Source organism: Aulonocara stuartgranti (assembly GCF_965226115.1).
Source record: "Aulonocara stuartgranti genome assembly, chromosome: 6".
In the NCBI taxonomy this organism is placed as follows: domain Eukaryota; kingdom Metazoa; phylum Chordata; class Actinopteri; order Cichliformes; family Cichlidae; genus Aulonocara; species Aulonocara stuartgranti.
In genome coordinates, this window is record NC_138944.1 from 32,814,859 (window position 1) to 32,886,585 (window position 71,727).

Here is a 71,727-nt window from a genome sequence, read left to right on the forward strand (position 1 = left end):
GTTTACAAATATACAAACCAGTTTTAAAAAGTAATATGTAATAAATAGTGTTATGTATATACTAGAGATGGCACATACTACTTTTTTATGTCTGAGACCGTTACCGATATCATAAATTTGGATATCTGCCAATACCAATATAAATCCGATGTAGCGTATTTTATAATCAACATAATGTTTTTTTCAAATATGTTGCTGCATTTTGTATAGGTTCATACTGAAGTTTTTAAAAAACAAAACAAAACAAAAAACACTGAAGCTATTCAGCAAAAAATACACTGCACCCAAAATATTTCATAGTTCAGCAATTCTGCTCAATCTAATAAACTTAAACTTACATCATCCTTCCTATTCTGGTATTTTAAAGAGTACTTAGCAGAAATATTAAGCAACCTAACTAATAGGTTTGCCAACTCCCAGCTAGAGTTGGATGTCTCGAGACCGGTCTTGGTCTCGAGACCACTTTTACGTGGTCTTGGTCTCGTCTTGGTCTCGTCTTGGTCTCGACGTACTTTTGTCTTGGTCTTGTCTTGGTCTCGACGTACTTTGGTCTCGGTCTTGTCTTGGTCTCGACGTACTTTGGTCTCGGTCTTGTCTTGGTCTCGCTGTCTTGCTGTCTCAGGTCAACATAGTGGTCGGGAGATTTGGAGTCAACAGTATCCATCACACACAGCGTAATGTTCGATAATGTATCATGTGGAAAAGCTTTATCTCTGAGAGCCGTGCTTAGAGAGTGCTTTGTAGTGAATCAGAATAGTCAACTCCCATTGAGCGAGAGCCGGCTCCTCAATTAATTTCCTTTCGCTGCTCAGCTGTCACACAGCGACACACAGTGGCTCAGCCATGCTCAAATCCCTCCACATTGTGGCATTTTATTATTTTGCCTTTCGCGCCCTTCACACACAACTAAATGCAACCCGTTAGATTGAGTCAGTTACAGAAATTTCAGCGACTTCGTCTGTCATAAAGTTTGCGTTCATAGAACACAAAGAGTTTTTGGTAAATGCAAAAAAGAAGCATTCGGCAAAGTGCAGGTTTTGTAAAGTCTCCTTGACCGAGACAGCCGGGACTACCTCAACCTTCACCAGGCACCTGGAGCGCAAACACCCTCAAAGGTAAGTTAGCCGGTAGCCATCTATCCATCTTCAAACTCTTCTAACTACCTTTCCAACCTCAGATGACCAGGTCATGTTTATGTAATATTGTTATTTATAATGTGTTCTTCAAACATTATAAATTATGTAGGGACAGTTTTTTTGCAACCGTCCCTGCAGACTTAACTTTAACTTAACGTTACGTTACATGCTATGTACAGGTAGCTAGCGCTAGCAGTGGCTATCAGCTACTTAAACAATTTTCATTAACTTTAGGTATTTTGGTGAATTCATTGAGCAGAAATATATCGAAACCATTTCAGTGAGCACTTTAAGGGCTGGTATGGTGCTTTGTTGTGGACTTTAATGGGCATATTTATATGGTTGCTGACTCGTAAGGACGGGCGTTTCAAGAGTGTCCCTATAACATTGCTCGGCTAACAGCAGTGTTCTCGACAGTGAAGACCAGATCAGAGCGGTCTATGGCTCTGGTCCAGATAGCACGGATCGCAAAACTGAGTCCTAAGGTTCTTAAATCGAACTTAAGGACCTTTGACTATGACTTTCTTAGGTGTTTTCTACTATGTTGCCCTACTAAACCAGTCCAGTGTGTAGGGGCTATTTTAGCATTATTAGACACAGTTATTTTGTATTGGTGTAACTTCAGACTTTATTGAGTAGTTCATTTCTTGTCAATACAGCTGTGTCTGATAGCTGACTGGCAGGAGGAGGCTTAATGCAACCTGCAAAGTTAATGCACAGACATTTTGTCTTTTGTAGATTCCATTCAACTGTTTTTCTGTTCTTCTTATTTAAGGTCTTGCAACCCTGAACACTCCAGTATTTTCATTATTACTAGTTGTGCCTAATGATCTATATGTGTCACACTGGATTAGATTAGGTTATTTTGTATGCAAAGGTCTGCCCTCATTGATAGGTTTAAAATTACTGTGCTTGTAAGATACAGTAGTTTTTGTGGTTGAATAGAAACCGATGTTTTACAGATTCCTATTTCCCTGTTTTGTAGGTACTTGGAGTACAAGGCAGGATCTGCAACATCAGTGATAGCGGTCAATCCCACACAGCCTCAATTATCATTGTTTGCTCCAAGCATCCACTTATTTTCCCCAAATTCACCCAGGCAACAGGCCATCACCCAGTCCATCTTCCAGGACCTTATAGTTGGATGCTCTCTCCCCTTGTCTATCATTGAGAATCCACATTTTAGACACTTCCTGAATGTCTTGGATAGCAAATACACTCCTGTGTCTAGAACCACCTTGACAGAGAAGCTGATACCTCACCTTGTCACTAAATTGAAGGGTGACATAATCAAAGCCCTGGAAGTCCAGCCAAATGTAGCAATAACAACAGACCTCTGGTCTGACCGGAGGCTTCGTACTTTCCTGGGAGTTACTGCTCATGCTGCCTGCAAGAACAAGGACTCTTACAGTTTACAATCATTTTTGCTTGACTGTAGGCGTTTCACAGGGAAGCACTGCGGCGAACGAATCGCCTCAGCATTTGACAGAATAGTTGAGGAGTATGGCATTGGCCATAAAATAAGCTACATTCTGACGGATAATGCATCCAATATGAAGCGGGCCTTTAAAGTCAAGATGCCAGAAGTAGAGCACCCTGAAGGTGACAGCAGTGATGACCTCGATGATGAAACAATGTGGGAGGATGCAGAAGGTTCTGATCCATGGTCAACGGGTGAACGTCTTTCTTGCTTCGCCCACTCGCTGCAACTTGTAATCAGTGATGGGATGAAAGAGGTAAAGGCAATAGCTAGAGCCATTGCCAAAGCCAGCAAGTTTACAAACCTGCTGCACAGCAGTAGTAACCACAAAGACTTGTTTGAGGCACACTTTGGCTCCAATAAGTCCATCCCAGCAGGAAACAACACCCGCTGGAATAGCACCTACAGACAGTTAAAGGCTCTGATCACACTTGACCACGGGGCCATCACTGAAATGTGCAGCAATACAGAGAATTTAGTGTTTTCAACCCGAGAGTGGGCTCAGCTGAAAGACCTTTGTGCTTTGCTTGAGCCTTTTTCTGATGCAACAGACCTTACAGAAGGTGATCATCAGGTGACTATTAGCATGGTGGTCCCCACTGTTCTGGACTTGAAGAATCATCTTATAAAGATGGAAGTACAAATGCCCCAGGCCGTAACTATAGTCAGGGCACTGAAAAGATCTTTAGAGAAACGGTTCTCTGGAATTTTCAGGCAGATTTGCATGGACGAAAAGGATCCAGAAGAGCCGTTTAGCCATCGGATCTACTTCCTTGCCACCATGCTCGACCCCCAGTTTGGACTGACCTGGGTAGATTTAGATGTGCAAAATGGTGAAACCGGACCAGCGCTGAAGAGGTTCAGAGATGACATTAAAAAGTCATTAATAGGTTACTGTATAATAATAATAATTTATTGTTATTGTTGTTTTTGTTGTTCCACTTAATATCACTGTCTTTGGTTTTATAGCATCATTAGAAGCATCCTGTCTAATCCTGTCTTTGTATGTGTGTGTGTGCACCCTTTTCCAGACCTTTTGATCACAGAGGTAGACAGAGACGGACCTACAGCACCAACAGAAGAAGACACAGAATTATCAGATAGTGACTCAGCGCCACCCCCAAAACAACGTCTTCTTTCACGCTACAAGGCATTTAGGTTGCAACGCAGCACAAGCCAGGACTCGAGCACTGATGCACAAATAAGCAAGTACCTAGACGGCATAAATGACTCTGACTGTGATGCACTCACCTTTTGGTCAAAAAACAAAGAGCGTTTCCCCAGTCTACACAGTGTTGCCTTGAAGGTCCTCTCTGTCCCTGCCTCTTCTGCCCCAGTTGAGAGGGTTTTTAGTAGAGGAGGCATTCTAATGAGACCCCACCACGCACGGCTAGGCTATAAGATGTTGCAATCTTTAGTTTTCTTGAAGTGCAATCAATCACTGTTTTAAAATGTGAACTGTTTTCTCTCACTCCTCTCTGAAAATATGCTGTTTGTTCATTATATATTTGTTCATAAGATATTTGTTATTTGTTCATAATGTCTGTGTTCTATTGTTCCTGCCCTACTGAACAACAGGCTTGATTTCATTGGCAGTGTGTTGTAATCTCATGCCACTGAAGACATCAAGATGCCAGAATCTTTTAAGCACTTGTTCTTATTCTTATTAATGCACAATTTGTATTGGTATGTAATATTTGTAGTTTGCATCTGATTCATGTGAGGTGTGCACATGTCTTTATATTGTTTGATTACAGAATTTTACTTAAAATGGTGTTGTTTGACTAAATAAATGTGACCATTGACTTTTAAATAACATCTGCATATCACTTTGTGTTGACAGGCCTTATCCATTTTAGGGAAGTTGGTATCATACAGTGTAATTTGGCTAGTACTACTACAATAGGACATGATGCAATTTCAAGTTTATAATCTTCAGTTTGATGTTACAATTTTATCTATATATAAAGTATAACTGAAACCAGTTACATATTTCATATTTTAGTTGTTGGAGGTGATCGCTGTTTTGTCAGATGACTTTGGGGCCAGTCAGTACCATCATGTCAGCCCTCAAAAGCACACAAAAGTTAGTCTTTTTTTGTCCCGGTCTTGGTCTCGTCTCGACTTGGTCTTGGTCTCGGTCTTGGTCTCGATACCCTCTGGTCTTGGTCTTGTCTTGGTCTCGATACCCTCTGGTCTTGGTCTTGTCTTGGTCTCGATACCCTCTGGTCTTGGTCTTGTCTTGGTCTTGGATTAGGCGGTCTTGACTACAAGTCTACTCCCAGCAAAAAAAAAAAAAATAGGGAACCACCCCCCACCTTCCACCTCATAATGCTTAATTGACGTAGTCAACTTTAATTTAATGCACGCGTAAGAAAATGTACAGAAATCAATAATTTTTCTACAATAATTAAATAGATTCAACATCTTTCTTCAACAAAATTGCAGACTGCACAGATGGTATCTTCCCAAAGGAAAAGGTACTACAGCTTGCTAGGTTATAAATTTGACTTAATAGTTCCTATATCAAATAATGAATTTTTATACATTTTACATCAGATGAAAACTTTGGTTGTAGGATTCAGATAATTATTTATGAAAAGCTAGACATGACAATTAGAAAGAAAATTCTGGCCCCCTGGCAAACATTTGCTGATGCACCTGTAGCACTTCCTTTAGGGAAGCAGGCTGAACATGTTGAAACCAGGGTGGAAGCCGTCGTTGATGACGTTTGCTGCTCTGTTGAGGCAGCGGGAGGAATAAATGTCCATCAGGGAGGGGAGAGGGCAGCCGATGATCTTTTGTGCTGTCATGACTACACTCTGAAGCCTCGGTCTATCCAACTCAGTGCAGCTGCCGTACCATACCGTGATGCTGTAAGTTAGCAGGCTCTCAATGCACGAGTGGTAGAGGGTCAGCAGCAGGTTGGAGTTCAGCTTGTACTTCCTGAGGGCCCTCAGGAAGTGCAGGCAACGTTGGGCCTTTTTTTTTTGTTTTGTTTTTTTTTGCCTGTCCCGTTTGGTTCTTTTGCCATCAGAATTATTGTCTAAAGGCGAGGAAAGATGCCCAACGGATTTACTTTACCAAGTTGACCATCCCAGCCTTGCCGTAATGGTCTATTTGATTCACCTTTTATTGTTTATTTTATTTTATTTTTTATTTTCACTTGCTAGTTACGGGACAGACTTTAATGAGGAAAAGAAAAGGGAGAAAGGAAGAGGGGGAAAAAACTGCGGAGAAGAGGGACGGGGATAAAGGGCAAAAAAACCCCAAAAACCAACTAAATAAGCAGACACACAAAAAAAAATGCATATATCAATCACCTGGATCGCCTGTTGAGAAAGAAAAAAGAAAACAAGCAGAAGAAAACGAGAGCAATACAATAAACAACATCACGATGATATATGGGAATATAACAGTAAATATTAAATATTAAACATTATTGTGCAGCACGTAATATCGACAGCGCACAGTGTGCTTTGAGGTAGGAGCCAAAAAGGGTGTCGTTTGTGTGTGTGAGCACCCGTGTGTACACCTGTGAGCATGAACACGTTTGTTTTTAAAAGGTTCCTTCATGTAATGATCTGCTAGAGGGTGTGGGGGGGCCACAGCCCCGTCCTCCAGGGCATGAAGCAGGTATGGAGGAGATCAAGACTCCAGACATCCAGAGGCCCCCAGAACACAAGAGACCAAGGAAGACCAACAGAGGGGCAGCCGCGCCACTGTCCCAGAAAGAGCTGAGGAGAGTCCCAGATGAGGGCTCACTCAGCAGCTGCGGAGCAGAAGCCAGGGGGGGTTGCAGTGATGTGCCCGTGAGCTCCGCCGGCAGCCAGCTGCGCCAGAGTGACTGAACCCCAGGCCGAGAGGCCGAGGGCACCCCACCCCCGAAGTGGCCCGAGCGAGCCCCAGGCTCCAGGCCCTGATAAGCAGCCACCAAGGAGTGAGCCAGTGTGTACCTGGGCGCCCACCCCCGGACACAAAGAACCACCAACGCGCTGATGTCTGAGGGCGTCTGCCACTGGCAGGGGAAGTGGTGGTGGGTGATAGGCCTCCATACCTTAGAGGGCCTGAGATGTCCCCAGAGAGGTGGCGTCTGATACCCGACCTGACATATGGACACAGACAAACAGGCACACACAGATACAAACATCCATTCCCACCCTCATGCTCTCATATGCACTTACTCCACACTCAACCAACGTGGAGACAGACATATAGAGACACTGTACACATGATCACACTCCCCAAGCGTACTCTACAAACCGGGTCTAGGTACCTTTGCCCCTGGAGGGGGGAACTGCACCCAGACCCAGGTGGTGTTACCCTTTTTCCCTGCGGTGGCGAGAAGCAGACCGTCCCGAGTCCGCAGCAGCAGGGAGGCCCCACATTCCAGACCCCAGTCGGATGGCCAACTCCTCCTCCCGGCCCCCCGCTCCAGCAGGTCGCAGAGAATGGGGGTGAGAGAAGACTCCAAAACCTCCCTCCGCCCACTCATATGTAGTGTTGATGTATGTGTGTTCTAAGGTGCATTTAAAACCCAGGAGGGCATGGAGCTACCTGCCAGAGAGCAGCAGGTAAGCGCATAGTCCCTCCTGCTAGCCCTCAATGTCTGTATTTAAAATTGAGAGGTGGGCAACGACGCCAGGGGTGAGGTGTACACCCTGATGGTCTTTTGGAGTCCGTGTAGCGTGCCCACCCCCAAGATCCTATATGTATGTGTTATGAGAGTGTGAGTAATGTGAATGTCTAAGTTGTGAGATAAAATTAAGGCACAAGAAGCCAGAAGGGGACAGAGGGGGGGATGCCTCCCCTGCACCCTGGTGACACACCTTTACCCCAAGGACCTGCATGTGTGGGTGGTTGTGGTGGAACGGGAAGAGGGAGGCAGCTGGAGATGGGGAGGGAAGGAAGGGAGGGGCAAGTGACCCCTCCCTGGGGCCAGCTCCCCCGCTGAACCCAGTAGGCACCTCCATACTCCGCAACCCGCCAGGGAAAGGGGACCCAGGCCCATCCGGACCGGGGCCCAGAACAGCAGCGCCGCCCAGCCCCACAGAGCCCGGGACAGCCCACCTGACCCCACCACAGAGAAAACTGCACCCACCCCGTCATCCACTCATCTTCCAGACTACACAAGACAATAGACGCCCAGGCTGAGATCTTCCTCCACCTCTCCTATATCTCCCCCTCCTGCAGAGTGAGTTCCTGAAGAGAGGAGAGCTCCTGCAAGGTGTAACACCCCCCCACCAGTTGAAGAGCCCCCCAGGTGGCTCAATGCACTGGCAGCACCCTGCGCCAGGGCCGGGCCCCCATACACCCACCCGCCCACAACCCCAGCAACATACCAACCAGGACCCAAGCCCCCGAGGCCCAGCCAGGGCCCCAGCCCAGAGACGGAGCGCCCCCAGAACCTCACGCGCGTCCCAGACCCACCCAGGGGCAGCCAGGCTACCAGGTCAGTAACCCACGTCCGTCAGCACAGACCCTCCCCTAGCCATGCTGCACGCAGCCACGAGGAAACCGTCACCTAAGAGCCAACAGAGCCCCTAATAGGCCATGACCGCTACCCCGGGTTGAGCCACCCAAGGAAGATGCTCCTGGGGAACCCCCCGACGAACGTTGGGCCTTCTTGATGACCACTGAGATGTTATCTGTCCAGGAGATGTCAGCAGAGATGAGGACACCAAGGAACCAGAAGGAGTGGACCCTCTCCACACAGTCCCCGTGGATGTAAAGGGGGGGAGGTATGTCAGTGCTGTGCCTCCTGAAGTCAACAATGACCTCTTTGGTTTTCTTAGTGTTCACTGGCATGTTGTTCTCTGAACACCATGCTGCCAGCTTCAGGACTTCCTCTCTGTAGTCTGCCTCCTCTGCCTTTGAGATGAGTCTGACTACTGTGGTGTCATCAGCAAACTTGATGATGAGTTTGTTGTTGTGGGTCGAACTGCAGTGGTGGGTGTAGAGAAAATACAGGAGGGGGCTCAGCACACAGCCCGGTGGGGAGCCAGTGCTCAGTGTGCGATTTGAGGAGACATTAGGGCCAAGTCTTACAGTGTGTGTGTCTGTGTTTGAATCCATCTCTCACCCCAACCACACACCTCACCTCTGTTTTACTGTTCTGATACATGTCCTCCAGCAGCCTCACCCTCTCTGTCCCACTGCTGTCCTCCTCATACAGTACCAAGGTTCCTTTCTTGTCACGCTATGTCCTCTTCTTCTTTTACTAAGATGAATTCCTTCTAAAGAAGGAAGGACATTTTTATATAATAACTTAACGCCATCTGTCATCACCTACAAAACAACAACCTACCTTGTTGTCATGACAGTGATTAGGCATACAAAAACAGCTGTACCATCAATGTTTCTGAATAAAGTTGAAGGATGAGGAGAAGGTTGAGGAGAGCCATGCTTTTAGAACATGTAAGCAGGAAAGCATACATGTTCTTTAAGGTTCACTTCTTTGTTTCATTTAAAAACTTTGATGTCTGCTAATGAAAGTTTCTGGTAAAGGGATGACTGGACACACAAAAAACATCTAAAACATCTATGGATTAAAAGGTCAGATAAAGCAAAGTCCAACTGGAAATGGTACACTATGCACAAGCAGGGCAACAAGTATGTTCTCTACAGACGAAACCAGGGTCGTGGGCGTGTCTGATGGCTTCCCCACACAGGTGATCAAGGATGTGAGAGAAAGTGATGCAAACATTTACTACTGCAACAAGTATAGAAACAACCAAGAACACTGCTGGGACAGGAGAGTTAAACTCATTGTTTCAGTATGATGCTTGCAAACAGTGATTATTTTATGATTATCACACCGATGAATGCATATCCTCTCAGAGCTGAAGGTAAAGGTGATTCCTGCCTAATCACGACCTGAAAACAGCTCCATCTTAGCAGTGATAGAAAATTGAAATTCAGAGAAACGCTAAAGATATTTGAGATAAAATGAATGAAAATTTTGGTTCCCACAAAATATGAATAAAACAGAGTAAAAGAGGGTACAAATATTACTGAACAGTACACACAGCTTTTAGAGGCTCACACTGCTACCATTCATATAATACCCCCCCCCCCCCCCCCTCTCTCTCTCTCTCTCTCGTCCAAACATGGATGAAGTATAGACCCAGTGAAGACATTTGATGTGTTATAAAAAAAAATTTAATCGTTTTTCTTCTTTTTTCTATTTCTGTATACTAATATAGGCCAGTCACTGCATCTTTATCAGTAAATCTTATTGTTCTGATTTTTTTTAATTTAGACTTTACAAAGGTGAGTATACTAGTAATATATAAAAACACACATGTATTTATTATATATAGCAATAGACTACCTTTACTGCTCATTTACTGAAGTATATTTACAGATGAATGAAATGAAATGATATTTTGAAAAATAAAAATATCACGCCTGTTAGTGGTTCTGGTAAGTTTCTTTTTCTGCACCACAATAACCATTAATGCCGCACCATTGTTGTTACTCTGCCAATAGTAACAACTTTGGGTTTTTTGATGAAAATGTAATGAAATGTGGTCATGTAGCATATTTAATTGGGATGCTTTGTAAATTTTAAAAATAACAAAGACAAGAAGTGTGACAATACACAAAAAACCCCACTATAAATTCAAAAGTAAGAGTCCAATAGCTGCTGCAAACATGCATTCTTCACTAGAGGGCTCTGTTGTGAAAAAAAAATTATCATAAAGGAGGAAGTGACTTTGGTCGTGTTAAAACGTGTTTGTCCTGCAGACACGCTGAAATCAGCTCTGTATTCAGGTTTTCCTCTTAGACAGCTCATGAATTTGAACATTTATTCACATTTCTGATATTTTATAAATTTTGATATTAACAGAAGTCATAGCAAGGACTAAATTATATTCACATAATCAACTTTTTGATTAGAAGAGAAAATCTACAGCAGCCATGTTGTTGGCAGAAGCTGGATGTTTGTTTCTGGGTTTCATTCTGTGTCTGTCAGGTAGGAATAATTTGTTTCTCCTCCTCATGATGACTGTGATGATGTTTCTGGAATCTAGAAAAAGATGCAGAAAGTTACAAGTTTTTCTCAGAAGTTAAATTAAAGTGAATTTCCTAAAAAAAAACTCACTTAAGAGATTTACTGTTAACATGATTTTTTCTTGTTTTGAAGTTCTGAACTGTCAAGTGTATCAAAGCACCAGATTGTGATCCTTTACAGTAACATGCTGTCATCACAGATTAGCACAGAAAAGAAAGTTAGCATAAATGTTCACCATGTTTTCTAATCACATGTTGTGTTAAAGGTGTTCAGGGAAAACCAAACAGCATCTGTGCCTTGAAAGGTTCATCAGTGAATCTGCCCTGCTCACATCAACATCCCACTGCAAGAAATGGCTGGTACACTGGACACGATACTGTCTCCAAGATAATGTTCTCAGTAGAGGAAACACATGTAAAGTACAGCATGTCAGCAGAGACTAATTTCACTCTAACAATCAATAATCTGACAGAGAGAGATGCAAATTTTTACTGCTGCATTAAAACTGCTGACAGATCAAAGTGCCAACAAAGTGGAATTCATCTCCAAGTTACAGGTACAGTTCTTTTTACAAATGCATCATAAATGAATGAGTTTATGAATGATCAGTGTATTCATGTTGGTCATGTGACCTCTCAGAGCTGCAGGTAAAGGTGATTCCTGCCACAGAGGGACAGACAGTAACACTGATGTGCAGCAGCAGCTGTCCTCTGACTGAAAAGCCTGCAGCCTACATCTGGTACAAGAACAGAGAGTTTCTCTATGAGGACTGGTCTCCCTGGTACCAAGAGCTGCTCAGCAGTGAGGAAGCAGTCACATACTCCTGTGCTGTCAAAGGCTACGAGCATCTCAGAGCCCCTCAAGTCTCTGTGGGTGAGTCATGATGGACACCTCCTCATCATGTTATGAGATGTTAAACACAAACACTTTACTCTTCAGACTCTAATGAATTTACGGAAAGTTGTTGGTTTTTCTCAGGTTCCATCACAGAGACCTGCTTCAGTGTGACCTATGCTAAAGGGAGAATGTGTTCTTCTCAGCAGACATCAGTGGACGAGTCCTGCTCCATCACATATCCCAGAGGTGAAGTTCTGGACAAACTGCACTTTGAAATTTCATTTTTATTTCTTAATTTATTTGACATGACAGAGATGAACTGGTGGAAAATGTGTTCATCATCTCCCAACAGAAATTCATGTCCAGAGGACTCCTGCTGAACACAGAGGTCACATCAGACTGACCTGTAACAGCAGCTGTTTTCTGACTGAGCCTCTGATTTCCTTTGTGTGGTATGAGACCAGAAAGCCTACAGTGCAGGAGGGAAAACAAATTCAGTTTTCCAGCTCTCAGCCAGACAGTTTGTCTTGTGCTGTAAAAGGTCTTGAGGATGTGCGCTCTGCTGACGTCTGTGAGTAAACTTACTGTCTCTCAACTTTCAAAGAACTAAAGCTTTTGTTTCTCAAAATATTATCACCCCTTCTTGCAATTAATACTAAGTCTATTAGTCATCACACTAGTAAATCCAAAACGGTTCATTCTGTTCATCTGGACATAGCATTTTCAGTAGGAGAAACGTTTCGTCATTCATCTAAGTGACTTCTTGAGTCTCAGCTCACTGCAGTTTTCCCCAACCTCATAAACTGTACATTTCCACAATGACTGAAACTAGGTCAGTTTCTTGATCATTAATGAGTGATAAATTATTTTGTAAATGTTGGTGATCACATCACAATTCTCAGCTGCAGATCCAAAACTCTGGACTCATCTCCCTCTTCAGATCTGCTCATCTATGATACTAACAGTATTCATCTCCTGACTTCTGCTCAGCTTTTTCAGTCTCAGCCAAGAGTAACTCAGTCTCTCATTTTCCTGAATATATTTCTTTTCCTGATTTATATATTTTTAATGTTATTATTTTATTCTTATAAATTATTTAGTTGATTTTGTATTTTTATCACTAATTATTACAGTAATTTAAAGTACTTTTTAGTTGTTGCGTTGTACTTTGTTGTCAGTTGTTAGCCGACCCCACAACATCTGTTATGTTTAAATATATAATATAAATAAACTGATTTGACAAATTCAGTTAAAATATCTGTGTCTTATCGATATTTCAGGTGTTAATGATGATTCCTGCTGGGCGTTGAATTATGTCCACAGCAGAATCTGTGCTCTGGAAGGATCTTCAGTCAACATCTCCAGTAAATACTCACATCCTGACTACCAGCAGATACAGTCTAAATGTTGGTATAAAGTCAAGAGAAATGCTGAGGAGGACATCAGGAGGAACCTGACTGAGGATGCAGATCATGTGGAGTATGATGACAGCATGAAGAACCAACACATCCTCAGATTAAAGAAGCTGAAGAGAGATGACTCAGCAGAATACAGGTTCACCATCACAACAGAAAATGAAGAAGTGAAACAGTTTGATTTTCCTGGAGTTACTCTGACTGTCACAGGTAATTATGGTTTGTCAGTAAGCAAGAGTAAAAATATTATATTTTTCAAACCTACTAGCTCTTAATAGGTACATGTTGTGTTACAAAAGAATATGAAGAGCCATCATTCAACTGTGTCTTACATATGTAATGTAAGTCATCGCACAGATCCAACCAAATGCATGATGCAATCATCAGATTTCTCGAGCCATTCATTTCTTCTGCATATCCATTTTCAAGTTTCAAGGTCCCATCCAAGGTAGTGGCAGTGAATGTAAACAGCAGTAAAACTATAAACATCTAATCTTTACTGCCACTGTTGTGTATTTGTGAATCTTGCACTATATATGCACTAGCCATACTACAGTGATGTTTTAAGTGCAAAAAAGGAAAATATTGTACTTCTGAGTCAAAGGCGTCTGGGAAGGGATCTCGCATTTACGACACCAACTCTCTGCCATCTATAATCCAGTTTTGAGATCCCTTCCCAGACGCCTTAACGCCCACTCACGTCTGGGAAGGGATCTCAAAACTGGATTATAGATGGCAGAGAGTTGGTGTCGTAAATGCAAGATCCCTTCCCAGACACCTTAACGCCCACTCACATCCTGGGCCATCTGACCTCAGGAATTCGCATGATAAGGTGGGGCCAGGTTTCACAATGAACACACCCGAAACTCTGGCTGATTGGGACCCACACCCAGTTTCACACCTTGGCTCAGGCGATTAGAGGATCATCAGGGGGTCCTTTGTCCCTCTGTGGGGGGAAACTCCCACTAGGTTTATATCTGGGACTCTCCACCATTTGACCTTAGAACTGAAGAAGCTTCTCGGATGAGAGGTGAAACGTCTTCAAGCAACTTAAAGAAGTCCAGACGCTTTTCTTTGCAAGCTCCTTTGTCTACGATGACCTGGATGACTGAGAACCTTCACAGACACATTGTACTTCTGACATATCTTGATTAAGGCATAATACATAATGCCTATGCTTAATTTCATCAGTTGACCAAACCCATGTCTTTGTGAGATAGAGTACTCAGAGAGAGCGCACACAGACACAGCTCCAGCATGCAGAGAGACTGAAGCCTGGATTTGAACCAGGTGTGAGGCAACAGTGCTAACCACCTTCTCACCCACTCATAAAATGTTTATGCTATGTTAATGCTGACTTAATTTTATTTCTAAACACTACCTGAGGTAGAAACTCTGCATTTCCTGTTGACAGGGGATTTCTTAAAATCACCCCGCAATTCTTCAGCTGAGACACTTGAGTTAGAAAACACAAACACTGCAGTTGTCTTTACTTGCGAGGACAAGTGACAGAGCGCTCCTACACGTAAGAGACACTCACGGACTTGCACTCTGTCACCGTCTGCTTTCTTTATTTATACAACAGGAATTAATACATTCGTTCAGTGACATGAGCATGTGCATATGTGATTGTGTGTGTGTGTGTGTGTGTGTGTGTGTGTGTGTGTGTGTGTGTGTGTGTGTGTGTGTGTGTGTGTGTGTGCACAAGGTCAGAACTGCTTGTTCAACTTCTTACTATCGCTGTGGATAGATTCAGATACAAATATCAGAACACGTTTCATAAAGAACAATCAGTTCTGAGCAATGAAAAGATCATCATGCAGCATTCTATCACAAATAAACTTATATCATTAAAAGCTTATACTGACTGAACAAATACAATTCTCTATTGACACCTGTATAGTGTCTTCATGTTTTTCACCCATGCATGTTCTGATGTTAGTATGATCAGTTAGGAAAGAAAAAAGAAGAAACTATTTTAGCCAGGCAAAAATGTTTCTGCTATATTATTCTTTATTATAAAATCTGAATTAATTCAAACAGAATGCAGTGATTTGTAAAAATCACACAATATAAAACAGAAAACAAATCAAGCATATAAGAATATATTTTTCTTATGAATTTGATGCCAGAAATGTTTCTCAAAAATGTTGGGACAGGGCAAGAGTAAAGCAAATTGGAGGAAGTTTTGCAGCTAAGTTTCATTGGCAACAGGTCTGTAATAAGAAATAAAAAGAACATGTAGAGTTTCTTACATGTAAAAATGGGCAGAGGTTCACTAACCTGCAAAAAACTGCATGTACAAATTGTGAAAATTTTCAGAATAATGCTGCTCAGTCTGTATCAGAGCCTAGACTCTGATTGTAGAGGTGAAGAAGGTGGCTCGAATGGAGCTTGGGTGCTTGAGTGTTAGAGATGCAGGGGGGGTGGGTTATGCAAAGGCATTTGCAAAGGAGAATGACAGATATGGTAAATGGTAAATGGCCTGCATGGCCAGCGCTTTTCTAGTCCCTAAGGACCCCAAAGCGCTTCACACTACATTCAGTCATTCACCCATTCACACACACATTCACACACAGGCGATAGCAAGCTACATTGTAGCCACAGCTGCCCTGGGGCACACTGACAGAGGCGATGTGCAATGAAATTTAATGTATGAAGCATGAATGCTGATTGGCCTGGAGAAGGTGACTGGACAAGACCAGTGATGGCACAGTTTGACAGTGTGGGAGAGTTGGAGTGATTACGCTTAGATTTAGCTGGTAGCACCTAGAAGTGGACAGATGTGAGACCATAGAAACTTATGCATAATGTTCATTCAAATGTAACCTGAGATAAACAACAACACATGGCATATCTGTGCCACTATCCATCCATCCATCCATCTTCATCCGCTTTATCCGGGGCCGGTTCGCGGGGGCAGCAGCCTAAGCAAAGAGGCCCAGACCTCCCTCCCTCTCCCCAGCCACCTCCTCCAGCTTATCCGGGGGAATACCAAGGCGTTCCCAGGCCAGCCGAGAGATATAATCTCTCCAGCGTGTCCTGGGTCTGCCCCGGGGCCTCCTCCCGGTGGGACATGCCTGGAACACCTCACCCAGGAGGCGCCCAGGAGGCATCCTTGTCAGATGCCCGAACCACCTCAGCTGGCTCCTTTCGATGTGGAGCAGCAGCTGCTCTACTCTGAGCCCCTCCCGGATGGCCGAACTTCTCACCCTATCTCTAAGGGAGAGGCCAGCCACCCTTCGGAGGAAGCTCATTTCTGCCGCTTGTATCCGCGATCTCGTTCTTTCGGTCACTACCCACAGCTCGTGGCCATAGGTGAGGGTAGGGACGTAGATCGACCGGTAAATTGAGAGCTTCGCTTTTACACTCAGCTCCCTCTTCACCACGACGGACCGGTGCAGCGTCTGCATTACTGCAGCTGCAGCCCCAATCCGTCTGTCGATCTCCGGCTCCCTTCTCCCATCACTCGCGAACAAGACCCCGAGATACTTGAACTCCTCCACTTGGGGCAGGAACTCATCCCTGACCCGGAGTGGGCACTCCACCCTTTTCCGGCTGAGAACCATGGCCTCAGATTTGGAGGTGCTGATCCTCATTCCCGCTGCTTCACACTCGGCTGCGAACCGTTCCAGTGCAAGCTGGAGCCCTCACCCGATGAGGCCAACAGAACCACATCATCTGCAAAAATCAGAGATGAGATTCTCTGATTCTTCTCCAAGTCCACAAAACACATGTTGACTGGTTGGGCAAACTCCCATGCACCCTCAAGTATCCTGGAGAGGATAAAGAGCTGGTCCAGTGTTCTGCGACCAGGACGAAAACTGCATTGTTCCTCCTGTATCCTGGGCCACTATTTATTCCAAAAAATACTAAGCAAAAGGCAGGCACTAACTCGCGATAGGGGAAATCCATGAAGTAGTCAGCTTTATTTCTGTACAATTATTATACATGTTACTGCTACTACCTGCTACTATACTATAATCATAAAATGTTGCTAGTTTTTAACACACTGCTTCTGCATTTTGTTTTCATTTTAGTTTAAAAAAAATAATAATACAGTGTAATGTATCATATGTTACAGGGTGGCTGTAACAGGTCACCAACTAACTGGAAGGTTGGTGGTTCAATCCTAGTCTGCTCAAGTCTGCATGCCAAGTATCCTTGGGCAAGATGCTAAACCCATGTTGCTCTCCAATGCATCCATCAGAGTATGAATATATGTGGATGTTAGTTATGAAGCACTGAGAAATGGTAGAAAAAAAGTGTGAATGGGTGAATGCACAAGTTGTGTAAAGCACTTTGAGTGCTCAAAATAGAGTAGAAAAGTGTTATATAAGAACCACTTCATTTACCATTTTGTTCTTATTCACAATTCACATTTAATGCATAAGCCACAGAGGAGATTTGCTATAAAAGAGATTTCTTTGACCAACGTTTCTCTTTCAGAGCTGAGAGTGAAGATGAGTCCTTCTGCAGTGGTGACAGAGGGTCAGAGAGTCACACTGACCTGCAGCACCAGCTGTCCTCTGACTGACAACACAAACTACATTTGGTACTTGAACAGTCAACCTCTGACCCCGAGAGAGAACCAGAACAAACATCTGATCCTAGACCCAGTCAGCAGGGAGGATGCAGGAAGCTACTCGTGTGCTGTGAAAACCAACAAAGATATCAGCTCTGCTCCAAAGACTCTCACTGTCCAAAGTATCACAGGAACATGGACACCAGCAGCTGCAGGAGTTTCTGCTGCTCTGCTGGTTTTAGTACTTCTCACTGTCTGCTGGTGGATCAGGTGAACATCAATGTTTTGTCTCTCACATCAACCAGATTCAATCTCAAGTTCACACACTAACCTGTTTCTATATTCATCTGTTTCACTGACCAGAAAACAGAGGTCAGGAAATGAAACAATGGAGAACTTCACGGTAAAGAAAATACATTTAATAATCTTGCTTCTGTATAGGGACAGTCTTTTCCACATTTAATCCTACCACTCCTCTTTTTCACCACTTAATTTGAAACGTTTGTTCTGTTTTGCATCACTTACACTTTGATTTCAAGTATGAAAGCTTCTCACCTCCGCTGACAGAGGAGGAACCTGACTACAGTGAAATCTGCTTGTCCAAGAATAAAACAGAGACTCTCTACTCCACTATTCAGCCATTTCAACCACAAAAGCAGGACCATCACCCCTATGATGTTGTGGACTTGAGAAACAAGACTGCTCCTGAGTGAGTATGTTCTGTGGATATAAATCACACTTTAATTGAATTATTTTAATTAATGCACTAGTTTTCTTACTTTCAGGCTCAATGAACAGGCTCTGGACACCTAGAAACTTTACAACACATCAACCTAAAGAAGATAAAATATAACAACACATCTGGCTGTACAGGACTTGAGTGAATTTGTTGAGATGTTGGCCTTTTTTTGATGAGTATTTACGTGTTGTGGGTGCTCTTGACAGCATTAATGGATACACTTATAGGAATTGAAACTAAGTGACTAGGGAGGCTGAGCAGCTCTTGATCTTGAGACGCTCGCTCTCAGGCTCTGCCTCACACCAAATAAGAGGAAGCCTCAAAACCTGTGCTTTTTGTATAGTGTGTAATTAAAAGCACTAGTCTTTCACACATTACAAAATCTCAGTTAAGTCTTGGAATTTTCCACTGAATATATAATGAACTGTTTCCCAAAAATGTGCCATTTTAGGAGTTATTACTTTTTAGTATCAAACTGGGAGTCTTATTTAACCTTTTTAACTATCATCTACTGTTTTAATCAAAACTGTTGACTAGCAGGTTTGCAAATCAGAGATGTTTTGCCAGGTTATGGTTATGTTATGCAAGCAAGTTACTCTTGTAGACTTTTAGGCATTGCAGAGATGCTACAGAAGAAAGAGACTGGTTACTCCAAGACTGCAGAGTTGACAACAGGATAAGAGGTCATAGAAACACAACTTCCAGGTGGGGGAAAGTCCAACTCCAGTCCTCTAGAGCTACTGTCCTGCAGCTTTTAGATGCATCCTTGTTCTGACACACCTGAATCAAATGAATGGCTTGTTACCAGGCCTTTGCCAAACTTGATGGCATGCTGAAGAGGTAATCCAATCATTTGATTCAACTGTATTGGAATAGGGATGCATCTAAAAGCTACAGGAGAGTAGCTCTCGAGGACTGGAGTTGGACACACAGGATTTAGAGATTCATAAATGACTTCCCAAGTTCCCAGATGTAATTCTGTCAAGTTTCAAGACTTGCTAGAAGCATTCTGGAGCAAGCTAATGATAACGAAAATAAATTCTCAACCAACATGAAACATCTGCCGTCAGATAACATATACCCAGTTAATTGGATATTTTAATAAAATATAGTATTGGTAAGTAATTCTTTTTTCAACTTTTGCTTTTATTTAGGCTAAAGTTATGAATTTTACGTTTTAATAAGCCGGGGTCCCTATGATTTCTTTTCTACTTTTATTGTTACACATAATATGTTTTATAATATCCAAAGGTTCTCATGTGTTTTCAGTATTTGCCATAATCATGTGCATTAAGTTATTTTTTTGGTTTGTAATATGACTTCTTTTGAAAATATAGGTAATTTGACATGCACATTATCATTACAATTAATGTCCATGGTTTTTCACTTTTGTGTCTACTTCTGTCTTTATAAAAGTTGAGTTAAATTAAACCTGTGCTCCAATGTTTTTTTGATGGCCACACTTCTTAATAAAATATAGGAGTGTAGCCTGACTGGGATTATTTAAAACAAGACCAATTTCAAATGTCATTCATACATTTTATTAACATACCATTTTATTACAGGATTAAATCAGGTAAAACAGATGAATAAAAGACGAATTAAAGAATGCTAAGTAATTCCTTGCCTACTTCTTCTGCAAAAAAGAAATCAGTCATAGGAGTGTCCCTGTAAGTGCTGGAGTGAGAATGAGGAACAAGAGAAAAAGAAAAGAGAAGGAATGCAACTCTTTTCTCGATGGTCACTTGACACTGTCTTAGACAGTATACATTTCCTCTTTACTCAGTCCACAAAAGGATAAGCTGTACAACCTTTTCACTGGTTAATGTGTTAAAAGTAAACTTGAGCAGCAGGATCATTATAAGGTGACCAGATGCTGTAAAACATCTTTAAAGAGGCTTTAGCACATCAGGTGTTTCCTGTGTTAGTTTTCCATATATACTGCTTTGCACTCAATTTCAGAGTAATAGTGAAATGAACTTTGGTTAAACTGACTCATTCAGTTGTGATTTTCTTGTGCTTTCAATTCTCCACTAGTATTTTTCCACATACTGGAGGACCTCCCTCTTTTCATACACTACACTGCATCACTCACCTCTTCCAGCAGCACCTCCTGAGACAGCTGGGGACTCAATCTGCACACAGTGATTACTAGATAATGGAAACAGACAGTTCTTTAAAGAGAGAAAAGTGAAAGTTTGCTGGTTCACTTCCAGCTAGAGACACAAATCCCCATCGAGCTTGCATCTGGTTTAAAACTGCCAAATCCAACATGCAGAGCTACCTGCAGTTAACCCTTTTGTCACAAGACAGCAGCAAACGTTTGTTGACATTCAGACTTTTGGCTAAAAGACAATTCCAAATCATGTATCATGTACTTGTATTAGGAGTGTGACAGTTAAACTGAGCCAGCTGAAGTCTCTAGACCTGTGATGCTGTAAAAATATTTTGTGTGTTTTGAAATTCTGCATCATGCATGTGAGACTGCAGCATTTGGGTTCCCAGATGTTTGTAGAAGCTGAAAAGCTTATTTTAAAATTGAAAAATGTTCACACAAACATCTTTCCTTGACCCTGCAGCGGTGAGTTCTTCCCTCCACACCACTCAAGCTGCTGTAGTTATCTTTTGATATTCAGTTTCACCTCATCATGAAACTGAATATCACATCAGGTTTGTTTTTGATTGAGTGTCATTCTGCCTGTAAACACGATAGCTCAAAAACCTGAATTAACTTAATGAGTCATTTGTTGAAAATTGACAAAAAGCATAGAAAAGTATAACTTAAACAAACTATGAACCTTACAAGTGTAGTGGGTATTGTAAACATATATAAAACCTTTATAAGGTTATAAAGTAACTTTATTTGTTAAAAGTTTTTTTTTAAAAATGCTCATGTTTAATTGTATATTGTATTGAGGCTCTTATTTTGTGTTCTAATTTTAATTTTGTTTCTTTTATATTTATTTGTTTTCCATCCATCCATCCATCCGCTTCTGCTTATCCTTTTCAGGGTCGCAGGGGGCGCTGGAGCCTATCCCAGCTGTCATAGGGCGAGAGGCAGGGTACACCCTGGACAGGTCGCCAGTCTATCGCAGGGCCAACACACAGGGACAGACAACCATTCGCACTCACATTCATACCTAGTGACAATTTGGATTATCCAATTAACCTATCCCCACAAGCTGCATGTCTTTGGACGGTGGGAGGAAGCCGGAGTACCCGGAGGGAACCCACGCAAACACGGGGAGAACATGCAAACTCCACACAGAAAGATCCCGGCCTGATGTTGGAATTGAACTCAGGACCTTCTTGCTGTGCGGCAACAGTGCTAACCACCGTGCCACCGTGCTGCCCTTTATTTGTTTTTATTTATTTAAATTTATTTAAATTTTATTTTTATTTCCATATCATTCACTTTGGTCAGTGGTTGCTGTTTTTAAAGTGCTTTATAAATAAAGTTGGGTTGCTTTGGCTAAAGATCTAAAATAGGATGTCACTCAGTCAAGGAATGTTCGACTGATGCCACTCTCCAGTGACATGCGGCGAGTGCTACGCTGTGGGCTCTTGCTGAATGAAGCTAGGACAGCCACTGATGTTTCTTCATTAGTGACAGTTTTCTTGCGTCCACATTTTGGAAAATCCAACACTGAACCAGTTTCACGAAACTTAGCAAGCAGTTTGCTAACTGTAGCATGGGAGATGGGTGGTCTCGTAGGGTGTCTTGCATTGAAATCTGCTGCAATGACCCGGTTACTGCGTTCACCAGATATCAACACAATTTCGATCCGCTGCTCACGTGTTAACCTGTTCGACATGTCAGTGGCTGTGAACAAAGAGAAACTTGTAAATAACTCATGAAAGAATAAAGTTACATTGAAACCAAGCACACCATTGTTTTTCTTGTGACATTACCAATAAGTTTGATGTGTCACATGACCCTCTTCCTATTGAAAAAACAAAAGTTGTATCCAAGATGGCCGACTTCCAAATGGCCACCATGGTCACCACCCATCTTGAGGAGTTTTCCCCCTCACATATACTAATGTGCCACAAACAGGGCTTTAATATCACCAACCATTCCCATGTTATTACATTGTATCCATATAAATGGCCCACCCTGTGCTATTTTAAACTTTGTTTCTCACTGCCATTGTTTGAATTGACATTAAGGCTTTATTTTTTTATTTTATTTTTTTTAAACTGTGCTTAAAATGTGACTTACTTAGGTTTACTACTTTGTTTGTATTGGCAACATTTAGGAAACCATTATGGTATATGTGGATTATAAATATAGTAAACTAGTAAAGTAAACTAGTACCACGGGCAGCAGCCAAAGCAAAGACCAAGACCTCCCTCTCACCAGCCACCTCCTCCATCTTATCCAGGGGAAAACCAAGGCTTCAGAGGCCAACAGAGAGATATAATCTCTCCAGCATGTCTTGGGTCTGCCCTGGGGCATCCTCTCAGTGGGACATGCCTGGAACTAGCAAAAGCTTGTAACCATAGGTGAGGGTAGGAACGTAGATCAACCAGTAAAAATGTGTTACCATGGCAACTGAGGCTTTGTGTGGATTACCGTCTGTTGAATTCAAGGACTAGGCAGGATGCTTTTCACCTGCCTTGAATTGAGGAGTCCTTGAATGTTGCTCTGTTGCTGTGTTAAGATCATTCTTAGGGTTTGCTAGCTATTATCACCGCTTTGTCCCAAGTTTTGCCTCCCTAGCTCATTCAGAGCTTCAGGAATGAGGTTTTGCATGACTTACATAATGGGCATAGTCACCAGGGGATAGACAGAATTGAAAACTTGATACAGAAGAGATGTTATAGTCCAGGTGTGTTTAGAGGTTGAAGATCATTGTCAGCAACACTGTGTTCAGACTAAGGCAGTTTATTCCAGACCTAAAACAACCATGGGTCACCTCATGGCTGGGAGGCCTAATCAGATTCTAGCAATTAATTTCTAATGCCTTGAACCCTCTGTTGATGGTCATATAAATGTATTGATTCTTACTGATGTGTTCTCCAAGTTTACTGAGTCCATTGCCACTAAGGATAATTCCTATTGAAATAGGTACCTCTCCAAGGCCACATTTAGCTTTTGAAAAGCTTAGTTCAAGTTCTCATCATATTATGAGATGCTAAACACTAATACTTTACTGTTCAGACTCTTCAGAAAGCTTCTCTTGTGCTGTTAAAGATGTTGAGCATCCATTGTTAAATAACTGGATAACAAGTAGATATGAAGATTAGTATTAAAGCCAGTGTGATGTGATGATTTCAACAATTTAAACAGAAATGAAGTCACTATAAAATGGCTCCTGTGAGAGTTTAGGATGTTGGACTTTGCTTATACATCATAAAAGTATTGTTAATTAAAAATAAAACACACATATATTTTGTATTTTAAATATGTAACAGCAGTACATGTATTCTGTTACTCCCCAACACTGTATAAAACCTAAATCAAGCTGTCTTAGAAAGTTTAGAAGGCCAAATAGCACTGCTTAGACCAGGCATTCACACAGCCCCAGATTCCTGTGATTATAAAGAGGAAAAACAGCCCCGCCTACCAGAGGTGGTTCCCAGACTCAGGTCTTACCTGTCACGTTAATGAGAATTACATTAACATGAATCCAATATGATTTTTAATTTCTGCTGCAGTATATCAGTTCTACACTAGAGGTCTCTTTGTAGTGAAAGAAATGATTGATAAACAAGGAAGCGACGGTATTAAAACTGAATGCAGCTTGGAGAAACACTTAAATCAGCTCTGCATTCAGTCTATCCTCTTAGATGGCTTTTGATTGATTCTGGTTTCTGATATTTTTTCAAGTTTAAAATAAACAGCGGCAGTAACTAGGCCTTTAAAATATTCATACAGCCAACTTTTTCTCATTAGAAGTTAAATTTAATAACAGCCATGTTATTGGCAGAAGCTGGATGTTTGTTTCTGGGTTTCATTCTGTGCCTCTCAGGTAAGAATAATTTGTTTCTCTTCATGATAACTGTAAGGAATATGTGTCAGGAATGTAGAAAAAAAAACGCAGAGAGTTACAAGTTTATTTAAGAAATGAGAAAGTCTCAGTTACTTGTTCTGCTGTTCTGAAATCTGAAGTATATCAAAGCACCAGATTGTGATCCTTCACAGTAACATGCTGTCATCACAGATTAGCACAGAAAAGAAAGTTAGCATAAATGTTCACCATGTTTTCTAATCACATGTTGTGTTAAAGGTGTTCAGGGAAAACCAAACAGCATCTGTGCCTTGAAAGGTTCATCAGTGAATCTGCCCTGCTCACATCAACATCCCACTGCAAGAAATAGCTGGTACACTGGATACTTGAGTATCTCCAAGATATTGTTCACTACAGATGAAACACATGTAAAGTACAGCATGTCAGCAGAGAGTAATTTCACTCTAACAATCAATAATCTGACAGAGAGTGATGGAAATTTTTACTGCTGCATTAAAACTGCTGACAGATCAACGTGCCAACAAAGTGGAATTAATTTCCATGTTACAGGTACAGTGCTTTTTACAAATGCATCACAAATGAATGAGTTTATGGATGATCAGTGTATTCATGTTGGTCATGTGACCTCTCAGAGCTGCAGGTAAAGGTGATTCCTGCCACAGAGGGACAGACAGTAACACTGATGTGCAGCAGCAGCTGTCCTCTGACTGAAAAGCCTGCAGCCTACATCTGGTACAAGAACAGAGAGTTTCTCTATGAGGACTGGTCTCCCTGGTACCAAGAGCTGCTCAGCAGTGAGGAAGCAGTCACATACTCCTGTGCTGTCAAAGGCTACGAGCATCTCAGAGCCCCTGAAGTCTCTGTGGGTGAGTCATGATGGACGCCTCCTCATCATGTTATGAGATGTCTGACAGACATGAATAATTTCACTGTTTAAACATCAGTGGTGTTTTTCAGATTCTGTAACTCCGACCTGCTTCAGTGTGACCTATGCTAAAGGGAGAATGTGTTCTTCTCAGCAGACATCAGTGGACGAGTCCTGCTCCATCACATATCCCAGAGGTGAAGTTCTGGACAAACTGCACTTTGAAATTTCATTTTTATTTCTTAATTTATTTGACATGACAGAGATGAACTGGTGGAAAATGTGTTCATCATCTCCCAACAGAAATTCATGTCCAGAGGCCTGCTGAACACAGAGGTCACATCAGACTGACCTGTAACAGCAGCTGTTTTCTGACTGACCCTCTGATTTCCTTTGTGTGGTATGAAAACAGAAAGCCTACAGTGCAGGAGGGAAAACAGATTCTAGTTTCCATCTCTCAGCCAGACAGTTTGTCTTGTGCTGTAAAAGGTCTTGAGGATGTGCGCTCTGCTGACGTCTGTGAGTAAACGTATTACTTATTGTCTGTAAACTTACAAAATAGAACAGTTATGGTATGGTACAGTTGATTGTTCTGTGTTGTTGTTAGAATATCTGACCACAATAACAGAAACACTGTAAATTTTAATGCTACAATAATAATGTGGTAAACACCATTTTTAAGATCTGATAATGTTTTATTTTGTTGGAACAGTCACAGGTGTTGTTCTTTTGCATTTTTATGCTGTTTTGACTCATTATTGTATGAGGTGTGAGTCTCTGTTATAGCTATTGGCAATTGTCAGTGCTTATTTTGCAATAATTTTATATATTTTGTAATGATTTTGTAATAATTCACTGAGGGTTTTTTTTCTGAAAACAGTTTTTTTGAATCAATAATTTACTGTATATCTTATAGGTTCTGATAAAATATTTGCATAGCAATTGATTAAAAATTTATGATCAAGGGAAATCATTTACATATGTGATACAAGAGCATACATAAACAGAAATGATTTGTTAATTATTTCTGTTTATGTATGTTATATTTCTGTTTCATCCATATTTCAGGTGTTAGTGATGATTCCTGCTGGAGTTTGAATTATGTCCACAGCAGAATCTGTGCTCTGGAAGGATCTTCAGTCAACATCTCCAGTAAATACTCACATCCTGACTACGAGCAGATACAGTCTAAATGTTGGTATAAATTTAAGGGAAATGCTGAGGAGGAAGCTGAACAGCTGACTGAGGATGCAGATCATGTGGAGTATGATGACAGCATGAAGAACCAACACATCCTCAGATTAAAGAAGTTGAAGAGAGATGACTCAGGAGAATACAGGTTCACCATCACAACAGAAACTGAAGAAGTGATAGAGTCTGATTTTCTTGGAGTTACTCTGATTGTCACAGGTAATTATGGTTTGTCATTATATATGTAAAAACAGCTGTCAACACAATATCCTCTGCAATGCTTTCAACTGAATTGACAAGAAAAAGATGCAGGAATTTTCCTCAGGTGATGATGATGTTTTATTTAGTCAAAAAGCTACAAAGAGTTTTTAATGCTTCTTGCACTCTTCAGAAGTTAGTGAAAATCCAAAGCACCAAATCCTGTTGTCTCTTTAATGAGAAACCGTTACAGTTACTGACCAGTCTGGGTGTTTTTCAGAGCTGAGAGTGAAGATGAGTCCTTCTGCAGTGGTGACAGAGGGTCAGAGAGTCACACTGACCTGCAGCACCAGCTGTCCTCTGACTGACAACACAAACTACATTTGGTACTTGAACAGTCGACCTCTGACCCCGAGAGAGAACCAGAACAAACATCTGATCCTAGACCCAGTCAGCAGGGAGGATGCAGGAAGCTACTCCTGTGCTGTGAAAACCAACAAAGATATCAGCTCTGCTCCAAAGACTCTCACTGTCCAAAGTACTACAGGAACACGGATACGAGCAGCTGCAGGAGTTTCTGCAGCTCTGCTGGGTTTAATACTTCTCCCTATCACTGTCTTCTTGTGTATTAGGTGAACATTATTGTGTTATCTCTAAGACCAGTCATGTTTAAACTTTATTTGTTTTTGTACAACAGGACTTCCAATCCATAAACTTTACAGAATTTCAGAGACATTGCAGCAATATGAATGTATGTGTGTGTGTCAGGTTGTGTCTTAGACTCCACCTTTCTCAGAACATCTCATGCTGCTCCAGGTGTGGGGGCCTATTTCACCCTACCATGCTCCCTGCTGGTGGCTGGTGCCCCACCCGCCAGCTGCTGCTTGGTGTGGCCTGGTCCCCCTGGCTGTGTCCAGGGCCTGCTGGGGTGGGGGCCCAAGGGTCTTCTCTTTAACATGAATTTATGATCACTGTCTCGTCTCATCAGATGACCCTTGATCTCATTTATGAAAACATCTCAGCTCAGTCAGCAGGGCAGGATGATCATCACTACAGCAGACTGCACTTCAGTGAAAACCACACAGCTGACCTCTACTCCACCATCGAGCCACTGTGTGCTCAATAAAGAAACGTTTGTTAATATGGTGATTTTTTTCTCCAATGATAAACGTTTACCATCACAGCAAAGACACTGCAGCTTCTTGATCCATCAGTGGATTACGCTCACTTTATTGGAATATAAATTACAGGAGAAATAAGTTGAAATTGAAATCCAATTGAGATTGAAAAGCTCTAATCTTAAGCACTTTACTTTGTGTGCTTCTGATGCCATTAATGAAAACATCAAAGTCATTGTGTCTGCAGGTTTCTCTTCTGTTAGGTTTTTGTCTGTACCACAAAATAACCACTAACAGTGTCACATGTCTCTGCTCTCACTGTCAGCACTGTCAGGTTTTAGATGAACATATAATAATATGTAGCCATGTCACATGTTTAACTGAGCTGCTTTGAATGTAGTTTGTCTGGAGAAAGACTCAGAAAAATCAAATCTCTTTTCAGCCTTTCAGGTAGGAGTAATGAAAATGATGTTTCTGGAATGTAGAAATTATGCATAATTTTACTCATTAATTTATTTAAGTTTATAATTTGATTTGATCTGTATGACCTCTGAATTGTATTAAAGTACCAGATTTGTATCCTTAACACTAACGTGCTTTCTTCACACATGAAGTCCATCATTCTACAGTGAGAAAGATTATCGACAAGTGAAAAACATTCAAAACTGGCTTCTGACTATAACATGCTGCTGTGCAGTGCAACTAAGATGTCCTAACCTACCAACAACTGTACCAACCTGATTCAAGCTTATTTCAAATACAATGATCAAACAAAATGAAGTATATACATAATATGTGTAACGGGGTTCAGTAACCTTCCAGAGACTGAGGTGGCCATGGCCCTCACAAATTACTGTAAGTTATTACAGTAATTTGCCTTTACCCAGGGGATGCCATACCCTGCATTTACGGACTTCCTAAAATCCACAAGGAAGCTGTCCCACTCAGACCCATAGTCAGTAGCATAAACTCAGCCACTTATAACATTGCTAAACACCTTGCTACCATCCTTGCTCCTCTCGTGGGGAACACCCCACACCACATCAAGAACTCCACCGACTTCATCGACAAGGTCCAGAAACTTACCCTGGATCCAGATGAAACCATGGTGTCCTTTGATGTAGTCTCTCTCTTCACTTGCATACCCACCACGGAGGCCGTGGAGACTGTCAGAAAACGACTACAAGAAGACAGCTCCTTGGAAGACAGGACCAACTTCACACCCGATCAGATCTGCACACTGTTAGACCTCTGCCTCACCACTACATATTTCAAGTACAATGAAGGCTTTTACAGACAAAAACATGGCTGTGCCATGGGCTCCCCCGTGTCACCTATTGTAGCCAACCTTTACATGGAGGAAGTGGAAAGGAAGGCTCTTGGCTCTTTCAAAGGAAGAGTACCCAGCCACTGGTACGGATATGTGGACGACACCTGGGTCAAAATCAAGACACAAGAAGTGGAATCCTTCACTGCGCACATCAACGCTGTGGATAAAAACATCAAGTTCACCAGGGAAGACACAAAGGACAACTGTTTGCCTTTCCTGGACTGCGCTGTGCACATTGAAGAGAACGGCAACCTCAACATCGAAGTTTACCGGAAGCCCACACACACAGACCAGTACCTCCTCTTTGACTCCCATCACCCTCTGGAACACAAACTTGGAGTAATTAGGACCCTACACCACCGGGCAGAACATGTTCCCTCTAAGCCTGAAGGGAAAAAGAAGGAACACACACATGTAAAGGAAGCACTCAAAACGTGCGGCTATCCTAAATGGGCGTTCTTAAAGTCAGCAAAGAGGCACAGAAAAGAAGACCAGACACCAGCGAGGGAGGATAAGAAGGACAGACGCAACAACATTGTCATCCCCTATGTAGCCGGTGTATCAGAAAAACTCAGGAGAGTTTTCTCCAAGCATGACATCCCGGTGAATTTCAGACCCAGCAACACGCTCAGACAGAAACTGGTTCACCCGAAAGACAAAACGCCAAAACACAGACTTAACAATGTGGTGTATGCTGTACAGTGCAGCGAGGAATGCTCAGACCTCTACATTGGAGAGACCAAACAGCCACTTCACAAGCGCATGGCACAACACAGAAGAGCCACCTCCACAGGACAAGACTCAGCAGTCCATCTGCATCTTAAGGATAAAGGACACTCTTTCGAGGATGCCAGTGTTCACATTTTGGACAGAGAGGACAGATGAAGTGAAATAAGCCATTTATGTCCACTGTGAGCGACCATCTTTGAACAGAGGCGGTGGTTTATGACACCAACTCTCTGCCATCTATAATCCAGTTTTGAGATCCCTTCCCAGACACCTTAACGCCCACTCACATCCTGGGCCATCTGATCTCAGGAATTCACATGATAAGGTGGGGCCAGGTTTCACAATGAACACACCCGAAACTCTGGCTGATTGGGACCCACACCCAGTTTCACACCTTGGCTCAGGCGATTAGAGGATCATCAGGGGGTCCTTTTGTCCCTCTGTGGGGGAAAACTCCCACTAGGTTTATATCTGGGACTCTCCACCATTTGACCTTAGAACTGAAGAAGCTTCTCGGATGAGAGGTGAAACGTCTTCAAGCAACTTAAAGAAGTCCAGACGCTTTTCTTTGCAAGCTCCTTTGACTACGATGACCTGGATGACTGAGAACCTTCACGGACTTATTACTGTAAGTTATTATTAATTATTAAGTTAAGGCCATCTGTGTGACAGCTAAATCCTAGACTAAAATGAGTGATACAAAGGACAGTGAACCCAAGCTCAGCAGCAAATCTTCAACAGAATGGCTTAAAAAGAAAAGAATCAAAGTGTTGCAATGGTCCAGTCCAGTCTTTCCAGACCTTAGCCTGATAGAAATACTGTGTTGAGTCATTAAGAGGGATGTGCAAACCTCCATGAAATGAAGCAATGCTGTAAAGAAGGGTTGGCCAAAATTCTTCTGAAATGATGCAGTTTCTTATAGGAACTGAAAGTAAGATATTTAAAGACTTAGCAGCTCTTGAACTTGAGACACTCTGTCTCTGTCAGGCTCTCTCACACCAAATAAGAGGAAGCCCCAAAACCTAATCAAAGGAGCTTGCAAAGAAAAGCGTCTGGACCTCTTTAAGTTGCTTGAAGACGTTTCACCTCTCATCCGAGAAGCTTCTTCAGTTCTAAGGTCAAATGGTGGAGAGTCCCAGATATAAATCTAGTGGGAGTGACCCCCCACAGAGGGACAAAAGGACCCCCTGATGATCCTCTAATCGCCTGAGCCAAGGTGGGAAACTGGGCGTGGGTCCCAATCAGCCAGAGTTTCGGGTGTGTTCATTGTGAAACCTAATCAGATTAGCTTCATATAAAGGCAAGCAAACCAGTAAATTGTCTGAAATCAGGCCTACTAAAATCCAGGAACTTTTCATTGAACACAAACCATATTTGAACTTGTTCTAATAAATGTGCTATTTTAGGTAATATGACTTTGTACATTATTGTGGATGGAACAAAAGGTAAAAATCTTGATCCCAGACTCAGAGGACTCAGAACTGGTTCATCATCACCATCATCTCAGCTGCACCTAATATATTCTTGATGGTCTGGTTGTATTAAAGGTTCTTTTTATTGCACAGCTTAAGGGAAAATTTCAGTGACTTGGATGCCTTTTGAAACTGCTGGAGTGAGAATGAGGAACGAGACAAAAAGAAAAGAGAAGGAATGCAACAGCCAAATGACGCTGTCACAGTCAGTATACATTTCCTCTGTACTCACAAATCACAGAAGAATAAGCTGTATAACATCTTTATTAGTTTTTTTTTTTTTTTTTTTTGAGGCGAAAACTCACACCTTGACCAGTCACCAGTAAATGATTTAAACTCATGTTTTTGGTAGATGCACCTACGACATGAATGCCAAAATCCTATGTTGCTTCATTCTTGAGTTATCACATTCACAAACTTTGTGTCCATGCTGCCCATTTGGGGCTAAAAGCTTCTGTTAAATTTATGCATGAATATCTCAACTGGTTTTAGCAACAGTTATTTAAGCCACACTGCCATCTACTGACAAAACTGAATATTACTGCCATATCACTTTAGAGCAGGGTTGGGGAACTCCAGGCCTCAAGGGCCTGTGTCCTGCAGGTTTTAGATATCATCCTGGGTCAATACACCTGAACCAAATGATTAGTTCATTACTGGGCCTCTGGAGAACTACAAGACATGTTGAAGAGATAATTTAACCATTTAAATCAGCTGTGTTGAAAACCTGTGGGACACTGGCCCTTGAGGACTGAAATTCCCCCACCACTGCTTTAGAGGAAGAAGTCTTAAAGATATGACAGGAAAAAACACAGTGGGTCATACAGTGAAACGCTTCAATCAATATCATTTTGTAGAAAGGACCCAACACGACTCAGATATGGCTGCTTGTGCACTTTTTTCTTTATCTTATGTCACACTTTGCAGTGTTTCCTCCATCCAGAAGGAGACTGAAGAGCCTCCAGGCCAGAACCAGCAGACTGAGAGATAGCTTCATCCATCAGGCTGTGCTGAATTCTCTCCCTGCTCTGTCCCTCTCGACTCTCTCACACACCAACTCCAGACCTGCATTCCTGCCGCTTCCCGCTGAACCCCCCCACCCCCGAGACATGCAAAACTCTGAACCTCCACCATCGCCTTTTCACTGACTGCCCCAACCCCACTTGCACATGAGCTCTTGCCCACAAGCATTCTGATTGTGTTGGACACTGTTATTTATGTAAGATTGTATTGTATTGTATTGTGTTGTACTTAAGACTTTTATTTTATTTTTTAATCTTTATACTGTTTTAGTGTACAGGAGGGTCATGGGAGCATTGCAATTTCAAATTCCTGTGTATGACCTGTAGATTGGGTTTTTGTCATAAAAGCTGACTTTGACTTTGACATGTGACAGATGTGGAAGAATCTGGAGAAGCTGTGGAGGATGTTATGCTGTCTGTAACATCGGGGAGTTATATCCAAGGAGGGATGCACAGACCTTACAGGCTAGGTAACAGCACCCTGACTGCCATTAGGTATCGGGATGAAATCTTTGGACCCACTGTCAGACCCTACACTGGTGCAGTGGGTCCTGGTTTCCTCTTGGTGCACGACGATGCCTAACCTCATGTGGTGAGAGTATGCAGGCAGTTATTAGAGGATGAAATAATTAATAGCATTGACTGGCCCGAACACTCGCCTGACCCCCAGGATAGCATTTGTCGTGACTTCAGGAGGATGTGCTGATGTTGTCAGGCATGCATAAAAGCATGTGGGGGCAGTACAAACTACTAAGTATCATTTTGAGTTACAAAAACAAAATTTTGGCAAAAAAGCCTGCTGTATCATATTTCCACTTTGATTTTTAGGGTGTGTTTGAATTCTGCCCTCTGTTGCTTGGTCATTCTCATTTCCATCACACATGGCCCAGAGTAGTGGCGTCCTTTAATTCCTTACACAGTACCCAGTCCACATCAGTGTAGAAATGACATTTTCTTTTCCACACTAAAAATTTGGGGGTTGGGGGGGGGGGGGTTTGCTGAAAAAAATAAAGTCAGGCACTTGTTTAAAAGGAAATAAAAACTATAATATTACTAAGTAAGGTGATGAAAAACATACAGAGAAAACCTGCTGCATTATGCAATTCTTTTTAAAACCCATGATGATGGAGGAAGTGATTAACTGGTGTTAAACCTTCATACAGTTTATTTTTAGATGTAGTGATGTTCATAACTGTCAGTTCTGTTTTCAGCCTTTCCTGTGAGAACGTTCAGCTGTAAAGATCTTTTAAAGATTCATACAATCAACTTTCTGACTAAAGCTGAAATCTACAGCAGCCATGATCGTGGCAGAAGCTGGATTTTTGTTTTTGGGTTTCATTCTGTGTCTCTCAGGTAGGTATGATTCTTTCTCCTCCTTCCTCCTTACAGGTCTTAGCGTTTTAGCTTTGATGAGCTCTTGAAGAGTCTGGAAGTGCAAGATTATTTTCTTTTATGGTACAATAATATCGGTGGCGGCAGTGTCTGGCAGCCTCGCCTCTGTCAGTGCACCCCAGGGTGGCTGTGGCTACAATGTAGCTTGCCATCACCAGTGTGTGAATGTGTGGATGACTGGTTGTGTAAAGTGCTTTGGGGTCCTTAGGGACAAGTAAAGCACTTTGTTGAACACATAACCTTATCTTGAGCAGTTATGCATGCGTGTGTAGGGCTTGCTGAGCCTTGGTCTCTGGGGACATGGTCATGAAGTGAGGGGTTTGGGGGCTTGAGGCTGAATGTTGTGGCGTGGTCATTGACCAACTGTCTTGATCAGGGATTGCTCAATCAGGGTGGTCTCTGCCAAGTCCTGGGCAGTTCTTGGGCGCCTGGAGCGCAAAGGCAGCCTATGATGGGGACAGTTGCCTGTTGGCTATGGTCCTCTGAACTTGCACCCCCCCCCCCCCCCCTCTTTTTTTTTGGCCCAATTAGGGCCTCCCTTCTTCTCCTGCTGGGATGTGTGTGCAGATATTGCCAAGAAGTGTGGCCTCAACATACCAGTACCGGGCCGCGAGAGTTGAGGCTGGGGTGTGAAATTTATGGTTTTCAGGGTTTTTATTGTTAACTTGGCTTAGCTGGGTCTTTTCCCGCGTTGTAGTTGTGTGTCTTATTTTGAAAGAAATATTTCCAAGTTACCATAGCGACCAGAGAGCATTAAGAGGCAGAGAGGAGGATATAAAATCCTGGCTGACATTAAACCAGTCCGTGGCGCAAAAAAGGGGTGGGACCGCGGCTCTTCAGGGATGCGGATGGCCCCGTTCTCCCGGTTCCATCTCTGTTTTTCCTCTGCCTCATGAGGGCGTAATTGTGGCATCCCACCCTCATTTTCAAGTACATTTCGCAAAAAAGACACACACTCACACCCTGTAAGAATATTGTTAATTTATGTACCTGTACATTTTTGATTTTTTTGTGTTGAAGGTGTTCTCTGTTTCTTTTTTACACGTGCATTTCTATTTGTACTCTATCCTTTTATTACATCTTCCTGTGTAATAAAAAATAAATAATATAAAATAATAAAAATAAAATGTGACGGAATAGCTGATTAAAGATTGCTGATACAAAGGATTGCAGAGACATGCTCATAACATTCATTGATGTTGTGATAGACAAAAAGCTGCAGCTAACCACATTGTTGTTTCCCCAACAACACTTTAATTGTGTTTTGCATGTTTTTGCAGTTTTTTGTTTCTTTTTTTCTAAGCCATCTTTTGTGGGGTTTTTAGAACACACAGACTGTGTGAATGTGAAAGCTGTTTGTGATTCCAATTATTTCTGATTGGGGTTGTAGGGTTCACAGCAGAGTAAGGTCTTCATCATCACAGCTGTTCATGTTAATCGCTGATCTTCAGCCTGGAGATTCTGTTTCACCGCAGAGGTGTTACCATTATAAACCAGACACAGACAACAGTTTTCACCACTGCAGCTTCCTGCTCTTGCAAAAACAACCTCAAAGAACACGTCATTTGTAATATGATGAACAAAACAGACTAAAATGAGAGAAAGAAGTTCTGTTTTGCTGTTCGATGTGTTAGACAGCTAAATATGAAACTGTTCAGTTAGCTGATGCACTTAGATTGTCTTTTTAACATATGAGCTGTTGTATTTATTTTCTCAACTGTCCATGTAGAAGCTACAACAATAACGCTGTGAACAAATGACGAGTGTCTTATACTGTGTTCATTTTGTGCTTTGCCTATAGGATATGAGTAATTATTGAGTATTGAATTATGATGAGTAAGCGCGATTGTGGCTCAAGAGTTGGCAGTTCGTCTTGTAATGTCTCGGTCATTGTGTCCTTGGACAAGACACTTCACCTACCGCCTACTGGTAATGGCCAGAGGGGCTGATGGTGTGATATGGCAGACTCGCTTCTGTCAGTCTGCCCCAGGACAGCTGTGGCTATAACTGTAGCTTGCCTCCACCAGTGTGTGAATGTGAGAGTGAATGAATAGTGGAACTATAAAGTGCTTTGAGGGTCTCAAAAGTGCTATATAAATGCAATCCATTATTATTTAGGAGTCATTAAACATGAATAAAAAGAATTTAGAAAGTAGATACTGCATGGCTGTCTATAACTTAAAATACTTTCTCAAGTTATTTCTTACAGTACAGTACAAACATTATTTAACAATTAATGATAGAAAAACAGAGAGTAACAAAAATAATGTATCTGCTCACTAATGAAAGTTTCTGTTAAAGGTGTTAATGGAGGAGAAACCAGGATCTGTGCTCTCAAAGGTTCATCAGTGGATCTGCACTGCTCACATCAACATCTGACTTCAATCAGCAAATGGTTCACTGTACACTTAAATGGATCAATGAGTGAGCTCTCTGTGGATGGACAACGTGTAACGTACAACATGTCTGAAGAGACAAAAACAACTTTAACCATCAATGATCTAAGAGAGAGTGATGCAAACACTTACTGCTGTATGAAGACTACAGACAGTCCAGGAAACTGTTCACTCAGTAATATTACTCTTCAAGTAGTTACAGGTACAATGACTTTTACTCATTAATAACTTTCCAAATGACATCATTGTATAAGTTGTTCTCCATCATCCTCTCAGAGCTGCAGGTAAAGGTGATTCCTGCCACAGAGGGACAGACAGTAACACTGATGTGCAGCAGCAGCTGTCCTCTGACTGAAAAGCCTGCAGCCTACATCTGGTACAAGAACAGAGAGTTTCTCTATGAGGACTGGTCTCCCTGGTACCAAGAGCTGCTCAGCAGTGAGGAAGCAGTCACATACTCCTGTGCTGTCAAAGGCTACGAGCATCTCAGAGCCCCTCAAGTCTCTGTGGGTGAGTCATGATGTTTATTGTTCTACAAAACAAACAGAATGAGTCACACAGTGAATCATTTGAATCAGTATTATGTCTTTGTTTCAGATTCCATCACAGAAACCTGCTTCAGTGTGACCTATGCTAAAGGGACAATCACATATCCCAGAGGTAAAGTTTAAACAAATTATCAAATATCTTCCATCAAACCTCTAATATATATTTGTTCAATGTCATTTTCATTATAAAAAATTAAGCTAAATATGACCTTTGTTAATTTTTTAACAAAGGTCATATTTAGCTTAATTGACATAATAATTTTTTTTCTTAGCATCCTAAAAACAAAATTTGAATTATAAACATTATGCTACGGTTACTGATGAAAACTGTATTTATTATCTTTCAGAGGTTCATGTTCAAAGAACGAATTACACATCAGATAGTGTCACACTGACCTGTAACACCACCTGTAAGCTGTTTGACCCTCAAACTGCCTACATGAGCTGCAAAAACACAAGCGGAAACTACAAGAATCAACAATGTTTAACTCACAACAATTCAACATACAGGTTCTCTTGTGCTGTGAAAGACCACAAGTACCTTCACTCTGCAGAAGTCTGTGAGTAATAAAGAAGTCTTTTTTTTTCTAGTTAACTATAAATACAAATGTCAGCATACAGGCCATTTAAACAACTCTAAATCTTCCATCTATATTTCAGGTGTTCAGGGTAAAAACTGCCGAATTAGGAATTATGTCAGCAGGAGAATCTGTGCTCTGGAAGGATCTTCAGTCAACATCACAAGTGAATACTCGCATCCTGACAACATGAAGGCAGAGTTTAAGTGTTGGAGTAAAAAATGGAGAAAAGATAAAGTGGAAGTTGAAGAGCTGCTTCAGGCTGCAGGTGGTGTGGAGTATCAGGACACCATGAAGAACCAACACATCCTGACCATCAACAACCTGAAGAAGAATGACTCAGGAGGATACACATTCAGATTCAACAAAGATCATGAAAGATGGACTCAGTCTGATCTGCCTGGAGTCTTTTTGGTTGTTACAGGTAAATCTTAGGTAAATTCATTGTATCTGTCAGTGCCATTTATAGGTTGTTAATCTGTAGGCCCACAAAACCCCTTTACAAGAAATTGATTTCGGCTTGCTGATGAAAAAAGAAAAGTGTATCGATACATTCATGTGTTTGATTTGCAGCTGTGGCTGTTTAAGGATCAGTTCATTTTAACTACCTTACATGTATACTGTTGATTAGATTAATCTACAGTAATAAAACTCTATCTGTAAGATCACCATTTCAAATGTTGTCATTCTGTCAGATCAATGTATCTCTGAATAGTCGACTTTAAAAGGACTCAGACAACCTGCCTGTTTCTGACTGTAAAAATAACTGTTACATGTAATGTAGAAGGGTTTTAGGCTTCACATCCTTCAAGTTTTTTTCCTTCTGTAAAAAATGCATGAAGGTATATTTTGTATTTTTATAGTTGTGCTTGTGTAAGATTTACACAGTTCTTAACAACTCTACATGTACACTGTTGGCTAGATCAGCCTTCAGTGCCTTCAGTGAAATAAATCATAGGTATGAATCATATGAAAATATAGGTATTTTATTTTATTAGGAAAATGATTCCAAATCATAGTAAAAAAAAATGGAGAAAACACTAATTTACAAAATGGAAAAAATGTTGTGGAGTAATAATTACAATACTTTTGTGTAAGAGGATTTAGATTGAAGTTACACAAATCTGAAGTTACAAATACCTTGAATTTGCACACTTCTTTGGTAAATACCTTTCACCGCTGAACAGGACTAAAGGATCATTTTGTAGTAAAGTCATGAAACCATCTTTCATGTCTAAGCCGCACAGGAAATTTTTTGTTTTTGACCAATGTTCCTCTTCCAGAGCTGAGAGTGAAGATGAGTCCTTCTGCAGTGGTGACAGAGGGTCAGAGAGTCACACTGACCTGCAGTACCAGCTGTCCTCTGACTGACAACACAAACTACATTTGGTACTTGAACAGTCAACCTCTGACCCCGGGAGAGAACCAGAACAAACATCTGATCCTAGACCCAGTCAGCAGGGAGGATGCAGGAAGCTACTCCTGTGCTGTGAGAACCCACAAAGATATCAGCTCTGCTCTAAAGACTCTCACTGTCCAAAGTATCACAGGAACATGGACACCAGCAGCTGCAGGAGTTTCTGCAGCTCTGCTGGTTTTAATACTTCTCACTGTCTGCTGGTGTGTTAGGTAAGTGTTGGTTCACAGCAGTACCTTTAATCTCTGCTCTGAAGTCACTTATTTTCAGTTTATTCACTTCAACCAGGAAAAAGAGAACTTCTGCTCAGTCTCCAACAACAACAAGTTCTGACCACATTGAACAGGTAAAGATTAGGGTTGTAGATTGTCTAATCTTTCCAGTGGCCATTTCATTTTTGCCATCATATAGTAGAAGGAGTCAAGTTTAAAGTGCAATATAATGTAATGCTGTTTTTCTCCATCAGGTCAGCCCTGGTCCTGTGTATGAAAACATCTCAACACAACTGAAGCAGGAGGATGAAGTCCACTACAGCAGAGTGCACTTCACAAACAAACACGTGGTACCTCTTTATTCCACCTTACAGTCGGTTCAGCCCTGAAAACAGGAGCATTTCCATGATGCTGTTGTCAGTGCCTGTAACCCAGTGTTTTCTAGTTTGTGGACATTATGCTTTTTATTTTTGAAATATTCATGGTTATTTTTACATCTTCTATTAAGTTTGTTTCAGTCAGTCTTCAGTTCTTTGTGATTTAATGAGTTGTATTTTTTGTACTTCCTGTTTTATTTTATTAGTCTTTCATCCTGTGTTCATTGTGTTCAGTTTTGCTGCCCCTGTGTTGTTATGCTGGATTTGTTCCCCTTGTGTTGCCACCTGCTGTCCATTCTCTTGTTATTGTGTGTGTGTATTTAAGTCCTGAATCTCGTTCGTGTGTGGTCCACGTTCCGTTGTTTATGCTAAGTATGTTTATGTTAAGTTGTGAGTTCCTAGTTGAAAGAGTCTTAGTTTCTAGTTTAGCTTTTGTTTGTTTCTTTTAGTGTTTTTTATACTTCATTTTAAGTTCTGCATCTCAGCAAATAAAGCTTCCTCCACAACTTAAATCCCTTGTCTTGGATTGTGTTTGGGACAGTTGCTGTACTTAAGTCCAATTTTCAGGTATCTCTGCATTTCTTGAGTATTTTTCTGACAACTTTTTACTTTTACTCCCTTCTGTTAGGTCTGCACTCTCAGGCCTCGCTAACTCAGAGACTTATCACCATGAACAAAGCAAGACAATCAGAGCTCAATTGGTTTTACTTGTGCAAGGGAAGCCCAGTCAGATTCTCAGAGTTGCAAGTTCTGCACCCGACCTCAGTCAGCTCCAAAGCCCCAGCTTCCCTTCGCAGCTTTTATTGAATGAAAACAGTAACACAACCCCCCACTGTAAACCCCATATGGTGTGTCGTAGAAGCTAAGGCTATGTGTGTATATGCACGTGCGAGTATGTGAGTGAATGTGTGTGAATGTGGGTGTGTGTGTGTGTGTGTGTGTGTGTATGTGTGTCTGTATACGTGACTTCCTGGTTACAACCGTTTTAACAACATCTCTGTTCATAGAAGGGTCATCTCCCCTCACACCCCGTATAGGGCTTAACCCCTTTAATGGTCCACCATATACAAGTACAGGTAGGGATGGGTATCGTTTAGGTTTTATCCGATACCAGCACCAAACCGGTACTTTTGAAACAGTGCCGGTGCTTAAACGGTGCTCGAACCGGTGCTTAAAGAATGGAGAACACAAAATTGGTCCAAAAACCTCTCATGTTTAGCTGTTTTTTGTAAAAAGATAACAATTTTAGCCTTTTCTGAAGCTATAGGGGATTTATGGTATCACTCTTGGCTGGAAGCAGTGCTTAATCAATGGAAAAAACAAACTTTGTCCAAAAACCTCTCATGTTTAACTGTTTTCCACTTTTTCTTTGGTCATTTTAACCTTTTTGGCCAGGGTGAGGGGAGTATCTGCCATCAAACAAGAAGAGAGCCGCATGTAACTACGATGGAGTTTGCTAGTTCACCTTACATGCATTAATGTAATAACATGGTTAGCCTACTCAATGTAAATTACACACACACAACATTAAGCTACTCACACAGAGAAGAACGGCTGCTGCTGCCATCATCATCCGTCATCATTTCTGCTACACTGGCAGGGCTAGGGGCCAGGACTCTCCTCTTTGGGTTTTTGGGGGATGTTGCTAACTCCGGGTCCGATAACAGGCAACCCACCCGCAATAGATGTGCACGGTGTGAGGTCTCGCAGCAAGCTATCAAATACGGTGCATTTCTTGGCTTTTAACTAAATGCTATAGGTCGCCAGGTGTTTCATCACATTCGAGGAGTTACCTCCTTTGCACAGTATCACCTTAAAGCACTTGTTGCAGGCTGCTGAGTTTGCATCTTTTGCTGTGAAGTACAGCCAGACTTTGACCGCTTCGCCTTGGGCATTTTCAATCTGTAGCTCTGCTCTAAAAGAACGTACGTACCTGGGCCCACCTACTATCCTCGGAAAGGTAAAATGATTGGCTAGAATCCAAAATGTATGACATCTCAGGAAAAAAAAACCCACCGAAATAAAGCACCAAAATGTGCGCTGCTTTTCGGTCTGGTTACTACCGTTTATGTCAGAACATGGCACCGGATACCGGTACCCATCCCTAAGTACAGGTGAGCCCATAAAGGGCAGGAAGGGAAAATTTCTAACTAAATAAGGAAACCAGAATCTTTACATGGAATGTGCCTGCAGTTAAACACTATAGCTATAGCCTCCCCCACCATCCTACATGTAGGGAAGGAGAATAAACACAGAAGAACATCTTTCATTTATAACATTTATACTGGTTACTCAGGGGGTTAAAATGGGCCCGAATTAGTTCTGGTGTCTGTAAGTTGTAGCCAGCATCTAGCTAGCACTACAGAACAGGAATCAGCTTAAAGGGAGTAGCATAACATAACGATTCTACATTTCTATCAACTCAACAAACATTAGCAAATACAAACTGTTTACTGTTAAGTAAAGCAGTTTCGCCCCTGTTCTTTTTTATTCCTCGGGCATCCAGAGATGGCACCGGACTCACTAGTCATTTTACAAAACCTTTATTCATCCAGTTACGCATGCATCTTCTAGAAGGGGAGATGTGCAAGGCCGGTGTCCCTCTGCAGATCTTCACTTCTTTGTTTGTTACAACCAGTTTTATAGAAGCAACCCCATTGTAAAACCCCCATGGTGTGTTGCAAACTCTGTGTTTGTGTATGTATGTGCAAACACGTGAGTGCCTGTGTGTGCATGTACCCGTGTGTTTATGTGAGTACACGTTAGTGACCGTGCATGTGGGTGTGTGAGCGTAACCATCAAAGCACTGTGTGTGTGTGTGTGTGTGTGTGTGTGTGTGTGTGTGTGTGTGTGTGTGTGACTTCCTGCCGGTCAAAAAAGTAATCTCCCCTCTCCCAAGCTACACCAAATTCCTCTACACAACATATAAAACAGAGTTAACAGATTACAAGCACTGAGACCCCCACTCTGCATCCACTGGGCCATTGGCCTCTTGTTGTCTTACATTTACAGGTAAGCAAGTGGAGAGTCTCCTGCAAACCTACTTCTAACTTGTGACAATTATGAGCTTTTATTAAATTCAGGTAAAAACATCAGCATCAGCATCCCCCCAACTGTAGCTTCCTGTCTCCTTTTATGACAGGCAGATCGCCAGTGTCAATAAATTCCTTTCCCTCTACACAATTACACACACTCTCAGGCCTACAGCTAAGCCAAACTAAAACACACAGACCTATTCCTCTGATCTACTGCTGGACCCTCTCATCTAAGCAAATTTAACACATCATATTGTAATAATTGTTTTCTTGTACTCACAATACTGGAATATTTCTAACATTTTGAGTTATTTTCCAGTGTTAGAAAATCAGCACTGCTCAGTGTTAGCCATTGTTAATCTTCAAAACTGACTAGGTTACTTTTAAACATATAACACTGTCAAAAGTGTTAATTTAACACTCAACAGTGTTGTATTTAACACTCAGAGGTGTGGACCCATATAGACACTCTCCAGTGTTAATTTAACACTGGAGATTTTGTTGTGTAGGCTGAGACCTCCCAGTAACTTCACCCCCTCATTTCTGAACCCCCCACCCCGCAGATGAGGAGAGCAAGAGCCTCAACCCCCATCATGAGCACCTTTTACAAAGGCACCATTGAGTATCCTCACCAGCTCCATCACTGGGTAGTATGGCTCCTGCACTGGGTCCTTCCGGAAAAAGTTACAACGAGTAGTGAGAGCAGCAGAGAGATCATGGGTACTTCCCTTCCCTCTCTCCAGGACATTTACTATTTCACGGGAAAAGCCCTTTGCATTACATTACCTCTCGACTCTCTCACACATGAACTCCAGACCTACATTCTCCTCCTCCTTCCTCCTCCCTCCACCCCCGAGACATGCAAAACTCTGAACCTCCACCATCGCTTTTTCACTGACTGCCCCAACCCCACTTGCACACAAACTCTTGCCCACAAGCACTCTGATTGTGTTGGACCCTGACTGACATGGTACCAGGATGAAATCTTTGAACCTACTGTCGGACCTCGTGCAGTGTAGGATCCTGGTTTCCTCTTGGTGCACGACGATGCCTAACTTCATGTGGTGAGAGTATGCAGGCAGTTATTGGAGGATGAAAGAATTAATAGCATTGACTGACCCCAACACTCGCCTGACCCCCAGGATAGCATCTGTTGTGACTTCAGGAGGATGTGCTGATGTTGTCAGGCATGCATAAAAGCATGTGGGGGCAGTACAAACTACTAAGAATCATTTTTATTTACAAAAACAAAATTTTGTATCATATTTCCACTTTGATTTTCAGAGTGTGTTTGAATTCTGCTCTCTGTTGGTTGCTCATTGGTTGATCAGAGTAGTGGTGTCCTTTCACTCCTAACACATTACCCAGTCCATATCAATGTAGAAATGTAGAATGACATTTTTTTCCACACTAAAAACATTAAAAATGTTTGGGGGTTTTTTTGTTGTAAGGTGATGAAAAACATACAGAGACAAAAATACTGCATTACGCAATTCCTTTTAAAACTCATGATGATGGAGGAAGTGATTAAAAGGTGTTAAACCTTCACACAGTTTATTTTTAGACGTAGTGATGTTCATACCTGTCAGTTCTGTTTTCAGCCTTTCCCGGGAGCACGTTCAGCTCTAAAGATCTTTTAAAGATTCATACAATCAACTTTCTGACTAAAGCTGAAATCTACAGCAGCCATGATCGTAGCAGAAGCTGGATTTTTGGTTTTGGGTTTCATTCTGTGTCTCTCAGGTAGGAATGACTCTTTCTCCTCCTTCCTCCTTACAGGTCTTAGCGTTTTAGCTTTGATGAGCTCTTGAAGAGTCCGAAAGTGCAAGATTATAATCTTTTATGGTACAATAATATCATCATTAAATGACTGGCACAGAGTAGAAAGACGTGTAAACTTAAATCTGCACACATTTGATAATGAATCTTCTGTTGTGTTTCAACATATAAAAAGATCAAAAATGGTCTCCTGTCAGCTCACAGTATGAATATGTTGATAGTATAAGAAGTATAACATCATTACTGGAACAACAATCCCCAGACTGAGATAATTATTATGAGGTGTGTTAAGATTAAAGTGCAGTCAGTATCACAGAGGTGGCTGTCTTAGTACAATGTCAGATCTCCACCGTAACCTTTGTTGAACACATAACCTGATCTTGAGCAGGTATGCGTGTGCAGGCAAACTGGGCAGTTCTTGGCGCCTGGAGCCCAGGGGCGGCCTATGACAGATCATCTGGTCCGCTGGAACTCAAACCCTTTTGGCCATGAACCTTGGCCCAATTAAGGCCTCCCTTCCTCTCCTGCTGGGATGTATGTGCAGATATTGCCAAGATGTGTGGCCTTAGGTCTTCAGTACTTTACGGCAGTGGTCCCCAACCCCCGGGCAAAAGACCAGTACCGGTCCGTGAGTCGTTTGGTACCATGCCACGAGAGTTGAGGCTCAGGTGTGAAATTTATGGTTTTCAGGATTTTTATTGTTAAATTGGCTTACCTGGGTCTTTTCCCGTGTTGTAGTTGTGTGTCTTATTTTGAGAGAAATATTTCCGAGTTACCATAGCAACCAGAGAGCATTAAGGGGCAGAGAGGGGGATGTTTTTGGTGCATTTCAGGAGGATGTTGCTGATAATGTTACACAATTACACAGTGAATTCACATTTATTATTATATTTATAAAATTACACAGTTTTTGTCTTGGTTGTATCATTTTATTTTGTTGTATTTATCCGCAACACCTTTAAGGCCGGTCTGTGAAAATATTGTCTGACATTAAACAGGTGGCGCAAAAAACTTTTGGGACCGCTGCTCTACAGGGCTGCAGATGGCCCGGTTCTCCCGGATCCATCTCCGTTTGCCTCTGTCTCATGGGAGCGTTATTGTGGCATCCCATGTCATTTTCAAGTACATTTTGTGACAAAGATACACACATTCACACCCCATAAGAATATTGTTGATTTATGTACCTGTGCATTTTTTATTTTGTGTTGAAGCTGTTCTGTTTCTTCTTTACACGTGCATTTCTATTTGTAGGCGATTTTTTTTATTACATCTTCCTGTGTAATAAAAAATAAATAATATAAAATAATAAAAATAAAGTGTGACAGAACAGCTGCTTAAAGATTGCTGATAAAAAGGATTGCACTGAGACATGCTGATGAGAAGATGAGTATTCGTTGATGTTGTGAGACACAAAAACATGCAGGAAATCATATTGTTGTCGCCCCAACAACACTTCCATTGTGTTTTGCATGTTTTTGCAGCTTTTTGTTTCTTTTTTTTCCATGTTGCAGTGCATCTGACCTCTGAAGGCCACCTTATAAAATTCCTATCCCATGTCATTGTTTGTGGGGGTTTTCTAGAACACACATGCTGTGTGAATGTTAAAGCTGTTTGTGATTCCAATTACTTCCAATTACCTCTGCTTACTCTGCTGTTAAAAACAGCAGAGTAAGCAGAGTTCATCATCACAGCTGTTCATGTTGATCGCTGATCTTCAGCCTGGAGATTCTGTTTCACCGCAGAGGTGTTACCATTATAAACCAGACACAGACAACAGTTTTCACCACTGCAGCTTCCTGCTCTTGCAAAAACAACCTCAAAGAACACGTCATTTATAATATGATGAACAAAACAGACTCAAATGAAAGAAAGAAGTCGTGTTTTGTGTGTTCGATGTGTTAGACAACTAAGTACAAAACTGTCCTGTTAGCTGGTGCACTTAGATTGTCTTTTTAATATTCAAGCTGTTGTATTTATTCTCTCAACGTTACATGTAAAAGTTACAACAAGAACAAATGATGGGTGTCTGATACCGTGTTCAATTTGAGCTTTGCCTCTAAGATATGAGTAATTATTTAGGAGTCACTAAACATGAATAAAAAGGATTATATTATTATAAATATATTATAAATTATATAAGCTGTCTATAACTTAAAATACTCAAGTTATTTCTTACACTGCAGTTATAACATTATTTTAAAATTCATGATATAAAAACAGAGAGTAACAAAAATAATGTATCTGTTCACTAATGAAAGTTTCCATTAAAGGTGTTAATGGAGGAGAAACCAGGATCTGTGCTCTCAAAGGTTCATCAGTGGATCTGCACTGCTCACATCAACATCTGACCTCAAGCAGCAAATGGTTCACTATAGACTGGGATGGTTACAAGTATGTTCAGAGTGAGCTCTCTGTGGATGGACAACGTGTAACGTACAACATCTCTGAAGAGAAAAACCCAACTTTAACCATCAATGATCTAAGAGAGAGTGATGCAAACACTTACTGCTGTATGAAGACTACAGACAGACCAGGAAACTGTTCACTCAGTAATATTACTCTTCAAGTTGTTGCAGGTACAGTGACTTTTACTCATGAATTACTTTCCAAATGACATCATTGTATAAGTTGTTCTCCATCTTCCTCTCAGAGCTGCAGGTAAAGGTGATTCCTGCCACAGAGGGACAGACAGTAACACTGATGTGCAGCAGCAGCTGTCCTCTGACTGAAAAGCCTGCAGCCTACATCTGGTACAAGAACAGAGAGTTTCTCTATGAGGACTGGTCTCCCTGGTACCAAGAGCTGCTCAGCAGTGAGGAAGCAGTCACATACTCCTGTGCTGTCAAAGGCTACGAGCATCTCAGAGCCCCTCAAGTCTCTGTGGGTGAGTCATGATGTTTATTGTGCAACAAAACAAACACAATGAGTCACACAGTGAATCATTTGAATCAATATTATTTCTTTGTTGTACAGATTCCCTCACAGAGACCTGCTTCAGTGTGACCTATGCTAAAGGGAGAATGTGTTCTTACAGGAAGACAACAGTAGATGAGCTGTGCTCCATCACATATCCCAGAGGTGAAGCTTCAACAAATAAGCAAATATCTTCCATCAAACCTCTATATTAGTTTAATGTCATTTTCCTTATATAAGATAAGGCTAAATATTGCCTTTGTTAATAAATCTAGTAGCAGGCATTCTAAAAACAGAAATAAAATTTTATACATTATTGTGTCTTATGAAAACTTTTTAATCATCTTTCAGAGGTTCGTGTTCAAAAAACCTCCTACACATCAGATAGTGTCACACTGACCTGTAACACCACCTGTAAGCTGTTTGACCCTCAAACTGCCTACATGAGCTGCAGAAACACAAGCGGAAACTACAAGAATCAACAATGTTTAACTCACAACAATTCAACATACAAGTTCTCTTGTGCTGTGAAAGACCACAAGTACCTTGAGTCTGCAGTAGTCTGTGAGTAATACACAACTCGTTTTTTTCTGTCAGTTAACTATAGACAAAAGTTTCAGCATACAGACCATTCAAACAACTCTAAATCATCCATCTATATTTCAGGTGTTCAGGATAAAAACTGCCGGATCAGGAATTATGTCAGCAGGAGAATCTGTGCTCTGGAAGGATCTTCAGTCAACATCACAAGTGAATACTCACATCCTGATAACATGAAGGCAGAGTTTAAGTATTGGAGTAAAAAATGGAGAAAAGATAAAGTGGAAGTTGAAGAGCTGATTGAGGCTGCAGGTCATGTGAAGTATCAGGACAACATGAAGAACCAACACATCCTGACCATCAACAACCTGAAGAAGAATGACTCAGGAGGATACACATTCAGATTCAACAAAGATCATGAAAGATGGACACAGTCTGATCTGCCTGGAGTCTTTTTGATTGTCACAGGTAAATCTAAACTCCTCCCTCAGCAGACTTTACTCATTAATGTCTGAACAGGAGCAGAGGTGGAAGAAATATTCAAATGTTGTGAATATAGTATCAGCACACTGTAACACCTTGAAAGTATTTACATGTTTTCAAGAAATCAACTTAAATAAATAAAAGTTTTCCCCATCTGTGCTTAGCTAATTTTGACAGTTTTATGCACAGATTGTTTGGTATTTCAAACTGGAGTTCCTTAAATCATAATAATCATTTGTAGTTTTGCTGTCACCCGTTAATTTCTAAATATATTTACATTATTAAATTTGACTCTTTTCAGGTTTAATACAATAGTTTTAATACCAGACATAGCAAGATGGATAAATATTGAAGAGTAAAAAGTATAATCATTTGAGATGGTGGAATATAAAGTTACACAAAACTGAAAGCAAAAGTACCTTGAATTTGTACTTAAGTACACTGCTTTAATAAATAAATACTTTTCATCACTGGAGAAAAGGATTGTGTAAACCCGAGAGGTTTTTTGGTTCTTGTACCAAGGAGGTTTTGTAGTAAAGTCATGAAACCATCTTTCATGTCTAAGCCACACAGGAGATTTTTTGTTTTTGACCAATGTTCCTCTTCCAGAGCTGAGAGTGAAGATGAGTCCTTCTGCAGTGGTGACAGAGGGTCAGAGAGTCACACTGACCTGCAGTACCAGCTGTCCTCTGACTGACAACACAAACTACATTTGGTACTTGAACAGTCGACCTCTGACCCCGAGAGAGAACCAGAACAAACATCTGATCCTAGACCCAGTCAGCAGGGAGGATGCAGGAAACTACTCCTGTGCTGTGAAAACCCACAAAGAGATCAGCTCTGCTCCAAAGACTCTCACTGTCCAAAGTATCACAGGAACATGGACACCAGCAGCTGCAGGAGGTTCTGCAGCTCTGCTGGTTTTAATACTTCTCACTGTCTACTGCTGGTGTGTTAGGTAAACATATGTTTTCTTTCAAAATGATCCTGTTATTTTTAATGTCATGTTTCTTGACTTTTTCATTAATTTTTATGAATCAGGAAAAAGAGGACTTTCAGTCAACCTCCAAGAAGGGAAACTTCACACAACGAACAGCAGGTACTAACAGGATTCAAACAAGAACAACTCCTCATCTGTTCTATTACTGTTTATTTGAATGATCATTTATTCTCCATCAGGAAAAAAATGTTTGCGTGTGTGTGTGTGTGTGTGTGTGTGTGTGTGTGTGTGTGTGTGTGTGTGTGTGTGTGTATTGATCACACTGTACAGTATTTTAGTATTAAAGCCAATCAATTAATGTGTCAGTATTTAGCAGTGTGATCAGAACTGCTGCATAGCATTTGAAGACAGGAAAACAAAATGTTGGTTAAAAAAAAAAGCAGATGTAAAAATTGATCAGGCTTATCAATTAAAGTTAAGAATTGATCAAGAAACTATCATATAAAGAAAATAATTACCTTATAAACATAATTCAATGATAATACTTTGTCTATGTGCAAATTTGAAATAAGGTCTACAAGTAGAAACAGGTGCTCTGTTTTATTATCACATATAAATAATTACAGGCGTCAATATTCCTGGCAAGTGTCTTAAATTTTTTTGCAGCCAACAGTCAAAAGTCAAAAAATAAAGAGTCCTCTAAAAATCTGTATTCTTACTGATCCTTCTCAGGGAAATGCAAAGACTTTAGAGGCTCTTTAAAAACTTTAGACCGTACTTCTATCAAAGGAAATGTCCTAAAATAGTGATGCTATTTTCTTGACAAATGATTGTTTAGCCTGTGATGACTTCATACCTGCTGATGTCTAATCAAGAACAAAACCTGCTCCTGAGGTGGTTATGGTCATAGTGCCTTTAAGAATCATGATTACTGATGAGCATCAGTAACAAAGATTCTTCAATGCAACTTTATCCTTTGATTTTTTTTTTCCTGTCAAGTACAACTATTTGATTGTTTTTTAAGCATTGATATATCACTATAAGACAAGACATTTACACTAACCTGTTTATCATTGTATCACATTTAATAGAAACTTTACATTAACAGTTCTTACAACACAGTAGATTCATATCAGTCTCATATGTCGGTTTTGTAACTGACTGGATTAAACAGTAGTGATATAACTGATGGGAAACATCAGCTCTCTCTGAATTCAATGGCATGAAAACCTGTGATTTAAATAGTTTTTTAATAAGCCAATGAACCAACCTTTATCAGCTCAGACCTACAAACAGATATTTTATAATATTCTGATAGAACAATGAAATGTTTAATGCAGTTTAATATGAATTTATAATAACTGTCTCGTCTCCTCAGATGAACCCTGACCACATGTATGGAAACATCTCAACTCAGTCAGCAGAGCAGGATGATCATCACTACAGCAGACTGCACTTCAGTGACAACCACACAGCTGACCTCTACTCCACCATCGAGCCACTGCCTGCTCACTAAAGAAAAGGTTGTTACCATGGTGATTTAAAGGGACCGTTTCCCCTTAAGGTTTTTGTGTCTAAAATGAGTTCAGTATCATAGCAGAGACACCAAAGCTGCTTCATCTGTCAGTGTTTGTACTCTCTGTACTGGAACATAAAATACAGAAAGGAATAACAGAAATACAGAAATGTCTGAGCTTTCCCATTCAAACATGTCTGATAATGAAATACATGTGTTAAAAATTCCTGTGAAACATAACTCAAGACAAAAAAAATAGGACAACTTTATAAAAAAGAAGTGTGTTCTTGCTTTTTTTACTATCTTTTGGCTGATTTGCACTTTTAAATGTAAAACTAACTGTTTCTGGCAGAAATGAAAACACGCTATCATGTCTGCAGGAACTTTTTTTTTTTTGGGGGGGGGGGGGGGGGGGATGAAAATGTAATGAAATGTGGTCATATCACATGTTTAAATCCAGAGAATGTTGATAAGTAGTACAAAACAAAAACCTCAGAGGTAAAATCAGTATGAAGTGGAAAAACCACCTGCAATACATCAATTCTTCACTAGAGGGCTCATCTTCGAGAGAAAAAAAAGATAAATGAGGAAGTGATGATGTTAAAGCTAAATGCAGTTTGTCTGCAGCCACACTCACACAAGTTGGTCATTCCTGTTAGACAGAAGTTGATTTCTGACATTTATTCATAGTTCTGATATTTTCTAATCTCTGATGAGTTTTAAGAAATATGTACTACCAGTAATCAGCCATTTATCATAATAATGTTAATCAACATACAACCTTCTTTCTCATTTAGACTAAAAACATATAGCAGCCATGATGGTGACCAAAGCTGGAGGCTTGTTTTTGTGTTTCATTCTGTGTCTTTCAGGTAAAAATAATTTGTTTCTCCTCCTCCTGATGATGTTGCTGGAATTCTGTATCTTCAATGTAAATGCAAAAGTTATGAAATTATTTTAGAAAACAGGAAGTTTACTGTTGTTTTCACCTGTTGTTTCTCTTCCTGCTATGTTCTCTCAACTGTATTAAAGTACCAGATTCTAATCCTTAACAGTAATGTTTATTATTCAAATGTTGTGTTAAAGGTGTTCTGGGAAAACAAAACAGAATATGTGCCTTGAAAGGTTCATCAGTGAATCTGTCCTGCTCAGATCAACAAGCCACTGCAAGAAATAAAGTGATCCTATAATGTACAGCATCATGGGAGCAGAGAGGAACGTCACTCTAACAGTCTAACATAGAGCAGTGAAGTTTTTTCCTGCTGCAGAGAAACTGCTGACAAATCACAAAACTGTCAGCAAAGCAGATTTTATGTGTTGCAGGTACAATGGTTTTACCAACTAACAAAATAATGACTTTAATAATCAATATATGAATGTTATTTATTTATATTTCACTGAGCTGCAGGTAAAGGGGATTCCTGCCAAAGAGATCGATCCCTGACCCTGTGTTTTCTGACGGACCCTCTGACCTTTGTGTGGTACGAGAAAAGAAAGAAAACTACACAGTTGTTTCCGTGTATTTTTGCTAGAGATTAGAGGATCTCCTTTTTTCTCATCCATTTGAGTCTCCCACAACATGTCCACCAGGACTGGTCCTCCTGAGACAGCTGGGGACTCAGTCTGCACACAGTGTAATAGAAACACCTTTAAAGAGAAACACACCTTAAAGATGGCCAAATCAAAGTAAATAAACAACACTGTTCCTAAAAAAAATATTTAAGAAATACTAATTATTTTTATGTATGTTTTTATGTATGTAATCTACATTTTTTTTAAGGGGGAATTTGGCCAAGCTGAAGTCTGTGATCAGCTGTGATCCAATGGAAATGATGAGGGATTTTTTTTTTTAATCAAAGTGTGAAACCTGGGATCCCCCATGTTTCCAGACTTAATAAAAAGAAACTCAAAAGCTTACCTTTACATGTACACCTGACCGTCTCTCCCCTGCAACGGTGGTTTCTTGCTTCTGCTATGATTACTGTGCTACTCACTCATTTATCCAATCTGTTACTGCCATCTACTGGCGGAACTTGATATTGCATCACCGCTACGTCAGGCGAGTGCAAACGTTTCTAAAGGTGCAGTCAGTCGTTTGTTTGTTTGTTTTTACAGAAAAAAGGAAGAAAATTGTTGTTAAAACTATCCAGAAGTGAATTTACGCTGCTGTGTTATAAAAGTCCTAATTAGGGGGTTTCCTTCTAAAAACCATCATGAATGAGGAAGTGTTAATTGTGTTAAAGCTGCATGTGGTTTATCTTTAGGCCCACTGACATTAGTTCTGTTTTCAGCCTTTCCTGTGAGAATATTCAGCTGTAAAGACTCATACAATCAACTTTTTGATTAGTGATTGATTGTATGTCAGTCATGGTGTTGGCAGAAGTTGGATTTTTCTTTTTGGGTTTCATTCTTTACCTCTCAGGTAGGAATTACTATTTCTTCTTCTTATGATGACTGAAGACTGAAAAAAAATGTTTCAATAGTAGAAAATTTCTGGAAAGTTATTAAAGGGTGTAAGAAAACATGTGATTCACTGTTAAGTAAGAGGATGTTAAACTCTTGAAATGTATCAAAGTCTGGTGCAATTTTACCATCAGTGAATGGATGGCACAGAGTAGAAAGGTGTGTAAACAAGATACATTTGCACACATTTCCTAATGAATGTTCTGTTAAAGCATTTCAGGGAAAACTAAACAGCAACCAAACAGGAATCTTTGCCAAGGTGAGCTGTGTGGTGAGCAGGGGTAGGACCCAAACCCAGGACTCAGAGATGGAATAGTTAACTGAAAGTGGCAGCTTTATTGGTTGAGAAAGCAAACTAAAAACTAGGAAAAGTACAAAGAAACACCAAACAAAGCATAAAAAAGATAAACTACAAATAAAGACTCTGTTGTCTATAGAACTCATGACTAGATGTAAACAAGAGACCACACACACCTCACTAAACACTGTGCTAATCTGGAGGACACGATGAGAGACAGGGGAACGGTGAAGAGTTAAATACTTGCATGATAACAAGGCGATTGGAAACAGGAGGGCACACTGCTGGAACAAATCAAAAATAATGAAACAGAGCAAGTGAAAGGGGACACAATGGATACAGGACAAGAGACTATCAGTCTGTGGCCTGTTTAATAGCATTTAGCTGGTTATGGTTTTCTCGTTCAATCTTGTGTCTGTGTCTTGTCTGTATGTTTGAGTCTCTGTCTCAGTGTTAGTCATTTCCTGTTTTTTATAGTCTCTTGTCTTTTGTGCTTTGTATTTAGTTCTACTTGTTTGGCTAATCTGCAGTGATTTCACTCACTTGTGTCTCGTTCTCCCCAGATATCTTCCCTGTCTCCCTAATTATCCTTCTATGTGTGTATTTGTGGTCTCTGTCCCTGCATAAATTGTTGTAATCCATACTTTCTTACTAGAGGTGTGCTCTTTCTAAAAAGGAGGAAGTGATGTAATGCTGTTAAAGCTGCAAAGAGTTTATCTTTAGGTGCAGTGATGTTCACAATTGTCCGTTCTGTTTTCAGCCTTTCCTGCGAGCACACTCAGCTGTAAAGATCTTTTCAAGATTCAAACAACCAACTTTCAGACTAGAAGCTGAAATCTACAGCAATCATGATCTTGGCAGAAGCTGGATTTTTTGGGGTGGGTTTCATTCTGTGTCTCTCAGGTAGGAATGCCTCTTTCTCCTCCTTATGATAACTGAAGACTATAAAAATGTTTAGAAAAACTTACAAAGGTTATTAAAGAATGTTAGAAAACATGAGATTCACTGTTAGGCAGCAGGAGTTCTGCTTTGAAGAGCTCCTGAAGTGCACAAAAGGACAATAATATCATCACTGAATGACTGGAACAGAGTAGAAACATATCTAAACAGATGTTTGTAATGAATGTTGTGTTAATCCGCTGAAGGGAAACTGAACAGCAACCATGCAGGACTCTTCACACTTGAACTCTTAAAAGCCATGAACATATAAAGAAATCAGAAATTGGTTTTTTTTTTTCAGCTCACAGAATGAATATTTTGTCATTAGAACATCATTAATGGAAAAATCCACTCTCAGCCCAGATGGAGGTTTAAAAAGAGTGAAACCAACAGAAAACAGCTGTTAAAATCAGTTTAAAGCCCCTGAAACACAACACAAGAACTACAAATTCCCATGAAACAGTGCTTGGTACTGCTGTCTTTGAAATATCATGATCCTTTACACTGATACAAAGAGCAGCTGCAGCTTGACACCAGAGTAAGGTTTACATCATTACAGCTGTTCATGCTCACGAAGCATCAGTCTGGAGATTCTTTGACACCACAGACGTGTTTCCATCATAAACCAGAAACAGAAAATCGTTTTAACACCTCTGCAGCTTTCTGCTCTCACAAAAGGAAAAAATAAACTTGAACTTGAACATGTGACTAAAGACAACAGCATGCTGTAGAGACAACACAAAGTACTAAAATACACTTTGTGTTGTAAATAATGTGGGAAATGGTTGCATGTAATTTCTCATGCCTAAAGACACAGCATACACGTACATGAAGAGGAAGATACATGTACAGGAAGTTAAGTTTCACTGTGCAGTGTGTTAAACTGAATATGAAACTGTCACTCTGTCGTCATTTTAATCCTTTGCTTTGATAAAGAGAAGTTAACCCAGCAAGGTGAGGTGGTTAGTTTGTCTTTCTAATGTCTGAGTTTTTTTACATTTACTCTTAACTTTAAATGTCAGCGAACAGCAACAATCACAGCTGATCTGCTCACTAATGAAAGTTTGTGTTAAAGGTGTTAATGGAGGAGAAACCAGGATCTGTGCTCTCAAAGGTTCATCAGTGGATCTGCACTGCTCACATCAACATCTGACTTCAAGCAGCAAATGGTTCACTGTACACTTAAATGGATCAATGAGTGAGCTCTCTGTGGATGGACAACGTGTAACGTACAACATGTCTGAAGAGAAAAAGTCAACTTTAACCATCAATGATCTAAGAGAGAGTGATGCAAACGCTTACTGCTGTATGAAGACTACAGACAGTCCAGGACACTGTTCACTCAGTAATATTACTCTTCAAGTTGTTGCAGGTACAGTGACTTTTACTCATTAATAACTTTCCAAATGACATCATTGTATAAGTTGTTCTCCATCATCCTCTCAGAGCTGCAGGTAAAGGTGATTCCTGCCACAGAGGGACAGACAGTAACACTGATGTGCAGCAGCAGCTGTCCTCTGACTGAAAAGCCTGCAGCCTACATCTGGTACAAGAACAGAGAGTTTCTCTATGAGGACTGGTCTCCCTGGTACCAAGAGCTGCTCAGCAGTGAGGAAGCAGCCACATACTCCTGTGCTGTCAAAGGCTACGAGCATCTCAGAGCCCCTGAAGTTTCTGTGGGTGAGTCATGACTGTTGTTGCTACAGACTCTCCAGCTAAACCCTGTGAAAATGACCTCAGTACAAATATTTAACATCATGTCTTTTTGTTCAGATTCCATCACACAGACATGCTTCAGTCTCTCTTATGCTTATGGAAACATTTGTTCTTATAAACAGACATTAGTGGATAAGCCGTGCTCCATCACCTACCCCAGAGGTGAAGTTTATATCATATTTGTTGCAACAATGCATGTATATGTCTTAAATAAGATGTATGATTATATCAAATATAGTGACAAGCAGTGTGTTTATCCTTTTTCAACAGAGGTTCATGTTCAAAGAGCTTCTTCCATCTCAGGGTTTGTCACACTGACCTGTAACACCAGCTGTAACCTGACTGATGATCAAACTGTTTTCATGTGGTATCACAACAAACAAAACCATCATGAGAATCAAGATTATTCAACTCAAAAATCTTCAACAGGCACATTCTCTTGTACAGTTAAAGCTCACAAACATCTCCAATCTAAGGAAGTTTGTAAGTGTTAAACATATTTTATTTTATATATAATAATGAACTCAAGCGCTGAAACACAGACCAATCAAACAACTTTAAATCTTCCATCTATATTTCAGGTGTTCAGGATAAAAACTGCTGGAGAGTGAATTATGTCAGCAGGAGAATCTGTGCTCTGGAAGGATCTTCAGTCAACATCACAAGTGAATACTCACATCCTGATAACATGAAGCCAGAGTTCAAATGTTGGAGTAAAAACTGGAGAAAAGATAAAGTGGAAGTTGAAGAGCTGATTGAGGCTGCAGGTCGTGTGAAGTATCAGGACAACATGAAGAACCAACACATCCTGACCATCAACAACCTGAAGAAGAATGACTCAGGAGGATACACATTCAGATTCAACAAAGATCATGAAAGATGGACACAGTCTGATCTGCCTGGAGTCTTTTTGATTGTCACAGGTAAATCTAAACTCCTCCCTCAGCAGACTTTACTCATTAATGTCTGAACAGGAGCAGAGGTGGAAGAAATATTCAAATGTTGTGAATATAGTATCAGCACACTGTAACACCTTGAAAGTATTTACATGTTTTCAAGAAATCAACTTAAATAAATAAAAGTTTTCCCCATCTGTGCTTAGCTAATTTTGACAGTTTTATGCACAGATTGTTTGGTATTTCAAACTGGAGTTCCTTAAATCATAATAATCATTTGTAGTTTTGCTGTCACCCGTTAATTTCTAAATATATTTACATTATTAAATTTGACTCTTTTCAGGTTTAATACAATAGTTTTAATACCAGACATAGCAAGATGGATAAATATTGAAGAGTAAAAAGTATAATCATTTGAGATGGTGGAATATAAAGTTACACAAAACTGAAAGCAAAAGTACCTTGAATTTGTACTTAAGTACACTGCTTTAATAAATAAATACTTTTCATCACTGGAGAAAAGGATTGTGTAAACCCGAGAGGTTTTTTGGTTCTTGTACCAAGGAGGTTTTGTAGTAAAGTCATGAAACCATCTTTCATGTCTAAGCCACACAGGAGATTTTTTGTTTTTGACCAATGTTCCTCTTCCAGAGCTGAGAGTGAAGATGAGTCCTTCTGCAGTGGTGACAGAGGGTCAGAGAGTCACACTGACCTGCAGCACCAGCTGTCCTCTGACTGACAACACAAACTACATTTGGTACTTGAACAGTCGACCTCTGACCCCGAGAGAGAACCAGAACAAACATCTGATCCTAGACCCAGTCAGCAGGGAGGATGCAGGAAGCTACTCCTGTGCTGTGAAAACCCACAAAGAGATCAGCTCTGCTCCAAAGACTCTCACTGTCCAAAGTATCACAGGAACATGGACACCAGCAGCTGCAGGAGTTTCTGCAGCTCTGCTGGTTTTAATACTTCTCACTGTCTGCTGGTGTGTTAGGTAAACATATGTTTTCTTTCAAAATGATCCTGTTATTTTTAATGTCATGTTTCTTGACTTTTTCATTAATTTTTATGAATCAGGAAAAAGAGGACTTTCAGTCAACCTCCAAGAAGGGAAACTTCACACAACGAACAGCAGGTACTAACAGGATTCAAACAAGAACAACTCCTCATCTGTTCTATTACTGTTTATTTGAATGATCATTTATTCTCCATCAGGAAAAAAATGTTTGCGTGTGTGTGTGTGTGTGTGTGTGTGTGTGTGTGTGTGTGTGTCTGTATTGATCACACTGTACAGTATTTTAGTATTAAAGCCAATCAATTAATGTGTCAGTATTTAGCAGTGTGATCAGAACTGCTGCATAGCATTTGAAGACAGGAAAACAAAATTTTGGTTAAAAAAAAAAAGCAGATGTAAAAATTGATCAGGCTTATCAATTAAAGTTAAGAATTGATCAAGAAACTATCATATAAAGAAAATAATTACCTTATAAACATAATTCAATGATAATACTTTGTCTATGTGCAAATTTGAAATAAGGTCTACAAGTAGAAACAGGTGCTCTGTTTTATTATCACATATAAATAATTACAGGCGTCAATATTCCTGGCAAGTGTCTTAAATTTTTTTGCAGCCAACAGTCAAAAGTCAAAAAATAAAGAGTCCTCTAAAAATCTGTATTCTTACTGATCCTTCTCAGGGAAATGCAAAGACTTTAGAGGCTCTTTAAAAACTTTAGACCGTACTTCTATCAAAGGAAATGTCCTAAAATAGTGATGCTATTTTCTTGACAAATGATTGTTTAGCCTGTGATGACTTCATACCTGCTGATGTCTAATCACGAACAAAACCTGCTCCTGAGGTGGTTATGGTCATAGTGCCTTTAAGAATCATGATTACTGATGAGCATCAGTAACAAAGATTCTTCAATGCAACTTTATCCTTTGATTTTTTTTTTCCTGTCAAGTACAACTATTTGATTGTTTTTTAAGCATTGATATATCACTATAAGACAAGACATTTACACTAACCTGTTTATCATTGTATCACATTTAATAGAAACTTTACATTAACAGTTCTTACAACACAGTAGATTCATATCAGTCTCATATGTCGGTTTTGTAACTGACTGGATTAAACAGTAGTGATATAACTGATGGGAAACATCAGCTCTCTCTGAATTCAATGCCATGAAAACCTGTGATTTAAATAGTTTTTTAATAAGCCAATGAACCAACCTTTATCAGCTCAGACCTACAAACAGATATTTTATAATATTCTGATAGAACAATGAAATGTTTAATGCAGTTTAATATGAATTTATAATAACTGTCTCGTCTCCTCAGATGAACCCTGACCTCATGTATGGAAACATCTCAACTCAGTCAGCAGAGCAGGATGATCATCACTACAGCAGACTGCACTTCAATGACAACCACACAGCTGACCTCTACTCCACCATCGAGCCACTGCCTGCTCACTAAAGAAAAGGTTGTTACCATGGTGATTTAAAGGGACCGTTTCCCCTTAAGGTTTTTGTGTCTAAAATGAGTTCAGTATCATAGCAGAGACACCAAAGCTGCTTCATCTGTCAGTGTTTGTACTCTCTGTACTGGAACATAAAATACAGAAAGGAATAACAGAAATACAGAAATGTCTGAGCTTTCCCATTCAAACATGTCTGATAATGAAATACATGTGTTAAAAATTCCTGTGAAACATAACTCAAGACAAAAAAAATAGGACAACTTTATAAAAAAGAAGTGTGTTCTTGCTTTTTTTACTATCTTTTGGCTGATTTGCACTTTTAAATGTAAAACTAACTGTTTCTGGCAGAAATGAAAACACGCTATCATGTCTGCAGGAACTTTTTTTTTTTGAGGGGGGGGGGGATGAAAATGTAATGAAATGTGGTCATATCACATGTTTAAATCCAGAGAATGTTGATAAGTAGTACAAAACAAAAACCTCAGAGGTAAAATCAGTATGAAGTGGAAAAACTACCTGCAATACATCAATTCTTCACTAGAGGGCTCATCTTCGAGAGAAAAAAAAGATAAATGAGGAAGTGATGATGTTAAAGCTAAATGCAGTTTGTCTGCAGCCACACTCACACAAGTTGGTCATTCCTGTTAGACAGAAGTTGATTTCTGACATTTATTCATAGTTCTGATATTTTCTAATCTCTGATGAGTTTTAAGAAATATGTACTACCAGTAATCAGCCATTTATCATAATAATGTTAATCAACATACAACCTTCTTTCTCATTTAGACTAAAAACATATAGCAGCCATGATGGTGACCAAAGCTGGAGGCTTGTTTTTGTGTTTCATTCTGTGTCTTTCAGGTAAAAATAATTTGTTTCTCCTCCTCCTGATGATGTTGCTGGAATTCTGTATCTTCAATGTAAATGCAAAAGTTATGAAATTATTTTAGAAAACAGGAAGTTTACTGTTGTTTTCACCTGTTGTTTCTCTTCCTGCTATGTTCTCTCAACTGTATTAAAGTACCAGATTCTAATCCTTAACAGTAATGTTTATTATTCAAATGTTGTGTTAAAGGTGTTCTGGGAAAACAAAACAGAATATGTGCCTTGAAAGGTTCATCAGTGAATCTGTCCTGCTCAGATCAACAAGCCACTGCAAGAAATAAAGTGATCCTATAATGTACAGCATCATGGGAGCAGAGAGGAACGTCACTCTAACAGTCTAACATAGAGCAGTGAAGTTTTTTCCTGCTGCAGAGAAACTGCTGACAAATCACAAAACTGTCAGCAAAGCAGATTTTATGTGTTGCAGGTACAATGGTTTTACCAACTAACAAAATAATGACTTTAATAATCAATATATGAATGTTATTTATTTATATTTCACTGAGCTGCAGGTAAAGGGGATTCCTGCCAAAGAGATCGATCCCTGACCCTGTGTTTTCTGACGGACCCTCTGACCTTTGTGTGGTACGAGAAAAGAAAGAAAACTACACAGTTGTTTCCGTGTATTTTTGCTAGAGATTAGAGGATCTCCTTTTTTCTCATCCATTTGAGTCTCCCACAACATGTCCACCAGGACTGGTCCTCCTGAGACAGCTGGGGACTCAGTCTGCACACAGTGTAATAGAAACACCTTTAAAGAGAAACACACCTTAAAGATGGCCAAATCAAAGTAAATAAACAACACTGTTCCTAAAAAAAATATTTAAGAAATACTAATTATTTTTATGTATGTTTTTATGTATGTAATCTACATTTTTTTTAAGGGGGAATTTGGCCAAGCTGAAGTCTGTGATCAGCTGTGATCCAATGGAAATGATGAGGGATTTTTTTTTTTAATCAAAGTGTGAAACCTGGGATCCCCCATGTTTCCAGACTTAATAAAAAGAAACTCAAAAGCTTACCTTTACATGTACACCTGACCGTCTCTCCCCTGCAACGGTGGTTTCTTGCTTCTGCTATGATTACTGTGCTACTCACTCATTTATCCAATCTGTTACTGCCATCTACTGGCGGAACTTGATATTGCATCACCGCTACGTCAGGCGAGTGCAAACGTTTCTAAAGGTGCAGTCAGTCGTTTGTTTGTTTGTTTTTACAGAAAAAAGGAAGAAAATTGTTCTCATAAATATACAATCATAAATATGTTAGTGTGTAATTATTTCTTTCAAAAAATGATTAATTCTCATAAACCTTGAAATGAACCATTAAAAATATATTGAAGTGGGTAACAGTTTGTGTAATCTGACACATCTACAGTACAGTAGCACATTGTAGTACTATGTTAATTTTTAGGCTGTAGTTGCAGTGTTTTGATTTAAATATTGTATGAGGTGCTGAGCCACTTTTACATATATCGATACTTAGTGTCATTTGTAATCTACTATATAGGTTTGTAATGTACAGTACACTCAGTTTCTTAAAATCAACAATATACTTTATATTTAAGTAATGTAAAATATATTTTTGTTTCTTCATGTTATTAATAATTATAAAATGGATAAGAATGTTGTTAAAACTATCCAGAAGTGAATTTACGCTGCTGTGTTATAAAAGTCCTAATTAGGGGGTTTCCTTCTAAAAACCATCATGAATGAGGAAGTGTTAATTGTGTTAAAGCTGCATGTGGTTTATCTTTAGGCCCACTGACATTAGTTCTGTTTTCAGCCTTTCCTGTGAGAATATTCAGCTGTAAAGACTCATACAATCAACTTTTTGATTAGTGATTGATTGTATGTCAGTCATGGTGTTGGCAGAAGTTGGATTTTTCTTTTTGGGTTTCATTCTTTACCTCTCAGGTAGGAATTACTATTTCTTCTTCTTATGATGACTGAAGACTGAAAAAAAATGTTTCAATAGTAGAAAATTTCTGGAAAGTTATTAAAGGGTGTAAGAAAACATGTGATTCACTGTTAAGTAAGAGGATGTTAAACTCTTGAAATGTATCAAAGTCTGGTGCAATTTTACCATCAGTGAATGGATGGCACAGAGTAGAAAGGTCTGTAAACAAGATACATTTGCACACATTTCCTAATGAATGTTCTGTTAAAGCATTTCAGGGAAAACTAAACAGCAACCAAACAGGAATCTTTGCCAAGGTGAGCTGTGTGGTGAGCAGGGGTAGGACCCAAACCCAGGACTCAGAGATGGAATAGTTAACTGAAAGTGGCAGCTTTATTGGTTGAGAAAGCAAACTAAAAACTAGGAAAAGTACAAAGAAACACCAAACAAAGCATAAAAAAGATAAACTACAAATAAAGACTCTGTTGTCTATAGAACTCATGACTAGATGTAAACAAGAGACCACACACACCTCACTAAACACTGTGCTAATCTGGAGGACACGATGAGAGACAGGGGAACGGTGAAGAGTTAAATACTTGCATGATAACAAGGCGATTGGAAACAGGAGGGCACACTGCTGGAACAAATCAAAAATAATGAAACAGAGCAAGTGAAAGGGGACACAATGGATACAGGACAAGAGACTATCAGTCTGTGGCCTGTTTAATAGCATTTAGCTGGTTATGGTTTTCTCGTTCAATCTTGTGTCTGTGTCTTGTCTGTATGTTTGAGTCTCTGTCTCGGTGTTAGTCATTTCCTGTTTTTTATAGTCTCTTGTCGTCATTTCCTGTTTTTTATAGTCTCTTGTCTTTTGTGCTTTGTATTTAGTTCTACTTGTTTGGCTAATCTGCAGTGATTTCACTCACTTGTGTCTCGTTCTCCCCAGATATCTTCCCTGTCTCCCTAATTATCCTTCTATGTGTGTATTTGTGGTCTCTGTCCCTGCATAAATTGTTGTAATCCATACTTTCTTACTAGAGGTGTGCTCTTTCTAAAAAGGAGGAAGTGATGTAATGCTGTTAAAGCTGCAAAGAGTTTATCTTTAGGTGCAGTGATGTTCACAATTGTCCGTTCTGTTTTCAGCCTTTCCTGCGAGCACACTCAGCTGTAAAGATCTTTTCAAGATTCAAACAACCAACTTTCAGACTAGAAGCTGAAATCTACAGCAATCATGATCTTGGCAGAAGCTGGATTTTTTGGGGTGGGTTTCATTCTGTGTCTCTCAGGTAGGAATGCCTCTTTCTCCTCCTTATGATAACTGAAGACTATTAAAAATGTTTAGAAAAACTTACAAAGGTTATTAAAGAATGTTAGAAAACATGAGATTCACTGTTAGGCAGCAGGAGTTCTGCTTTGAAGAGCTCCTGAAGTGCACAAAAGGACAATAATATCATCACTGAATGACTGGAACAGAGTAGAAACATATCTAAACAGATGTTTGTAATGAATGTTGTGTTAATCCACTGAAGGGAAACTGAACAGATACCATGCAGGACTCTTCACACTTGAACTCTTAAAAGCCATGAACATATAAAGAAATCAGAAATTGGTTTTTTTTTTCAGCTCACAGAATGAATATTTTGTCATTAGAACATCATTAATGGAACAATCCACTCTCAGCCCAGATGGAGGTTTAAAAAGAGTGAAACCAACAGAAAACAGCTGTTAAAATCAGTTTAAAGCCCCTGAAACACAACACAAGAACTACAAATTCCCATGAAACAGTGCTTGGTACTGCTGTCTTTGAAATATCATGATCCTTTACACTGATACAAAGAGCAGCTGCAGCTTGACACCAGAGTAAGGTTTACATCATTACAGCTGTTCATGCTCACGAAGCATCAGTCTGGAGATTCTTTGACACCACAGACGTGTTTCCATCATAAACCAGAAACAGAAAATCGTTTTAACACCTCTGCAGCTTTCTGCTCTCACAAAAGGAAAAAATAAACTTGAACTTGAACATGTGACTAAAGACAACAGCATGCTGTAGAGACAACACAAAGTACTAAAATACACTTTGTGTTGTAAATAATGTGGGAAATGGTTGCATGTAATTTCTCATGCCTAAAGACACAGCATACACGTACATGAAGAGGAAGATACATGTACAGGAAGTTAGGTTTCACTGTGCAATGTGTTAAACTGAATATGAAACTGTCACTCTGTCGTCATTTTAATCCTTTGCTTTGATAAAGAGAAGTTAACCCAGCAAGGTGAGGTGGTTAGTTTGTCTTTCTAATGTCTGAGTTTTTTTACATTTACTCTTAACTTTAAATGTCAGCGAACAGCAACAATCACAGCTGCTCTGTTCACTAATGCAAGTTTGTGTTAAAGGTGTTAATGGAGGAGAAACCAGGATCTGTGCTTTCAAAGGTTCATCAGTGGATCTGCACTGCTCACATCAACATCTGACTTCAAGCAGCAAATGGTTCACTGTACACTTAAATGGATCAATGAGTGAGCTCTCTGTGGATGGACAACGTGTAACGTACAACATGTCTGAAGAGAAAAAGTCAACTTTAACCATCAATGATCTAAGAGAGAGTGATGCAAACACTTACTGCTGTATGAAGACTACAGACAGACCAGGAAACTGTTCACTCAGTAACATTACTCTTCAAGTAGTTACAGGTACAGTGACTTTTACTCATGAATTACTTTCTAAATGACATCATTGTATAAGTTGTTGTCCATCATCCTCTCAGAGCTGCAGGTAAAGGTGATTCCTGCCACAGAGGGACAGACAGTAACACTGATGTGCAGCAGCAGCTGTCCTCTGACTGAAAAGCCTGCAGCCTACATCTGGTACAAGAACAGAGAGTTTCTCTATGAGGACTGGTCTCCCTGGTACCAAGAGCTGCTCAGCAGTGAGGAAGCAGTCACATACTCCTGTGCTGTCAAAGGCTACGAGCATCTCAGAGCCCCTCAAGTCTCTGTGGGTGAGTCATGATGTTTATTGTGCAACAAAACAAACACGAGTCACACAGTGAATCATTTGAATCAATATTATTTCTTTGTTGTACAGATTCCCTCACAGAGACCTGCTTCAGTGTGACCTATGCTAAAGGGAGAATGTGTTCTTACAGGAAGACATCAGTAGATGAGCCGTGCTCCATCACATATCCCAGAGGTGAAGCTTCAACAAATAAGCAAATATCTTCCATCAAACCTCTATATTAGTTTAATGTCATTTTCCTTATATAAGATAAGGCTAAATATTGCCTTTGTTAATAAATCTAGTAGCAGGCATTCTAAAAACAGAAATAAAATTTTATACATTGTGTCTTATGAAAACTTTTTAATCATCTTTCAGAGGTTCGTGTTCAAAAAACCTCCTACACATCAGATAGTGTCACACTGACCTGTAACACCACCTGTAAGCTGTTTGACCCTCAAACTGCCTACATGAGCTGCAGAAACACAAGCAGAAACTACAAGAATCAACAATGTTTAACTCACAACAATTCAACATACAAGTTCTCTTGTGCTGTAAAAAACCACAAGTACCTTGAGTCTGCAGTAGTCTGTGAGTAATACACAACTCGTTTTTTTCTGTCAGTTAACTATAGACAAAAGTTTCAGCATACAGGCCAATCAAACAACTCTAAATCATCCATCTATATTTCAGGTGTTCAGGATAAAAACTGCCGGATCAGGAATTATGTCAGCAGGAGAATCTGTGCTCTGGAAGGATCTTCAGTCAACATCACAAGTGAATACTCACATCCTGATAACATGAAGGCAGAGTTTAAGTATTGGAGTAAAAAATGGAGAAAAGATAAAGTGGAAGTTGAAGAGCTGATTGAGGCTGCAGGTCGTGTGAAGTATCAGGACAACATGAAGAACCAACACATCCTGACCATCAACAACCTGAAGAAGAATGACTCAGGAGGATACACATTCAGATTCAACAAAGATCATAAAGGATGGACACAGTCTGATCTGCCTGGAGTCTTCTTGATTGTCACAGGTAAATCTTAATTTCTTACTCAGCAGACTTTACTTAGAGGTTTAAGAACTGTTCAGATCATTTAATAGCGAGAAAATATCAGCCATAACGCCATAACAAGTAAGAGTCCTGCATTTAAAAACATCAAAATATTCAGACCTTTTAAGAAATTTATTTATCAGAATCTGAAGTACTCATTGTGTCAGTGTTTTATATTTACAGGTGATACAGTCATGTGTTCGATTCTCAGCTGTCAGTGTTTCAGGTTGTTTATTTTAAATAATCGTGGACTGTTTTAGTTGAATCTACATAAATCACATTCTTTAAGATCATCACTTCAAATGCTGACATCCTCTCACAACCATGTATCTCTGAATATTAGACTTTAAATGAACTCAGAAAAACTGCCTGTTTTCAGATTGTAGCAATTTTCCACATAATCCAGAAGGGTTTTTTTTATGCCTTACAGATCTACATACTTCAACTATCAAAATTTAAAGTGCTAATATACAAAAAGACAAAGGGATTATCTTCCAAGTTTTTTCTGCACATGAAAATGTATATGTAAACTTAACATACAAAGTAAAGAAATTTGTGTTTGGTTGATTGTTTCTTTGCTGTAACAATACATTTTATACTGTTGGAAAGCTTGTTCATTTCTCCTGAAATCTAGCCACACTGGTAATGAAAATGGATTTGTTGGTTGAGCAGAACAGTTGCGTATGTGGGCTACACCCATGAACAGCAGTTGTCAAACAGTTTATTCTCCTGTTGACTCTCCTTTAATGTTTTTTGTTGGATTGGATGAAGTAAGAACAAACAAGACAAACATATGGAAGAACCAGACACAATCAAACCAGCCTTTCACTTCCTCCTCATACTGATCACACACTGCTGTGGGATGATATCCACAGCCAGTCAGCCAGCTTTGCCACACTTTAAACCTATGATTCAACTATCATTGGCAGAATCTAGACTCATATTGTGCAAACCTTTATTGCAAATCTGTGAAAGACAGCATAGCGGTCTTATGTGCTGAGGAGGCGAGGAAACTGTGTTCTTGTGTTGTCGTATTCTTGGGCTGGGTTAGCCCTAACACCAGCTTGAAGTTGCCCTATGGCACTGGCCCTTTCCGAATCAGTCAAACATGCTATGCTTAGAGCAGACACTGACTGTTAGCTGTAGCAGCGTCCATGCTAACAGGTGCAGCTAATCAGGCCCCAATCAGGCACACGATTGTCAGCTGCTGGGATACCAGGAGCCCAAAACAAGAGACAACATCAGAATAAGCTGTAGGGCGTGGGTGTCCAACTCCAGTCCTGGAGAGCTACTGTCCTGCAGCTTTTAGATGGATCCTTGTTCCGACACACCTGAATCAAACTTGATGGCATGCCGAAGAGGTAATCCAACTATTTGACTCAGCTGTGTTGGAGTAGGGATGCATCTAAAACCTGCAGGGACACCGGCCCTTGAGGCCTGGAGTTGGACACCCATGCTGTAGGGCATTCCAGAGTGGGCAAGTTGTTTTTATGCATTTAACCCACATACTCAACTCTGCTGTTTAAATCAATAAAACATTTTACTTGCAAACATATCACTATTTGATGGTAAAAAAAGGAAAAAAAAATACAGGCTTTTTTTTTTATAAGATTTATTGCCACAAAGAATTGTTACAACAAAGAAATTATAAATCAAAAACTAATTTCCTACTTTTTTACATAACACTGTGCTCTTCAGGACTTTCAGATATAAAAAGTATATTTATGTGGATTCACCTCTGTTTGCACCATTTTGTTATGAGCTGTTGCATCTGTGGATGCCAAAGAGAGAACTTTCATAATAATGGCTGGACACTGAGCTGACTCGACCTGCCTCCCGCATGTAGCACAAGCGATTACTAGTATAAGGCTGTAGAATTTGAATTTATAAAGCAAATTACAAAAACTGTTAATACTTCCAAGAACCATTGAGCAAGGCATATTACTTGATAGATGCTATTAGGAATGCTTTTAAAAGGCATCAACAGCACAGACACAGTGGATATCATTCACAGAACAAAGTTTTCAACCAGGCCGTAAACATTTTTATTTCTGCTGTTATATTGATGTAATTTGACATTTTCATATGTTTTAAATGAAACAAAATTAAATGTTCACACTTCAGATGTTTTGGTAAATCCAATTATTTATTTAATGGGTTGATCGTAATCGTAATTTATGCGTAAGATGTTATAATACCCTGGTTCACTCAGTGACTACTCTGTCTCATAAAAATCTTCTTTAATTCAGTTCAATTCAATCCAACAGTATTTACATACAAATGAACTGAACTAAAGAAAAAACCCAATAATCCCCTATGAGCAAGCACTTGGTGACAGTGGGGAGGAAAAACTACCTTTCAAAAGGTAGAAACCTCCGGCAGAACCAGGCTCAGGGAGGGGCGGCCATCTGCCGCGACCGGTTGGAGGGTGGAGCCGATGACAAAGTTATACACAACTCAATATTAAAGCAAATATTATGTGCACGGTGGCACGGTGGTGATCACTGTTGCCGCACAGCAAGAAAGTCCTGAGTTCAATTCCACCTTTCTGTGCGGAGTTTGCATGTTCCCCCCGTGTTTGCGTGGATTCTTCCAGGTACTCCAGCTTCCTCCCAGCGTCCAAAGACATGCAGTTTGTGGGGATAGGTTAATTGAGTAATTCAGATTGCCCATAGGTGTGAACGCGAATGGTTGTCTGTTTCTGTGTGTTGACCCTGCAACCGATTGGTGACTTGTCCAGGGTGTACCCCGCCTCTTGCCCTATGACAGCTGGGATAGGCTCCAGCGCTCCCCGCAACCCTGAAAAAGAGAAGCGGATGGATAAATATTAAAGTAAATATGCCTAAAAATGGATGTTTAGGCACTGGAAGTAACTGTTACTATTTAGTTGTAAATTGCTGATATTTTATTAGATGGAGTGAATAGTCTCCAAAACCAGTTGTGCTTCTTTTTCTTTTTTGGTTTTTCTTTTGGCACTTGGTCATCTCGGGCCTCTGGATTTTCTGGTTTAGTAGCGCTGGCCTCCTCTTTTTCTGGCTGATTCTCCTGAAGTGTTGCGTCTTTTTCTGGTTTGATAAACTGGCCTCTTTTCCTGATCTTGACTGATGTAGTGTCTTGTCTTGGGCTGGAGAATTTTCAGGATTGGCAACGTTGGACTGGTCTTCTTGCTTTTTTATTGTCTCTTGCAGAGACAGCAAAGACTCCTGAAATGAGATCTTTTCTTACTCTGTTTGCCTGAGTTGGTTTCGGATTGTTGTGTTCTCCTGGTTTTGCTTCTCCATGATTTCCTGGTGGGAAGCTTTGGTTTCAGCTCTTCTTTTAAGTTTTGCGCCTTCAAATCATTTTTTTCACGAAGAGCCTCACTGGTGCTGAGTTTGTCTTTCATCTTAGCGAGCTCACATCGGGCTCTTTGTTCCTGATCTTTGCGCTTTGCAACTTCCTCTTCAAGATTCTTTTGAGTTTTGAGGAGCTGCTCACGGAGTTGTTCGATCTCTTCTTGCTGTTTTTTACACTGGACCTCCAACTAAGCTTCTCGATCGGTTTTCACGTCTGTAGAGTCTGTGTGTGGAGCTTCAGCAGTTCGTGTTGAAGCGTCCACACTCAGCTCTGCAGCTGTGTTGCTGTCTTCAACAGGAGCTCAGGTGTTGTTGTGTCCTCGGATCTGTGTTTCTGCAAGCCTGTTCCAGTTCTTCAAGGATGGTTTTTTTCAGCATTTTCTCTGCAGGACTGTAGCTGCAGGCGAAGCCAATTGTGGTGAGGTGTGGTGGCGGTGCCGTGCATGGAGGGCAGACGCACCTGCACAGCATCCTTAATCACGCTCGCCGAGTTAAAACCACGGGGACTCATGAGTTGGGGTGTGTTGTGGTGTGATGCAAGTCAATAATGGCTTAATACTGTGACCTGTGGACTCGCCGTGCCTTATTCACACACCACCAATTATTCTGTGTTTTAGCCGCAGCAGCTTTGTGGTTTGCAGCTGTCATTTTGTAAAGATTGGTTTTGCACATGCACTGAGCCTCCTGCAGGTGGCATCTCAGCGCACCCAGTTCATCAGTGTCATTATATGGACGACTGCCATCGTTTGGTATTAAGTGAGGTTTAGGCTGTGGTTGAGACGGCCCATCATTGGTTCTAAGGTCAGGATTGGGCTGATGTTGCACAGGCCCTTGATTTGGTAAAAACCATGGATTTTACCATTGTTGCCCAACAATACTTTACAACACTGCCAATGTTCTTCTTCCAGAGCTGAGAGTGAAGATGAGTCCTTCTGCAGTGGTGACAGAGGGTCAGAGAGTCACACTGACCTGCAGGACCAGCTGTCCTCTGACTGACAACACAAACTACATTTGGAACTTGAACAGTCGACCTCTGACCCCGAGAGAGAACCAGAACAAACATCTGATCCTAGACCCAGTCAGCAGGGAGGATGCAGGAAACTACTCCTGTGCTGTGAAAACCAACAAAGAGATCAGCTCTGCTCCAAAGACTCTCACTGTCCAAAGTATCACAGGAACATGGACACCAGCAGCTGCAGGAGTTTCTGCAGCTCTGTTGGTTTTAATACTTCTCACTGTCTGCTGGTGTGTTAGGTAAGTGTTGGTTCACAGCAGTAGATTCAATCTCTGCTCTGAAGTCACTAATTTTTCAGTTTATTAACTTCAACCAGGAAAAAGAGAACTTCTGGTCAGTCTCCAACAACTGAAAGGTCTGATCAAATTGAACAGGTAAAGATTAGAGTTTAAAAAAACTCATTTTTGCCAACATACAATAAAAGGAGTCAAGTTTAAAGTGCATTATAATGTAATGCTGTTTGTCTTTATCAGCTCAGTCCTGGTCCTGTGTATGAAAACGTCTCAACACAACCAAAACAGGAGGATGAAGTGCACTACAGCAGAGTCCACTTCAGAAACAAACATGTGGTTCCTCTTTGTTCCACCGTACAGTCACATCAGCCCAGACAACAGGAGTGTTCTCATTATGCTTCTGTCAGCATCAGCTCTGATGGAGCATCTGGTGTCACTCCAGCAGACACAGACTTACAGACTTACTCTACTGTGAAAGTTTGAGAGAGATGTCATGGTCAATAACTGCTTATGTCATGGCAGAGTACAACCTGAAGAGGTCACCAGAAACTCAGCCAACCTAATCAGAGGAAAAATATTTACTTGTTGAAAGCTGTTACTGTGAATGATGTGTGCATCGTGCTATTTCTCTGGTCTACATTTATTAGGAGAGTAGAAGTACATTTATTATACTCACTGCCAGAAGAGAGATAAAAGTAACTACAAAAACACATTTAAAGGATCTTGATAAGCGTGAATCCACCAAGTAGAACTACACAAATTTGATCCTTCCTCTGAAGTCTGAGTTTAATTTCCTAATTTCTTTTTCTACCGCAGGACACACCTTCTGTGTCCTTTTTTAACAACATACAAAAACCCCACCATAAATATATCTGTCACTAACTTAATTATGTGATTTTAAGCCATATTGAATATTTGTTGTTGAAAATGCTTTTCATTGTATGCTTATTATCCTAATAGTTGTCTCATAAGCAACGACTTCAGTGTTATTACTGTATAAGTTGCTAATAGGAGATGCACTGTTAGTAAAGTATATTTTCAATTCTTTTGTTGTGATAAGAGTTTTAAACTTCATTAAAGTAAAAAAAAAACTATGATCATCCTGTTAGAAAAGAATATTGAAATAGTATAGTGTTTGTGTTTGGTAATGAAATGTTCTTTTGAAGAATTTGGTGGTAATAAACCAAGATGCACATTTTAAACTAACAAGTGTAATTCCACATTAACAATCAATAATCTAACAGAGTAATGAGAGTTTTACTGTTTTAATGAAGCTGCAAATGAGAAAACTGCCACCAAAGCAGAATTCAGCTCAGTCTTGCAGATACAGC

At 40.3% G+C, this 71,727-nt stretch overlaps 4 protein-coding genes across 9 annotated transcripts; all 4 read left to right on the plus strand.

The window, feature by feature from the left end:
- The first annotated feature begins 10,327 nt into the window (after positions 1–10,327).
- On the plus strand, positions 10,328–19,725 carry LOC309707882 (B-cell receptor CD22-like). Its single transcript, XM_082535449.1, has 10 exons — positions 10,328–10,594; positions 10,899–11,189; positions 11,273–11,506; positions 11,612–11,716; positions 11,823–12,041; positions 12,751–13,095; positions 17,335–17,680; positions 17,774–17,813; positions 17,950–18,119; positions 18,196–19,725. Exons 1-10 carry the CDS (start codon positions 10,540–10,542, stop codon positions 18,221–18,223), a joined length of 1,833 nt encoding a protein of 610 aa, XP_082391575.1. The 5' UTR covers positions 10,328–10,539; the 3' UTR covers positions 18,224–19,725.
- Positions 19,726–23,897: 4,172 nt separating this feature from the next.
- LOC309708342 (uncharacterized protein) lies at positions 23,898–28,063 on the plus strand. The gene is made up of 7 exons (XM_082536295.1): positions 23,898–24,124; positions 24,383–24,673; positions 24,757–24,990; positions 25,082–25,186; positions 25,293–25,512; positions 26,065–26,399; positions 26,659–28,063. The coding sequence occupies exons 1-7, from the start codon at positions 24,070–24,072 to the stop codon at positions 27,012–27,014; spliced, it is 1,596 nt and encodes a 531-aa protein (XP_082392421.1). The 5' UTR covers positions 23,898–24,069; the 3' UTR covers positions 27,015–28,063.
- A 25,152-nt stretch (positions 28,064–53,215) lies between these two features.
- LOC309708652 (uncharacterized protein) lies at positions 53,216–58,971 on the plus strand (the record flags this gene model as incomplete). The annotated part of the gene is made up of 10 exons (XM_082536884.1): positions 53,216–53,293; positions 53,697–53,839; positions 54,951–55,247; positions 55,322–55,555; positions 55,649–55,753; positions 55,862–56,074; positions 56,173–56,514; positions 57,139–57,484; positions 57,568–57,625; positions 58,834–58,971. The coding sequence occupies exons 2-10, from the start codon at positions 53,785–53,787 to the stop codon at positions 58,969–58,971; spliced, it is 1,788 nt and encodes a 595-aa protein (XP_082393010.1). The 5' UTR covers positions 53,216–53,293; positions 53,697–53,784.
- Positions 58,972–61,707: 2,736 nt separating this feature from the next.
- On the plus strand, positions 61,708–71,585 carry LOC309709323 (B-cell receptor CD22-like). Of its 6 annotated transcripts, none has more exons than XM_082537886.1 (10): positions 61,708–61,776; positions 62,906–63,048; positions 64,160–64,456; positions 64,531–64,764; positions 64,851–64,955; positions 65,139–65,351; positions 65,454–65,795; positions 70,057–70,402; positions 70,480–70,537; positions 70,637–71,585. In XM_082537886.1, exons 2-10 carry the CDS (start codon positions 62,994–62,996, stop codon positions 70,877–70,879), a joined length of 1,893 nt encoding a protein of 630 aa, XP_082394012.1. In that variant the 5' UTR covers positions 61,708–61,776; positions 62,906–62,993; the 3' UTR covers positions 70,880–71,585. The 6 variants fall into 6 exon arrangements, with proteins under 6 accessions (XP_082394012.1, XP_082394009.1, XP_082394011.1 ...); XM_082537883.1 differs by lacking the exon at positions 61,708–61,776 and adding an exon at positions 62,395–62,472; XM_082537885.1 differs by lacking the exon at positions 61,708–61,776 and adding an exon at positions 62,461–62,543.
- Positions 71,586–71,727: the final 142 nt, after the last annotated feature.

Excerpts from the sequence above, each read along its gene's own strand:
- LOC309709323 (XM_082537886.1), top strand. The coding sequence starts at position 62,994 with ATGATCTTGGCAGAAGCTGGATTTTTTGGGGTGGGTTTCATTCTGTGT. Across the intron at positions 65,796-70,056 it reads AGTCTTCTTGATTGTCACAG|AGCTGAGAGTGAAGATGAGT; the intron begins GTAAATCTTAAT and ends TTCTTCTTCCAG. Across the intron at positions 70,403-70,479 it reads ACTGTCTGCTGGTGTGTTAG|GAAAAAGAGAACTTCTGGTC; the intron begins GTAAGTGTTGGT and ends AACTTCAACCAG.
- LOC309708342 (XM_082536295.1), top strand. The coding sequence starts at position 24,070 with ATGTTATTGGCAGAAGCTGGATGTTTGTTTCTGGGTTTCATTCTGTGC. Across the intron at positions 24,674-24,756 it reads AATTAATTTCCATGTTACAG|AGCTGCAGGTAAAGGTGATT; the intron begins GTACAGTGCTTT and ends GTGACCTCTCAG. Across the intron at positions 25,187-25,292 it reads CTCCATCACATATCCCAGAG|AAATTCATGTCCAGAGGCCT; the intron begins GTGAAGTTCTGG and ends ATCTCCCAACAG.
- LOC309707882 (XM_082535449.1), top strand. The coding sequence starts at position 10,540 with ATGTTGTTGGCAGAAGCTGGATGTTTGTTTCTGGGTTTCATTCTGTGT. Across the intron at positions 12,042-12,750 it reads TGTGCGCTCTGCTGACGTCT|GTGTTAATGATGATTCCTGC; the intron begins GTGAGTAAACTT and ends TCGATATTTCAG. Across the intron at positions 17,681-17,773 it reads ACTGTCTGCTGGTGGATCAG|AAAACAGAGGTCAGGAAATG; the intron begins GTGAACATCAAT and ends TTCACTGACCAG.